At 32.1% G+C, this 72,089-nt stretch overlaps 4 protein-coding genes and 1 long non-coding RNA gene across 25 annotated transcripts; 2 read left to right on the forward strand and 3 right to left on the reverse strand.

Moving 5' to 3' along the window:
• Window positions 1-15,353: 15,353 nt before the first annotated feature.
• Window positions 15,354-17,314, reverse strand: LOC107910090 (uncharacterized). Its single transcript, XR_001687464.2, has 6 exons — window positions 17,141-17,314; window positions 16,820-16,949; window positions 16,643-16,722; window positions 16,445-16,539; window positions 16,037-16,136; window positions 15,354-15,936 (listed from the first exon to the last, which is right to left on the reverse strand). It is a non-coding gene; the product is annotated as an uncharacterized lncRNA (long non-coding RNA).
• Window positions 17,315-19,213: 1,899 nt separating this feature from the next.
• Window positions 19,214-23,169, forward strand: LOC107910093 (ras-related protein RABA5a). 19 transcript variants are annotated; one of them, XM_041095957.1, is made up of 6 exons: window positions 19,373-19,865; window positions 21,004-21,065; window positions 21,167-21,226; window positions 21,441-21,605; window positions 21,715-22,172; window positions 22,445-23,169. In XM_041095957.1, exons 5-6 carry the CDS (start codon window positions 21,833-21,835, stop codon window positions 22,777-22,779), a joined length of 675 nt encoding a protein of 224 aa, XP_040951891.1. In that variant the 5' UTR covers window positions 19,373-19,865; window positions 21,004-21,065; window positions 21,167-21,226; window positions 21,441-21,605; window positions 21,715-21,832; the 3' UTR covers window positions 22,780-23,169. The 19 variants fall into 19 exon arrangements, with proteins under 19 accessions (XP_016693341.1, XP_016693340.1, XP_040951887.1 ...); XM_041095954.1 differs by having other exon boundaries at window positions 19,374-19,865; window positions 21,441-21,591; XM_041095958.1 differs by having other exon boundaries at window positions 19,374-19,865; window positions 21,190-21,226; window positions 21,441-21,591.
• Window positions 23,002-27,013, reverse strand: LOC107910092 (ACT domain-containing protein ACR11). Of its 2 annotated transcripts, XR_001687466.2 has the most exons (11): window positions 26,500-27,013; window positions 25,921-25,987; window positions 25,691-25,819; window positions 25,487-25,581; window positions 24,844-24,928; window positions 24,705-24,764; window positions 24,372-24,427; window positions 24,093-24,198; window positions 23,935-24,003; window positions 23,517-23,740; window positions 23,002-23,445 (listed from the first exon to the last, which is right to left on the reverse strand). XR_001687466.2 is itself a non-coding variant. In XM_016837843.2 (10 exons), exons 1-10 carry the CDS (start codon window positions 26,646-26,648, stop codon window positions 23,678-23,680), a joined length of 879 nt encoding a protein of 292 aa, XP_016693332.2. In that variant the 5' UTR covers window positions 26,649-27,013; the 3' UTR covers window positions 23,458-23,677. The 2 variants fall into 2 exon arrangements, 1 of the variants encoding a protein (XP_016693332.2); XM_016837843.2 differs by lacking the exon at window positions 23,002-23,445 and having other exon boundaries at window positions 23,458-23,740.
• A 375-nt stretch (window positions 27,014-27,388) lies between these two features.
• Window positions 27,389-31,557, reverse strand: LOC107910091 (heterogeneous nuclear ribonucleoprotein 1). 2 transcript variants are annotated; one of them, XR_001687465.2, is made up of 6 exons: window positions 31,265-31,534; window positions 31,022-31,156; window positions 30,528-30,750; window positions 28,507-29,701; window positions 27,739-27,878; window positions 27,389-27,622 (listed from the first exon to the last, which is right to left on the reverse strand). XR_001687465.2 is itself a non-coding variant. In XM_016837842.2 (5 exons), the coding sequence occupies exons 3-5, from the start codon at window positions 30,747-30,749 to the stop codon at window positions 27,865-27,867; spliced, it is 1,431 nt and encodes a 476-aa protein (XP_016693331.1). In that variant the 5' UTR covers window position 30,750; window positions 31,022-31,156; window positions 31,265-31,557; the 3' UTR covers window positions 27,389-27,864. The 2 variants fall into 2 exon arrangements, 1 of the variants encoding a protein (XP_016693331.1); XM_016837842.2 differs by having other exon boundaries at window positions 27,389-27,878; window positions 31,265-31,557.
• Window positions 31,558-48,328: 16,771 nt separating this feature from the next.
• On the forward strand, window positions 48,329-50,450 carry LOC107901819 (pentatricopeptide repeat-containing protein At4g16470; the record flags this gene model as incomplete). Its single annotated transcript, XM_016827975.1, has 3 exons — window positions 48,329-48,423; window positions 48,608-50,038; window positions 50,266-50,450. Coding segments are annotated over 2 exons (1,389 nt in total), but the record flags the coding sequence as incomplete, so codon positions are not given.
• Between the last annotated feature and the right edge of the window lie 21,639 nt (window positions 50,451-72,089).

The following is a 72,089-nucleotide window of genomic DNA, read 5'->3' on the forward strand; positions in this document are numbered from 1 at the left end:
ATACATGCCACCCTATTATCAATATTTAAGGTTCATACTCCTCACTCCTAACTTGATGATGAGATAAGGATGATGAGGGCCACTTCAAAATTTTGTCTTCAAAACAATCTTTACCTAAGTATTTTAAAACAACATATTAAGCTTGTAAAAGCTTAGTATGCACTAAAGAATTCAAACATTACCATTGAGTTTAATTAACTATTTTAACAAATAAATAAACAATTTAACATGATCACAGTAAATAGTCATAGTTAAAATACATAATAGCAACAAGGTTAATCTTTATTTTTCCACTTACCATACTTTTATCATTTACACATTGATTATGTATCATTCAATTTCGCACATCGTAGACTCGAGTGAACAAGGATAAATGGAATGAATTCAAAAACACAGGAGCACATAAATGCTAAATTAGGAGAACCAAAGTGTTAAATTGATTGCCTTTCTCCGTCCTCGCAAACAGGGCAAGAAATCAACACTAAGACAACAATAAAATCCAAATAATTATGTGCGATGTCTGCAAGTGTGACAAACCAATTGTAATATATTTGTATAATAGGGTATAATAGTACTCCGAGAATCAAACCCAAATGAATCAGTGATTAAGTGAATTCTAGATACAATGCAATTAAAGAGTCTAAACAATTACTCGCTAGATACTATAGTACAGGAAATCATTCAAGTGTTGGATTATACTAACTAACTAAAAGTTGCAAAGGACTAAATTGTAAAAGAAACAAACTACTTACCCATCAAATACAAATAAATACGATAGCAAAGACCAATTGGTTGATTTTCATGTGATTGGTTAACTTTTGAATTAGGGACTAAATTGCTATTACTTCTAAATTGACTCCACTTTACCTCATGGCCTTAACTTTACCAAATTAGACAAATTAGTTTGGTTTATCTCTCGACCTTATCGACTAACCTAGGACATACCGTATTCGTGCCCAATAAGATCTCCTCTCGGTCTCACTTATCTTGATTTCCCTTAGGGGTGTCAATCGTAAGTTTTCAAGTCCATACGATTTAGTCTAATTTTACAATTTAGTCCCCAAACCTAAAAATTAATTACCCAACATTTCCATCAATCAACCCCTGAATATTTAGCTACTCATAATTAGCAAGAAATCAAATGAAAATAACATTAACTTAAACCCTAAGCAAATCAATAAAAACCCAAGCTTTCTTGGAAAAGCTTGGATACAACAACAATGGTAGCAAAAGAAGTAAACAAGAAAATTAAAGGAGTGATTTTTAACAGGAAATTAAAAAAAAATTATTAGCATTAAACTAGGATTAAAATGTAAATACAAGATATTTAAAGGATTAGCTAAGTAAATAAAACCTAGATATAGTAATAACTAACTTAAACTACCAACTATGGAACCAATAAAGATAAGAAAATGTACAAGAAAATTAAACCTAAGCTATAAAGAAGAGAAGAGAAAACTAAACCCTAAAAGATGAAGAGAAAACTAAGAAAATTAAGCTAAGTCTAGTGTCTAAGTGGCTCTCTCTCTACAGCCAATATTTTGGTCTTCTTTAGTAGATATCAGACCTAATTTGTTGACCAATTTGCCTCTAAGTGTGTATTTTTTTATTGGGGGACATGTTGGACAAGGACTACTCTTTTGGTCATTTTTTGTCTCCCTTCAACAATGATATCGCGATACCAAGGGCTAGGTATCGCGATATCAGCTCTAGCCTTGAAACGGGGAAGTCTTTGGGAGCTAGGTATCACGATACCATTGGGAAAATACTTGATCTTCTTCAATTCAGCACTGTGGGGGTATCATGACTTTCAAGCTTCGATATCATGGTACCCCTCTTTTAAGCGATGCTTTCGCTCACATTCGGGCCTCCAATGACTCCCTATAACACTCAACCAACCATTAAGTCATTGATGGCACATTTGGCAATTTCGGGCCTCAAAAGTAATAATAAGTGCACTAATTCATTTATTAAAGCTAATAACAAAAATTAAGTAAAAACATGACAAAAACACTTAAATTGCTCGAAAACAAGCTCGTTAAGCAGATTATAAATTCAAGTGCACCAGAGTGCTAAATTCACAAGCGCACTATGATATTCCTAATGGCATGTCATCTATATCACTCAAGGTCAATACTTATCTATAAGGGATTTATCATTATGACAAATTCAATATTAATCACAAGCACAATCAAGTTTCATACTTTCATATGCATATATAATTTTCCAACATTTACAATTTAGTCCTTTTCTTTTTCACATATATTCTCATCAACATTAATCATATTCATTTACCGTTTCTATGGATTATTCACATACTAATTAAGTCTCAAGTACTTAAGTTCATGACATTACAAGTCCATTATTATAAAAATTGCAAACCTAATTAAGCAAGAAAAAATTCTAAAGTACAGACAAATTTAGCTAAATTAAACTTCCTTCAAGCTTTGTCTACTTGTTTCCCCTTGTCTACACCTATTCCACCTTCTTCCTTGTCTTTCTTTTCAAATTGCATCAACATAATAATCAATACACTTGATTCACATCACGATTTATACTCAAATACTTGAATTAAACATGATGCTAGTACTAAATCATGAAAATATTACCTTAGATCTTTAGTTTCTCACATCGTCTAGATTTTCTCTCTCTTCAAACATGAACCCACCACTTCTATAAAAAAAATCTAAGCTTGCTAGGTTGTGGGTAACTTGATTTAGCTAAGGTTTCTAAAGAAAATTGTTGATTTTAAGCTTGGAAGAGCCTTTAATAGGGAGGAGGACTAGATTGTAAAAGAAGGAAAATTTTCTCTTCTTCCCTATATTATAAACATGAAAGAGATGGAGAAAGATAATGAATCTTCTCCATATTTCATCTAAAATATCACCAATATTTTTAATCAAATAAAATAATTTAATAATATAATAATAGTAGTAATGATGATAAAAATAAAATACCATTATAACTAAAAAAAATCTATTCATCATCATTATCCACTAGATCTTGGTAAAATTACTCTCCATGTCTCATACATTTCACCACTAATTCAATTTAACCCTTTTCTACTTTACGTTTCTCACTTTGACCCCAACACTTTGTAAAAGCTTACAATTTTGTCTATACCTCAGGTTCATATCTTCCACTACATTAGTCTTTTAAATTTTCTCCAGTCTCCTACTACCTTCTCCACTAATACTTATAAATTAAAATTTATTTATTCTGAAAACTTTGAATCATAATTGCTCAAAATAACACAGTTACGGCCAAGAGGATTTCGAGGGTGTTACAAAATTCCTATTCAAAAATAAACTTGTAGATAGCTATGGGTAGGGTTGCATTCACAGAGATTGATAATAATCTTATTTCTTTAATAAACAAGAAAAATAAAAATAAAGGGATTTAAAATTAAAAATTAAAAATAAAACAAATTAAAAAGAGATTGTAAAATAAAATATAAGAAAATTAATGTGACAAAGCTCTAACCAAAGGTAAAATCTCTATTTGATTCAAGAGTTTGATCATTGATACAAAGATGACTTTTAGTGTTCATTAAAAATTTATTATACTTGTCGATGACCTCTTAGCAATCAATCTCTTCTTACCTTCTCGATAATTAAAATAGCTGCATTAATTATTTTCCTTCTCAATAAACAACTCTATAACGATCACTTAAGATTTAATCTATCAATAACATTAAGAATGAAACAAAGGCAATTCTAATCAATAAACACACAATCAAGGTTTATTTAAGTTAGATCGCATAACCACACAACATAAAATGCATATCTCTGTCGTACCTATCTATGCTGCTTGTTGCAAATATTAGAATAAATTAAATAATTACAGATTTAATAAATCTAATTGGCAAGTCAAATATTCTCAATAATTGAATACGGATCCAATATCCAACAAACCTGAATATATTTAATTAAACCATAAGACATGCAAATAGTAAAGAATAAAAAAAAGATTAAGAACAATTAGATCTCACAAACTTTGTAGATTCAAACTTTTAATTTTTTTTACTAGAAAATGGTTTAGAAATCCAAAAAATAAAGAAAACACAAAAACAAAATAATACTAAGAGTGGCTATGTCTAGGTATTAATCTAATAATGTCTATTTATATGACAAAAACAACATGAGAAAATAAAAACGTGCCCTTAATTAAATAAAGCAAAATTTTCTAAATTTCTTGACAATTTTTGCATCAAATTGTCAAGCCAATTTTTTCCACCTTCCTAAAGTTTTTGGGGCTCGAGTCACAAACAACTTCAATTAGATATTTTGATCCCTTCAAATCAGTAAATTATGGGCCCAAAACAGAGCTTTGTATCTCAAGTTATGGCCAAAATACTGAACAGTGTTGTGTTGAAAGTCTGATATGTAAAAACTTGCCAAAAATAACGTTTAAGCTCACTTTTCCACAATTATTCATCTAAATCAATAATAATAAAAATATAAGTATAAATAAAATATAATACAAGTAAGAACTTAAATAGCATGATTCAAGAACAGAAATATTACAAATAAATAGGAAATTACGCACTTATCATATTACTTTGGTAAGAAGAAAAAAAAAGGTGAATCACTCATACTTGCTCTATCGAAGAACATCCAATGACAAGGCTTTTAAAACCACTAAACCGTGAGTAGGGATGACAATTCGGATTGCGGTTTTGGATATTCGCAGATATCCGACTTGAATTTTGCAAATTTGGATATTGCGAACTCAAATTCAGGTGTTAAGATTACTATTTCTTGTGGACTCAGAACAGATGTGGATAAACCCCCTCGCATCTATCATCCAGATCTAATTTCTACAATTATGGATCCGGATTTGAATATCTTATCCGATTTGAATCTACTAGTTACAAAATAAATGCTTCCAGTAAGATTTGAACTAAGGTTGTAATCAATCCTAGTTGAGCTCGAATTTTGTCAAGCTTGAGCTCGAGCTTAACTCGAAATTAAAAACTTGACACTCAGCTTGAGCTTGATTGAACATGAATTTTTTAATCTTAAACTTGGCTTGAGATATAATCGAGCTTGTTTACTAATTTTTGTACTGAAGCTCAAACTCGACCTCAACTCAATAATTAAGCTTAGGGTTAATAATATATATTAAGAGTAATAATGTAATTTAATAATATAAAAATATGAAAATTAGTTTGATAAAGCTTGCGAGTCATTCGAGTCAAGTATTACTAAACTCGAATTCGGCTCGATCAATAGCTTGAACTCAACTCGATAATTACCTAATCAAATTCAAAATTTTTTGAGTCAAACTCAAGTAGCTTGCAAGCACCAATGTCTCATTTAGACCCCTAGTTTGAACCCAAAACCTCTTTTTATACAAAGCTATGCTTTAACCATTAATACTTGCCTTAAACATAGATTATGATTTACACAAATTAATAAACTATCTTTAAAAACATAATAAAATACATTCTAAAATTAAATATAAAAAATTCTTATTAGAAAAAAAACATATCTTCTTTAATATATTATTCTCGTAAATTTCATTTAACCTCTTTTGAATCATATGTTTTTGTATCCATAAACCTAATCAAACAATGATATGAAATCATTCAAATCCCTAAATTTGTATTTATCCCCTTTATTATTTAATCAACTTAATTAGTTAAATTACTTTAAATAAAAAATTAATTAATATTTATGTAATTAAAATAAATATTATAAAATAAATTTATTTTATAATATAGGATATAATTACATTAAATACATATTATTATGAAAAAAATATACATGCATGTTTAACTACATAAATAAATCAATTTTTATATATAAGTAAACTACAAGTATATAATAATTATTATACAATTATAATATTATAATGTGCATTTTTTTACTCATGATATGCAACCTAAATCTTAAACTTGTAACTAATTTTACAGTAGATTATAATATATATAATCAACATTATGTAATTAAGGTAGATTATTAAGTTTAAACCCTAAACGTCTCACTAACTTTATGTAGATCATAATAGATACAATTAATATTATATAAATTAAGGTATATTACTAATGATATATGAGTTCAAACCTTGGAGACAACATTGTTAGGAGGGGTAGCTAGAAACCTTGAACATGGACCGTAAAACGGACATGAAAAGTACCAAAAAAAGTATTAATGATATGTAACCCTATATACAATTAAGATATTATAATGTGCATTTTTATATTAATGATATGTAATCCTAAACCCTAAACATGTGACTAACTTTATGATAGATTATAATCTATACAATTAGCATGGGTAAAGTAAATAAGCTATTTCGAATTTTCATGGAACTTTTAATTTTTTTGGATTCTTATGTTTAAGTTGTTAGGTACATTCAAGGATGGATCTAGGGGGCGCAGGGGTGGTCACCCCCCTTGGAATTTTCAGATTTTTGAATTTTATATATAAATTATCATGTATTTTAGATTTGGTGTCCACATTGTATAACATTCGTCCCCCTTGGCCAAATAATAATAATAATCAAATATTAATGTATGATGGGCTTTGAAAGACTAAACTTAAAGGTCCAATATGGACTTTAAAATCAAATTCCAGAATTAGTTGGTTTGGCCCATACCCATACATATTAGGTTAGTGATTTTCTTGTATTTTTATTTATATGTCTTGCTAAGGAACTATCTTCCTCTAGTAGGGTGCCGACACTATCGAGAGAAAAAGAAAGGAGTTTGATGTCGAGACTGAGAACACAGAGTAAAAAAATACAAATTATCTTCCTCTCGGCTCCTTACACAAAAGACCTCTCGGTAAATATTTTTTCATAAATTATGTTATTCATTTGACTTATTTTTATTTTATTTTTCCTAATATGTTTTCATTTAATATATTATTACAGACTTCAGGTTTTTCGATTAAATTATGATCAACAAAATAATCGAATCTTTTGTAAAGCTTTGCAATATAAATCGCATGATATACTAAACGCGATGCAGTTGGTGTCATAAACTAAAACGTTTCTCCAGAAATTCAGAGAACATAGGTGGGATCCTTTGTTTGAGAAAGTGAAGTTATTTTGTAAAGATCATGAGATAGAAGTCTCCAATTTAAGTGCTCCATACAAAGTTGGTCGAGGTGTCTTGCATCTAAAGAGATAACCTCACAATTGAGCATCACTATCGGTTTGATATATTTATTGCTGGTATTGATTTATCACTAATAGAAATGAATTCTTGCTTTAATGATGAGGTAGTGGATTTACTTGTTCTTAGCTTCGCTTTGGATCCACGCGATAATTACAAAGCTTTTCGGGTGGAAGATATCTACAAGCTTGTGAATGATTTTTATCCAGACGATTTTAAGGAGCAAGAAAAGCTACAAATGAAGATTAAATTGGAGCATTTTCAACTTGATGCTCATCAAAGCACGGAGTTGTAGAAAGCTTTTATAGTTGCTGAGTTGTTTCAAGTGTTTGCTAAGACAAATAAGTCAAGTATTCATCCTCTTCTTGATAGAATTACTCATTTTGTGCTAACTTTTCCCGTGTCCACTGCAACAACCAAACATCATTTTCAACGATGAAAATTGTGAAGTCAAGGCTTCGCAACAGAATGGAGGATGATTTTCTTTCAACTTACTTGGTGGCATACATCGAAAAAGAGATAGCTCAAGAATTTTCAATAGATTCGATCGTTGATGAGTGCAATCTTATGAAAAAAATAGAGGGTCTAACGTAGGACGCTCGTATTGAGAAATAGGACAAGGCAAAGTTTTTTTAATTTAATTTTTGGAATTATAATGATATTTATGAAATTTTTAGTATATTTATTAGTTATTCTTTTTTTTCATATTGAAAAGAAATCTTTAATTTTATATAATGTGATTTTTTTCTTCTAATTTTTTTACAGTTAAATTGTTCATACTTTTTAAAAAACATTAAATTGATTTGTTTGATAAGAAAAAAAGTATTCGAGAAGAATTGATATTTTTTATATTAAAAAAAAGTCGTTCAGATTTAGAAGTTTCGCCCTCTTGGAGTAAAATTTTGGATCCATCATTGGGTACATTTAAATTGTTGTAAAATGATTGTGTTTAATTTGTTTGGATTGTTATTCAACTATTTTTGTTAATTTGCATTTATTATTACCTATAAATAAATTGTATTTAATTTTTTTGTTTGAATTTATATTATTTAGTGGTTTCAAATATAGATGTTAGAATTAAATAACCCGAATCTTTATTTAAATAAAATATTGTGGTAAAATAAAATAAAAGTAAAATCCCTATAGAATTATACTTCTTTTATTTTATTTTAGAATAAGGTTTTTTAAACCTTATTAAACTCCATCTATTTGATATTGATTAGAATAAGGTGTTTCACTTCTTTTAGAATATGGTTTTACAAGCCTATAAATAGATATAGTCTACTCCTCTTGTAATTATTCGAATTCGACATAGTGAATTTTCTTCTTCTCTTCCCGTGGTTTTTTTTTCGAAAGGGTTTCTACGTAAAATCTGTGTGTTCTTTATTTTTATTTCTATTTCTATTTTCTTTGCAATATATTGTCATTATTGATATTTTATTTTTTTACAAATTGGTATCAGAGCTTCCGGGTTGTTCATCTCAATCTCAGTAATGGCGTCTTTGAAGTATGAAATTCCGTTGTTGGATCGCAACACCAGATTCGCATTGTGGCAGATAAAGATGCAGGCAGTTCTTGCACATATGGACTTAGAGGAAACTCTGTTAGGGGTAGGTAAGATGTCTTCAACATTAAGGGAGAAAGAGAAGAAGCGCAAGGATCGAAAGGCGTTAACACAGTTACATCTGCATTTGTCTAATGAAATTTTACAGGATGTGATGAAGGAGAAGACCATCACTGGATTATGTAAGAGGTTGGAATAAATATGTATGCCGAAAACTCTAACTAGCAAGCTACATATGAAGCAACGTCTTTATGCTTATCGTTTGGAGGAAGGTGCATCTGTGCACGAACACTTAACAATGTTCAAAGAAATTCTCTCAAACTTGGAGGTCATGGAGGTTCAGTATGATAATGAAGATCTAGGGTTGATTCTACTTTGTTCGTTACCCCCGTCTTATTCAACCTTTAAAGATACGATTTTATATAGCCGCGAGTCTCTCATAGTTGATGAGGTTTATGATTCTTTAACCTCGTATGCTAAGATGAAGCATCTTGTGGTTAAAACTGACTCTTGGAGAGAGGGTCTAATTGTTCGTGGAAGACAAGAACGAAATGCTGATGATGATCGTGGAATGACACAGGTATGGAATCCTCGCAGTAAATCTAAGGGTAGATGAAAGTCTTCAAACAGAGGTAAAACTTGTAACTTCTGCAAGAAGAAATGGCACATTAAATTTGAGTGCTATAAGCTACAGAACAAGATCAAAAGAGAGGTTGTGAATCAAAATGGAAAACAACTAGAAAATTTTGGTAAAGTTGATGTTGTAGAAAACTACAGCGATGGTGAACTTCTAGTTACTTCTGTCAACAATTCTAAAGTGAGCGAGGAGTGGATCCTTGATTCGGGTTGCACCTTCCACATGAGTCCCAATCGGGATTGGTTTACAACTTACGAAACAGTGTCTGAAGGTATTGTTTTGATGGGAAATAATGCTTCATGTAGAATTGCAGGTGTTGGAACAATTAGAGTTGAGATGTTTAATGGAGTTGTCAAAACACTTAGTGACGTATGACATGTTCCAAAATTAAAGAGAAATTTAATTTCGTTGAGTACTCTTGATTCAAAAGGGTACAAATACACAACTGAAAGTGGGGTTTTGAATATTTCCAAAGGTTCCCTCATTGTGATGAAAGGGCAGAGAAAGACTGCCAAGTTATATGTTTTGTAGGGTTCTACTATTACTGGTGATGTAGCTGTCTCATCCTCTTCCTTGTCAAATGATGATATTACTAAACTTTGGCATATGCGCCTAGGGCATATGAGTGAGAATGGCATGGCAGAATTAAGCAAAAGAGGGCTTTTTGATGGGCAAGGAATTTGCAAACTGAAGTTTTGTGAGCACTGCGTTTTTGGGAAGTAAAAGAGAGTTTGATTCACTAAAGGAATTCATAACACGAAGGAAACGTTGGAGTATATTCATTCTGACCTGTGGGGAGCCATCTAGAGTACCTTCGAGAGGTGGAGCTAATTATATGCTAACTTTTATTGATGATTTTTCTAGAAAAGTGTGGGCGTTCTTCCTAAAACAGAAAAGTGATGTGTTTTCCGCATTTAAGTCTTGGAAAACCATGATTGAAAAATAGACGGGAAAGTAAATAAAATACCTCCGCACAGACAATGGTTTAGAGTTTTGTTTTGATGAATTTAATAAATTGTGCAAGTCAGAAGGGATCGTGAGACACTTGATAGTTCGCTATACTGCACAGCAAAACGGCATTGTAGAACGGATGAACAAAATGATCATGGAGAAGGTTCGATGTATGTTGTCAAATGTCAACTTACCAAAGTCATTTTGGGTCGAAGCAACCTCTACTGCATGTGTTTTGATCAACCGATCTCCATCCGTTACCATTGAGAAAAAGACTCCACCAGAGGTACGGTTGGGTAATCCTGCTGACTATTCTGATTTAAAGATTTTTGGTTGTCCTGCGTATGCTCATGTTGATAATGGAAAATTGGAACCAAGATCCATTAAATGTGTTTTTCTTGGTTATAAAGCTAGTGCAAAAGGGTATAAGTTATGGTGTCCTGAAAATAGAAAAGTTGTGATTAGCAGAGATATTGTTTTTGATGAAACTGCTATGCTACCTAACTTATCTCTTAAAGACTCTTCTAATAAAGAAAATCAAAAGCAAGTGGAGCATTGGATTAATACAGAATCTATAACAGAGTCGACTACTGAAGCCATTACAATAATTTAAAATAGAGTTGCTTCTTCACCACAATACTTTATCGCCAAAAACATAATTAGAAGAGAAATTAAACCTCCAAAGAAGTATGATGATGTTGATCTAGTTGCTTATGCTTTAAATGTGGCTGAGGATATAGATGTAAACCAAGAGCCATCTAATTATTCTGAGGCGATTAGTTGTGAAGACTTAGAAAAGTGGATGTTTGCTATGCAAAAGAAGATGGAATCACTACACAAAAATAAAACATGGGATCTTATGGAACTTCCTAAAGTTAAAAAGGTTGTTCGTTGTAAATGGGTGTTTAAGAAGAAAAAGGAGACTCCAAGAGTTGAAGAACCCAGATATAAAGCAAGGCTTGTTGCAAAGGGTTACAGTCAAATTCCAGGAGAGGACTTCACAGATGTGCTCTCTTCAGTTGTGAAGTATAGTTCGATTTGAGCTTTGCTTGGTATTGTGGTCATGCATGATTTGGAGCTTGAACAGTTAGATGTAAAAACTGTATTTTTGCATAGAGAACTTGAGGAGGATATTTACATGTAACAACCAGAGGGATTTACAATCTCAGAAAAAGAGGACTATGTTTGCTTGCTGAAAAAGTCCCTTTACGGTTTGAAATAGTCACCAAGACAGTGGTATAAGAGGTTTGATTCATTTATGACTTCTCATGATATTAAAAGTAGTAATTTTGATAGTTGTGTTTACTTTAAGAAAAACAGTGATGGTTCTTTTGTGTATCTACTCTTTTTTGTTGATGACATGTTGATAGCAGTAAAAGATAAATGAGAGATAAGAAAAGTCAAAGCCCAACTAAGTGAAGAATTTGGGATGAAAGTTTTGGGACCAGCAAAGAATATACTTGGTATGGAGATTCTCAGAGATAGAAAAACAAGTAAATTGTACCTAAGTTAGAAGGGGTACATTGAGAAAGTTCTTTGCAGATTCAATATGCAAAATGCTAAGCCTGTTAGTATTCATTTAGCAGCCCATTTCAGACTTTCATCGGCTTTGTCTCCACAATTAGTTGATGAGATTTAGTACATGTCACATGTTCCATACTCTAGTGCAGTAGGATCTCTCATGTATGCCATGGTTTGTTCACGTCCAGATTTATCATATGCAGTTAGTGCAGTTAGCAGATACATGGCGAATCCTGGTAAAGAACATTGGAAAGCAGTTTAGTGGGTTTTAAGATACTTACGAGGTACTTTTGATGTTTTCTTATAGTTTGGAAGAACTAGAGATGGAGTCATTGGGTATGTTGATGCTGATTTTGCTAGAGACCTCGATAGAAAAAGATCTCTCACAGGTTATGTCTTTACAATCGGAGGTTGTGCAATCAGTTGGAAAGCCACTTTGCAAACTATAGTCGCTTTGTCAACCACTGAAGCTGAGTACATGGCGATTACTGAGGCTTGTAAAGAAGCTATTTGGTTGAAGGGACTCCAATGAAGACATTCAAATCAATACGGTATTTTGTGACAGTCAGGATGTCATCTTCCTTACAAAAGATCAAATGTTTCATGAGAGAACAAAACACATTGATGTTCGGTATCATTTTGTTTGTGATATCATTGCTCGTGGTGATATTGTTGTGAGCAAAATTAGTACTTATGAAAATCCTGCAGATATGATGACTAAGTCACTTCCTATAACCAAGTTTGAGCATTGCTTAGACTTGGTTGGTGTCCATTGTTGAAGATAAACCCTTAAGGGGTTTTATGGAAGAGGTGGAGAACTTGTTCGTTGAGAGTTCGCGATGAAAAACTTGTTCATTAAGAATTCGTGTCAAGGTGGAGATTGTTAAAATTAAGTGACCTGAATCCTTATTTAAATAAAATATTGTGGTAAAATAAAATAGAAGTAAAATCGCTATAGAATTATACTTCTTTTATTTTATTTTAGAATAAGGTTTTTTAAAATCTTATTAAACTCCATCTATTTGATATTGATTAGAATAAGGTGTTTCACTCCTATTAGAATATGGTTTTACAAGCCTATAAATACACATAGTCTACTCCTCTTGTAATTATTTGAATTTGACATAGTGAATTTTCTTCTCCTCTGCCCGTGGTTGTTTTTCTGAAAGGGTTTCCACGTAAAATCTGTGTGTTCTTTATTTTTATTTCTATTTTTATTTTATTTGCGATATATTTTCATTACCGATATTCTATTTTTTACAATAGATTTTTGTGGATTCATATATTCAAAATATAATTGAAAATGTTAAATTCGGATTTCTTGCGTATTCGAATATTTGCCAGATAACGATATTAATTCGAATTCAGATTTGAATAGTAATACTCAGATACTTTACGGATTCAAATTTGGACAGATTTACAGATTCATATAATTTAAAAATTGAAGATATCTGACTCGTTGTCATGATTACCCGAGCTAGCCTAAACAATACTAAAAAATCTTTATAGGTCCAACACAACAAAAATGGGAATGCTTTAAAAAGTATGTCACATTTTGTGCTTTTTCTCCAACAACACAATACTTTTCATTGCAATCCTCTCTTCTAGTCCCCCATCGAGAGCTAAAACCCCAGATAACATTTATAAACTTACGTATAGCAAAATATGTTGCATTGTCTACCTTGTTAAAATCCTTTAACTAGTAAACATTCCTTCTCTCTTTGGCAGGAGGTAATACAAGGATCCAACCTTTCTTTTGCATGCAAAAATATGGGAAACAACCCTAATAGATGGCTTCCACCTTTGGTCACAACATCTTAAAACATAAGTTTGTAATATGTCCCGAGTTGGTTAAGGTTTGTCATACAAATTTAAAATGTCCCCAAAGAATGGGTGTAAAAGAAAATGAAAACATGCTTCTAAATGTATAAGCAAAAGTAGAGGCTATTCTCCTCCATTTGTGTGATCTTACAACATTGTATACCATCAACCACAAAATCTCCAACAAATTCCCTTGAAATTCCCAGGTCCTTAGCAATTATAGCAACATCAGCCATATCTACATCCTAGGTTATATTGTCAATAGTCGTGGATGGTGAAAGAATCCTAGTTATTTCCTTACTTTTGTTATTGCTAGCCTTTGAAGAATGATAGAACAAAGAATTCAAGAGAGATGAAGAAAAATGGAAGAAACTGACCTCGTATAGAGATTGAGATTAAAACTTCCACAATTGTAACAACTTTCCACGAAATATCCTTGAAGATGTTTGAGGTTCCTTTGGAAATTACTTTGACAAATCGTTGCAATGAAGGTTTGTATTTGAGAAAATAAAGGCCCACTAAACTTGCACAAATCAGCAAAATTAAAGATGAGGCTCAATGACTATGATAATCCAACCATTCAGTGGCACGTTCTTTCATATCAAACTTGCCTTCAGCATTTATTTAGCTTATTTAATAATATTCTGAAAGTCATGCTTTATCATTGTTACTCTTAAAAAAAAGTCTTTCCATTGGATGGATAACCTCCATTAAAATAGGCTACTCAAATATGTAATAATTTATTTAAGGCAAAATGAATTTTTTACAGAGTCTCACACATAAAAAAAAAATTCACATGATGCTCTCCACAAACATTAGAGATCTTTCGCACTCATTCATCAAAAGGGAGAACTATTGTTATATCCACACAAAAATGGACCAAGACCTAAATAAGATCCAAGAAAGCAGAATGCTTACATGAGCTCACGCTTTTTAACATCCAAGAGCTTAATCCATATGTGGCAAAGAGGGTTTCTCTCCATATAACAAGAGAAGCTTTTACCTTGAAGTGTGAGTTACTAAGCTTCCCTATCAAATAAGAGATGTCACGTCAATCAATCATAGTAAATTTGGAAATTGAGGCTCCGTTTGGATGGGCGGTGTGTTTAGCTCTGGTGAAGTTAAAAACAGCGGTGGCAGTGAGATTAGTTACTGTAGCGGTGAGATTGAATACTGTAGCAGTGAGATTAAAACAGCGGTAGAGTATGTGTTTGGATTCAAACGCAGCTGTAGCGATGAGGTGAAAATAGAAAATTGACTTTTAAGGACATTAGATTAAAAATGATATATAATAGAAGTTTTTAAAATTATTTAACAATTATAAAATTAATAAATTATTAAAAATTATTAAAATTATATTTATTTTCAATAATAAATAATTAAAAATGAATTAAAAGTAGAGAAAAATTCAAAAATTTATTTTATTTAATATTTCAAAATTAATCATATATTTAATTATAGGGGTTTAATTCATTATTGAAAGATTATTGTTGTTGACATAGCAAGAATGTCAAACACCAGACATAGCAAGAATAAAAAAAAGGTATACGCTGAAATAGAATGTTGTTGACATTTTAAAAAGTATTTGTAACAAGCTCCCTGACAATTTGAACATCACCAGACAATGAACACAAGAGAATGAAATGCAGATCAGCATACATACAACATAGCATTTTAAAATACAGCATAAAACTGAATTCATCCTGTGCACCATACTTTGCAACAAAAGAAAACCATTCAAAACAAAGACTTATTGATCAGACCATTGAAGAGTCATAAAAGAAGTCACAGGAGTCTAACAACAAAAATTCCCACTACAAGCATCTTTAGAAGCAAAAGTTTGCAGCATTGATCATAAAACATTTAGCTAGTGAATTCACTCAGACATGCATTTCATTATATCACTAAAGGACCAACTATCACCTAACGATCCATAAAATGGAGCAACAATAAACAACAATTTCAAGTATTGTAAAAAAATTTAAGACCAATCTCTTCCTGTTCACAGCATCTGATTGAGATTTGAGGAGCTCATGAGACCAAACTATGCCCTTAGACTCTTGTTCCTTCTTCATAGACTTCAGTTTTACATTCTCCAAGTGTCTCTCAGTTTCACTGTTTGAAGTACTTGAATCTTGAGACAATGACTCACTATTTGATGAATCACCTTCTGAGTCCACTTTATCATCTCCATTTGTAATCGTAATGTATTATGCATAAAGTACATGTTATACAAGGATTGATCATACCGCCCCAGAGTAATCTCTTCCACCACAAAGTAAAAACATGCCATCCGAGCGGGCACTAGCAATCGCATACCTATAACAAAAGTAGAGGTAATTGGAACATCTAGAACGCAAATTGTGCAAACATACACAAGTTGATGGCTTGTTTATATTATTGAAATAAACAAACTCACATTCTAGCAGAAGGCCTATCGCCTTCAGGGTTTAGTCTCTGCCATACATATGGTTTCTGGCCAGTATCCAAAGCCCATGCATCTGAAAGAACTTATTTTCCTATTTAAAAATAAAAGAACCATTACTCAAATGTTAATGCAACCAAATAAACATCACCAAGAGGAAATCACCGGATGAACACGAAAAATCACAAATTGACAATGCTTTGATCTTAGTTGCCACATAATAAGACAAGCAATATATATAAGTCATTCCAAAGGATTTACTAGCATAAGGATATTGCTGTAGAAGAATGAAGAATGATCATCAAAATGAATAAGTTGACCAATATCCAAAACTTCTTGTTTCAATGCATTCAGGTCACTTTTAACAAAATTAAATAAAGCTGGAAAGTGAAATGTTCATACCATCATTGCCGCTTACAGTGACAAGATATCTCAGTGCAACCAAATCCATAACATGGCCATAGCGAGGTCCAGGTCCCTGCCCTTGCACAACAACTCTAGCCAAAAATAAACCGCCAAATTGGAAATATAATTAGATTATATCAAAACAACAGCAATTCGCGATGAGAAATAGCCGAAAACCAAAGAACTGGAACTCACCGATTCCATTTAAACTTATCATTGGTCAGATCAAGCACGTAAAGATCATCAGTAGAATGACCAGCTGGTCCTATTCCACCCTAGCCAATGAAACAAATAAACCAATAAAATAACCAATACACCATAAAATGATATAAATGCAGCAATCTTTAGTGATGATTCTGCTGTTTTACAGACCTGAAACACAACCATGGTGCCAACCGCGGCTGCAGCGTGAGCAGCCCTAGGTGAATGCGGCTCTCCAGCTAGTCTGATTCTGCAGTTTCATGGCATCGGTGTATCTCAATTCACCAGCAATAGTTGAAATCTGCAAAAGGAGAAATGCATGTTAACCCACCACCATCACCTTGACCAAACTGATTTGCAACCCAAGGGGAAGGGGAAAGAGGAGAAGAACAGTAACCAAACATCAGAAGAAACAAAAGAGGAAAAGAAACAAAAGAAATAATATGGGTAAAAGAGGAAAAGAAAAAGCAACTGAAGTTGCTAAATTCTTACCAGACCAAAAATCGCCAGTTGATTTGGGGCTGACCAGCGTGGTGGAGGCTGCTTCTCACCGGACTGGCATGTTGAACCAAAAGGCTGACTAGTGAGGTTGCTGCCATTCCCCCCCCCCCCCAACTGCACCTCACTAGCATGCAATGACAAACTAAAGGAGCCCTGAGTTTACCTTAGGTTTGACCTTTCTATTTAGCTTTCCCTTTTATAAAAATATTGAGTTATGACTTGTTTAGTAATACTTAAAAAAAGTATTTTTGGCTTGAAAAACATTTTTTTTAAAAAAAGTTATATTAAACAAGTTATTTTTGATTGAAATTTTGAGCTTTTGAAATAGAAAAGTTAAAATTTTTAACTTTTTCTATCCCAAAAGCATTTTTAATGCTTAATTACTTTTTCACACCTCCAACAACATAGTATTTTCCCTTTCTTTTTTTTTTCTTTGTTAAAACCATTAATTAAAAATAAAAATGTATTTTTTAAAATAATATAAATGTGTTAATATCTAATTACAAATATTTAATGGTCATATTTAAAATATAGTTTATATATTCTAATTAAATTTTATAAATAATTAATATTTATTGCTTAAAAATATTTAAAAATTATATTTCATATATTAAAAAATTAATAATAAGTCATAATAAATTATTTTTTATATTCTTACTAAAACATAATAATATTAACTAATTTGAATATTATTTAAATGCATATTTGTTATTTGATAATATCATATCTAAAATGGACATTTTAAAAACAATACTAAACACTCAAATCTTAAACTAAATTTATCAAAAATACTTCTCAAAATACTTTTCCATAACACTTTTTAAAAGTACTTTTTAAAAACATTGCTACTGGCCCTTAGTATCAAAAAGTGTCGCTTCGACCCTCTTAGTATCACCCTATCATACAACTCTTTAACAACCCAACTTGCTACATAAAGACATCAACAAACAACAAATAAGAATATAAGTGAAAGGCTTCTTGAATATAATCCATATTTCTATGATCAAGTTTGAAACATGACTACCCACGGAAACAAGAATGGACATAATTATGTGGTCGAAATTGAGGTAACTGTAACTTAAGATCAACAAAATGTAGCTGTTCGGAATAGGAAAGAACAAAGTCTTTCCTCATTTCATGGCAACCAGAACCAGTGTTCACCTTATATTAAGCTTTTAATTCAATATCTAATTAAACCAGTAATCTTGCAAGATTTGATTTTTTTTTTGTTAATATGTAAGCATAAACCAAAAGGCCCAAGCTTTTCACAGAATTACATGATCAAAAGATCAGTGCAGTAGGCAGAAGTGTAAAGTTGAGAGTTTGCTTGGAACATTTTTATATTTGACAAAGGCCCAGTAGAACCAAGATTGATAGAATTGTGCTAGCTCAGGGCACCTAAAGTGTTGGTATCCTAGGTAATATCTTATCAAACTGTCGGCAACCTATTTACCAAGTGTGTGTGATCAAGCACGCCCTCAACTTTTGATCTTGCCCCTTCATTTTCAATGTTAGGGAGAAATTTATGACCATCTATTTTATTTACCCTCATATCTGTCACCGAATCAAACAATGTCTACTCTTGTTTTGTCGGCATATAGTTAAAATGTGCTACAGTACATACAGATAATATATGATTATTCCAGTTGATTGAGTACTCATTAACGTTTTAGAAAAGAATTAAAGTTCGAGTCTTATTATCAATCTCATTTGATGTCTGATCCATGAGTACCAAAAAACAATGAATGCAATAGATGAAATAAATCCTTTGGCACAGATTTTGGTGTACAAAAGTCAAAACCATGGAAGGTGGTCCAGTTAGTTTTGGAGAGCCAAAACATTACATTTAACCACAAGGAAGCGGCCAAGGTTTTCACCTTAGCTGCTACAGCAGCAGCAGTAGCTGTAAGTTCGTGCACCTAGGCAAAATGAAAGGTGGTAATGGGGTATGGGAGGTGGGTCCTTTCTGCATCACCAAACTGCAATACCGCCGAAACCATCTACTGAACAAGGTTGGCAATGTCAACTGCATTTTATGACACAAAACCAAACAAAGCTTAAGCTTTTGTGTAGATAAGGCACCTGCAAAATGATAAATGTTGGCTAAATATTAGCTATGCTCTAGTCTTCCATGGCCCCTACCATTTAAGAACATGATCAGTCAGCCATATAAGTCCATATCATAATCTGGCTTTTTATGTGGGAAGTTCAAAGCAAAACCAACATACATTCCTCTTTCCATCACTATTAGTAGTACTGGAAGGACATCCTTCTCTAGTCTTTACCCTAGGTGCTCAAACATTCCTGCTTCATTTCAACTATAGTTTTCTGCATATGGTTTCTCCACAACTAAAGTTTTCAACTTTCATACGCATTGAAAACCAATTCTTTGTCAAGATATGGAAAGAGACACCCTTTTTTATCTATGATGAAGTCCAAGGGGAATATAAGGCCCAAAAAATAAGCCCAGGAAATTAAGGGGTGGCTAAACCAGTAACCAGAGTAAATGCAAATCTGGGGTTGTCTCGTCTCTGCACTCGGCTCCCTCACCTCCTTGGAAAAGCCTAACCCTTAAATCCTTTGAATTTGTATCTCTAAGCCATTGACATTATCATATAATCAGATCCATTGTTAACTCTTTTATTTGATCGTAATTCCTGGTAGAGAAAAAAAGAAGAAGGGTAAGGGGAGCCCCCTGAAATTCTTCTTATAGCTGGTGAGTGTAAACAAACACGATCTCTTTTTCTTTAGATTTTTAAGTCCCTTTTTTTGTATTAATATTTGATGAGATTTACGAATTGGGTTTTGTATTTTGCTTGTTTCTAGATCATTTCTCAATCACATTTTTGTTCTTTTTTCTTACTAACTATTACTTTGTATGTTTTTGCTAATCTCTGTTTTGTCAATACCTTGCTTAAATTCATGGTTTTTAAGATTTGATCATATCAAAATCGATTTTTTCTGCTCTAATTCATTTGGATATTCTAGACTTAGTTATAATGGTTCGGTGCTTTTAAGGTTTTTTTTCTTCTTTTATGGAAAGAGTTAACTGGCTGTTCCATATATGAACTTGGTTCTAGCCTTTTAGTCAATTGCAAAATATAAAATAAAAGGGCAGTTTGCTTGGTGATTTAGTTTCTACTGGTGTCTCTTTGATGCAAAACTGAGTCTAGTATGCTATAATTTGATCTCTCTTTGCAAGATGCAGATGCTCTACTTTATGATCAAGAGCATATTTTTTTTTCTTTGAATGTTGAAATTGATTTACTTGGATCTATAGCTTACTTCCTGCTCAAAGTTCTCTAGTTCATACAATCAGAGTTTCTGTGTTTCAGTGAATTTTTATGAGCTGTTGACATAGCAGTAAAAGTTTTCAATCCTTAAATTTAACTCTTTAAATGACTCCTATTGAAAAATATATGAAACCTTTTAAAGACTGAGTTTTTCAGCATCTCTAATGATTAAAACAAAGAATAAGACAAAAAATAACTTTTTAAAAGAATTCTTACATTTAGAAGTGAAAGCACAAGGGCTTGTTTATATATGAAGTTCTATGTTGTTTCCGTACCATGGTCCAGTGGTAATATTCAAAAGATTGAACTATCACATGTTATCTTATAAGGTCTAGTGCATAGTTGATGCATATTATTCAATCAAACATCTTATATTGCCCTTGCAGATGATTTATTGCTTATGATTGATTTCATAGCTTTATAATTGCTGTTCAAAAGATCTTATCAATTATCAGTTCTTTGCTTCCAAATTTGGCCTCTAGTTTTTTGTTATCTAATGACACTTATATCTGTTAACTTTTAAAGTTTATACAAAAATGATGTGATGTTTTACTGGTTAAGGGCAAGGACTAAACATAGGATTAGGAATCTTAGGTGAGCTATTAATCTGTCACGGTTGTTGGGTGAGTTGTGTTTTTATTTCCAATCGATTATTTGGATATTTCACATGAATGATCTGGCATTTATAATATGTCCTTGTTTTGAGCTTCTAAAATCTAAGCAGTAGGAGCTTAACTGGGATTTCAGGTGCGAGGCAAGGTGTTAGCAAGTTGGAGAGATCAAGGTACTGTTCCTTGCCTTCTAAGGAACTATATAATTAAAAGACTTTAATGAGTTGCATATTACTTGTTTCACTTAATTGTTTGCTTTTCAAATTCTGATAAATATTTTACTTGTCTTGAATATTTTAGTCGGAGACAGACAGTTGTTTTACCCTGTACTGTAACGATTAGTACTTTGGTTGGTTTTACATGAGGGCCCTCCTCTTGTTACTGCAGGAACCATAACGTACATATTCACTAGGAAAGTGATTAGTACTACATGCGTAGGGCGCTCAGGATAGATTTGTCTATGTTGCAGGAGGGTGAAAGTGGAGTAGAGTTTATTCCTTTTTTATTCAATTGACCTAATATTTGCTTCACAAGAAAGGTATTTTTATTCATGTAAGCAATTGCTGAATGACACATTTGTACTCTTTATTCCTATTTTAGCTTCCTTTTCCAGCTTGCCTTTATTCTTTTCTTCGGTAAACCCGTTTCTGTTCTTGAACAGGATACAAGGTTGGTGCTTCTTAGGTGATAACTTCGAGTACCAGAGAAGAAACTTAATTCCGAGTGCTTTTCATTGTTGATATGGTTATATAGAGTGACACTCGTAGGAAGGTTGTAAAATGGCTTTTGTTTCAGAGGAAGAAAAAACTGAGGATTACCTTTTCAAGATCGTACTAGTTGGTGATTCAGCTGTTGGGAAATCGAATTTACTTGCAAGATTTGCTAGGAATGAATTCTACCCAAATTCAAAGTCAACCATAGGAGTAGAGTTTCAAACTCAGAAGTTGGATATAAATGGGAAGGAAGTTAAGGCACAGATCTGGGATACGGCTGGTCAGGAGCGCTTCAGGGCCGTTACATCTGCATATTACCGAGGTGCAGTTGGAGCTCTTCTTGTGTATGACATCAGCAGACGACAGACTTTCGATAGCATTGGTAGATGGTTAAATGAACTTCAAAGTAAGAACCATGATTAACTTTTGTGCTTTTGTTGATTATACTTATAATGCATACGCAAACCCTCTCATCGTGAATCTCGTTTCTATAATTTTTTACCGAAACTCACCAATCCAAAATGGGTTAAATTTTGTTTTCTGACTGTTGAGCCATATTGTCGCAAATTTTTGTAACTAGGTGGTGTTTCCTTTCCATGCCCAGCCACTATTATAGATTTGTTGTTTTTAGCCCATGCTGGCTAAGTACTGAATTGTGTGCTTTGACATTTTGAACAGCTCACTCAGACATGAATGTAGTCACCATTTTAGTAGGCAACAAGTCGGACCTCCGGGATGCCAGGGAAGTATCCACAGCCGAAGGGAAGGCCTTAGCAGAGGCACAGGGTTTATTTTTCATGGAGACTTCTGCACTTGATTCCTCGAATGTAGCGGCTGCATTTCAGACTGTCGTTAAAGAGATCTACAACATATTGAGCCGGAAAGTTATGATGTCTCATGAGCTCAAGAAGCAGGACGCACCATTGGATGGGAAGACCGTGGTTTTACAAGGGGATGAGAACCAAGAACCTGCTACTGAGGCACCCAAATCGGGTGGTTGCTGTTCATCCTGATGCTTATCCATTTTAACGATTTTCCATCAAGTTTCCACTGAATTTGCTGATATTTCTTCTTCTCCATGTCTTCATTTGTTTGAATAACATTTGTTTTTACTCGTTCATGCTTTGCTTTTATCATATACGGTGGCTGAAGAAGAGACTCATATGGAATAGAAATTAGAAGATGTAAATGAATTTGAGGGGGATTGGAAGGGGGTTAAAGAAAAGAAAATCAAATTTAGATGACTATAAATTTTCGAATGTTAAACATATTTCCTTCTTGCTTTCCACTTCCCCTCCACTTGTTCTTTCTACCCCCATTTTCCTGCAGGGCTTTTGTTTTCTACTGTTATGTAATATGATGAGACAGTGATTTACGTAATAAACCATATCTTTTTCCCTGAATATCTTCTTGCAAGGTATTATCTGTTTCGGTCCATTGGGTCTCATGGTTTTATCCATGAAAAGCACCTCATCGGTTGAAGGTGGTATAAACACTTGTATCCCCACCACTCGAATGAGCGCTCGTTGTTGTTAGTGACACGGTTTTGTTGACCAAAGATACCTCAAAAGTCGTAAGTTGAAGATGATATAAACCCTTGTATCTTAGGATCAACTTTAGTACACATCCAACGTGGGATTCACGACTCCTCTTAGGATGACCATAATGCAAAGCAAGTTCTAGAAAAATGGTGGGATTAATATCGTTCATTGCAACAATAATACTAAAAGGATAATTGAAGAATTCTTACAGAAGAGAAGAGAGGATTGTTGTGAAGAACAAGCTATAATATTCACCCTGTTGGCCAATTCAATTGGAGGGGATATAATAAGATAATTCTAAACTCAATTGATGATGTAAGCTCCTAAACATGGTTTAGCTAGGCAAGGCTTATAGCATCATCATGGTGACTCAAAAACTCGCCTCCTCCGTAGTAGGACGCCTCAAGAAATATCGTAAACTATTAGCAAGAACCTGCCAGATTTCATGCAATCAAACCACTCATTAAAATGACATCATAGCAAGCAATTACGATGTATGCCCTACCTTACCTAAATGATTAATACCATACATACAGATTGCAATTGTAGAACTCTACTTTGACCTTCTTTACAAACCCCGCAACAAATGTGCAGTATGGGTTAAACTTAGTGTTCATTGCTCTTTACCTGCTGCAGAGGCCTGATGATAGCTTTACCCTTGTAGCTGACGTGAAACTTTGCCTTTGCCAACAACCCCTATGTCTCAAAGGTAAAAGCGAGAAAACTAATATCATTAGGCTAATTCAAGATGACAACATACGGAAGAGAATGAGTAACTGGCTCACCTCAGTGTCGAACTCCCCAGACTCAACGGTGATGTTGATGTCAGTAATAATTTTGACAAGATCCACCAGCAACCCTGGACGGTCAGCAGTCTCCACATAGAGCAAGCTGAACCAAATTTATTTACGAAACAAAGTTATACAGAAATGAACCAATACTGCAAGCCAGAACATATCATCTCTTTCATTTTAATAAACAAGTATGGTGCCAAGGCCTATAATCTTAATTAAGCTATCAAAATTACAAAGGTAGTGAATGCATTTGACTACAGCATCCATTACCTACGATCAGGACCATCATCATCAACTCTTATGTGGGTTGCAATGTCCACATCAACCTGAGGAATCCCAGCAAAGCAAAATTTAAACCAAGGACCAAGGTTATTGTGGGATATCATTCTCAGCTTAATAGTTTATGGACAATTCATATCATTTATGATCAGCTGCATCAGTCTCTGTTGCAAGCATGGAAAATATCTTTTGGGATTACAACAAATTTCAACGTAACAGTCTTCTTGTAGCTACCGTAAAACTTGTTTCACCAAACATTCAACACAGGAAAATGCTGAACTTACTGAGTGAGCAGAAAAGATGAACTTTGCAAGAAGAATATACCTTTTCTTTTGGTGGCTCAACGCCGAAGGTTGCACCCATAGCTAACTGGGAACTTGATTCCTGGACCACAAATTAACATTTGATAGCTTTTACTAGGAGATTTCTCATTAGGAATTAGTAAAAAGGAATAGATGATTACTGGATGATATTCAAGTAAGTTGTTAATAATCGTCAAACGTATTGCCTCAAGCAGTTCTGGTTCCTCAACTTTCCTTCCAGTACTACTACAGAAAAGAACCAATGCCATGTTAGTAAAGTTGCATTGAAAATAGATATTATAACAATACAACTGATACTAACATTCACTTTTCATTTGAGTGTGTTTTATTAACTGCATTGAATTTCTGAAGTTGAATATCCCATGATTCTATTCGCTTTGCCACAATGACAAGATTTTAGTTCGAGAAAAATGAAGAGTTATAATTCTGGCCAATAATTCAAGGAAAATGGTGATATAAACTCTTGAAGATTCTAAAACTAAAACAATTTGTAATGCTTCACACGCTCACACATCATTCCATTGTCACGTTTGTGTTATTTAGGAGCATGTACAATTACAGCTTTAATCACTTAAAAATAATCCTAGACGATAATTATAAGAACTACTTATCATTAAGCCGAATTAGGGGAGGATTAACAACAAACAAGAAGAAAATTACAGTCATTAACTGCCGATAGCTAAACCTTACAGAAAATGTAAAATGCTATAAACGATCAACAAGTTTGTATTCTGTTTCCAAGAAAGTGCAAGATGAAGACAAGTTAAAAGGCATACGACTTACGCCTTAGTGATGGCAAACTTGTTATGCTTCCCAGATGAATCCAGATAGACATTTGCTTTAGAAACATTCAACCCCAGATTTTTTAGTGCATTCATCTGCAACTCATTCACTAATAGTTAGATTATACACGATAGATTCTTATCATACAAAAGTGAAGATCCAATATCTCATTAGGAAAAGCAAATTAAGTAAATGGATTTATACAGTATCCAAAAGAGCTCCAAGCCGATCGCCAAAGGTTATTTCCACTACGGTGGCATCTGGATCAGAGTCTTGGTCAATTATAACTTTGGGGGTTGGAACTGTATCAGTGTCCTGGAAACTTCCATCACTCTTCAAGGATACAACCATAAGAATAGGAACTTTAGCCAGTTAATACATAGTTAAAATTCAGCCAAATATATATACATATATATATCATTGTTCTTCCATACCTCCACAGCTGTGGCTGATGATGTTGCTCGTGGAATGATCCCCATCATTGAAAATGACAATCTAACACTGTAATGATTAAAAGTGAAGATGCAAATTAGCAAGAGATTAGGTATCAAGATACAAAAAAACTATCGAACAATGTTTAACAAGCAAAAATCCAGTTTAAAAGTAACCGTAGTAAATTGATGAAACATTTGGATGGGATAATTTGTGCTGTAAAATTGCAGCCAAAGCTAGACAAGCTGCAGTGTGTGTGTGTGTGTGTGTTTCTTCATTGGCATAAATGAAAGAGTCCCACGGGCCTTAAATTGCGATGTATGATTCAGTTCCTAACATAATGATTCGTTTCTTCTAATTGGAGACACCCATAAGCTGATTTATGCATTTCAGTCGGATTTACAAATGCATTGATGTTTTTACTTGAAGCAACAGAAAAGTCATCTTAAAGAGTACTCAAATCAACAATTTCAGCACCCAGAGTAGGAAGTATCCAGATACTAACCCTCCCCCCCACCCCCGCGCAAAAAAAAAAAAAGAAGCAGCTAAATTTAACAATGAACTGGATTGAAGAAAGGTACCTTCTTTTCTCAAGAATGTTGGGTGGTGTGGTGACAAAGGCAGCAGACCAAGAATGGTTTTTGAAATCAAAAACAGGAAAATTAAGCTTGTTAGTGTTGCTTGAAAAGTATACACCACAATTAGCAGCAGAAGCCATAGCCACAGCCATTATAATAGAACAAAAAAAAAGCTGAAGCTGAAGAAAGGAGAAAATGAAGAAAAAAAAAAGATAAGGAGATGAGAAAGAAGCAGCAAAAACCAAAGAAAAATGTTATGTGAGAAGGTTCAAGAAATGAGAGTGGGATCTCGTTTTATCCGCCATGAAAATGAGAGAGAGAAAGAGACGTCTCACATATTTTGCTCCTCTCTTTTTAACTTTTTATTCCTTTTTTTTTTTTTCTGAATTCGGTTAATAATAAGCACACGACCCAATCTTAGTCCTTTTCTGCATATATTATATACGATCAGGAATGAGAGTGTTAAGATGTAAATGAAGGTGCAAACTTTGGGTTAAATAACTTGGTGAAACTGTTGCCATCAAATGGTGGAAATCAATAGGTCTCTTTTATTTTGTACATGTGATACATGTGAGCCTCCCTTGCACAGCTCTCGCAAAAGTTAGACATGATTGATTCAATATTGATTAACATTACACCTTGACAAGCATTTTTATTTGAACCTCTAGAAATGATCATTTTATGTCCAATTAGAAAGGACCACTTAGTGGTAAGTGATGCATCTATGAAAGTGACTATGAAGTTGTAGAAGTTTAGATAAGATGAGATAAAAATGACCACACATTCAATTTCAAGGGTCATATTTTGTATGATTGTGTCTTATTATTCTAGGCCTTGGGGGATCCCCAAAAGAGTGGGGATCTCTGTGGAGTCTAGAATTATACAATGCAGATTAAAATCAAACCAAATATCTCATTACAATTTCAATCTACAAAATACAATAACCCAGCAACTTCACTGGATAATATTTTATCAGCACAATATCCAACGACTCTAAAATTAATGGAAGAAAAAAAAATGGTCTTCTCTTATATGTATCCCAATGTCACCAAGAGATGCATGATACATAATCTGTGTATACCCACAATTTTGATTTTACATCTTAATCAATCCCAGTAAAGAAAACCTGTATTGAAAGAAAAAAAAATAAAAATGAACCCTCAAATGCTCAAACCTTACATGAATCCTTTGCAACTGATCTCTATATCAAGTTTTTTCATCAAACAAGGTGAACCAAATTACCTCTACTCATATTTTTTGCCATATAAAACTGAAATATTTTCACAAAGGAAATGTAGAAATCACAGTCATTAACCAGCTCCACCATACAAATTTCCTAGAATTTGACATCATAGCTTCATCCTCCTCCTATGCAGCAATTCCTGGAAAAGAAGATGATTAAGAGGAAATGAGTACCACAAGGAAAGCACAGAAATTAACATTATCTGTTTCTCAACTACTAACATTATCCTAAAATGGGGAGGACCTCCAGGTATCAAGTACTGATTAATGTTTTACATGGTTTGCAGTGTAATCTTATACTAAGTATAGACAATGATGCAGTCTATGCATGCATGAAAAACAAGGTAGCAAGTAGACAAGATTTAGAAAATGGCATGTACTATTAACTTGCAATAACTTGTTTCAAACACAAGTTTTTGAAGGAAATTAATGCTGTTCGAAAGAAAGGTACTGAAAGGTATATGGTCAATGTCATCTTTAAGATGGTCAACAAGAAAAATGAAACTGCCAAGGAAGCATTTATTCTCAAACCAGATTTAATTATTTTGTAAATGGAAACTAATAAATACATACATCTGTAAAACTAGTTTAACATTGTTAGAAATGCTTTCAGCCTAAACTAGTGCACATTCCCTGCATCTGTTGATCAGAGTTCTAGATCCTAAAGATGCAGAGAGCCGTTAATAAGTATAAGAAAACAATGAGCTTATCTGAGGAAAAAGAAAAGGAGAATAATGAAACGGACAAAGAGAAAAGAAATCAACTTACCTCTATCTGACTGCATATTGGGAACACCATAACCACCAATGTAGCCAGTAGGGCTATTAGTCCTAACATCTGAAGTTGAGTTTCCCAGGCCAAAACCAAAAGAACTAGATCGCTGTAGGTCTAAGGGTGAAGGGAGCCAAGTGGAATCCCCATAAAATGACCCATTTTCATCTATATCAGCATAAGCCCCATTATAACCACCATTTGAAGCACCTTGGGATGATACCTGTGCAACACCGGCCGCACTGTTTCTATCATAGCCTATCCCTCCTGATCCAACCACAATGTCTCCACTTCCATATCTAAGATTGCCACTGTTGTAAGCAAAAGCAGCTCCACCTTGACCTGAAGTAGGAGAGGAATCCCAAAGTGCTCCAATGCTGCCAAAAGAATTCACACCTGAATTCCCACTTCCAGAGCCCACAATAGGACTAGAGTTTGAGTTAGTAGCATGGTTAAGACCTCCATTTCCCCACATATTTCGACCTGCTAAGTTTAAGATAGAACTATTTCCTCCACTGCCCCCACCATACCCAAGGAGGCTAGCAAACCTGTCTGGCTTTCCATTAAATGAAGCATTCAATCCCCGTCCGTAACTGAGGTTAGAACTAAGGTTTGAGCTTCCTCCATAACTTGGACTCAAATTTGGTTCAAAATTCAGTCCCATCCCATAACCAGGGCTCAATGGAGGAAATCCATTCCGACCAACAGTAACTGGACTAAATCTACCTTCCGCTCTAACACCATAACCTCCAACTGAACTAGCATTATAATTCTGCATGTAACCATTAAGGAAGCTATTGACCCTACTCAGACCAAAGTTATATCCACCTAACTGGTTCTGACTTGGCCCCGGAGATGATTCTTTGGGGACAGCCCGTTTGACCTCAACCATTTTTCCATTAAGTTCATGAAATGTTCTCTGCAAGACTTTATCCACAACTTCCTCTGAATCATAAGTTATGAATCCAAAACCGCGTGGCCTCTGAGTATTGTGATCATACATCACAACAACATCTGTAATTGTGCCAAACTGCTCAAAATACCTCTTAAAGTCACTCTCAGTAACTGTAGATGCTAACCCTCCTACAAATATCTTTTTCGTTCGAGCAGGTCCAGGTGATCCATGAATGCTAACATTGCTTTTGTTTAGAATGTTACGGTCATCCCTAGGAACTGCCTTCTTTGCCTCAACCTGAAAGAGAAAACCAGAACAGAGAAAGTGGAGTTTAACATAATTCAGTTTAACAACACAAATCCAAGTTTCTCAAGTGGACAAACCCTTTGAATCTTAATGTAGATAGGCATCACCCATAGTTGTTTAACTTTCCCAAATTTTATTTTCCACATCATGGAAACCTATACTATTCACAGTTGAGGAACTTTGAAAAACGATGTATAATATGCTCTTCCACATAATATAGATTGTAATTTTGCAACGCTCTAGGGTCATAAGTTGCAAAGTCTCTTTGATGCTAAATTATTACCAATGGTCCTTTTCAAAATTAGCAAATTTGCCTTCTTAACGCAATTGTAACAAGAAAGTTTGTACTATTTCTTGGCATTAATCCTTCTGTTCTAAAATAAGCACCGGTTCTCGTAAAAAATTATTCTACAACTTAAAGCGAATCCTACAGATGATTTAAACTGCAAAATAAAGCAATTGACATTCAAGATATTGAGGACTCAATGGCCAACTTTTGCCTTAGAAAGAGAAATACATATTGCCAGTGTAGTTCTTACTCAATAGCAACATGTTGCCAAGCAAACCTCACAATGAACAATATATGCTTAAAAAAAAAAATGTAAGGAGAAATCGTTTAATAAAGCTAATACAACCTTAAGAGAAAACATAGTAATATGAATGAATGTCATCAAAATGAATCAGGACAAGAAACTTGCCAGTTCTAAATCATTAAATTTTATGTTATATGATTCATGACATGAAAGGAAACCAATAAAATAGTACGGTTTCAAATTTATCATGTTATAAGAGAGTTAAAATAAAGGTAGGAACTTACGGTTCTACCATCTATCATATGCTTTTCCATAACAACTCTTTCTGCGACAGCCGGGTCGGCAAACACGACGAACCCGAATCCACGGGCACGACCGGTAGCTCGATCCTTCATTATCACAGCTTCAACAACTTCCCCAAAAGTCTGAAAATATTCTCTAAGACGGTCCTCATTTGTGTCCCAAGAAATCCCACCAATGAAAAGCTTGCCAAGTTCCATTTCCATGCTGAACACAGAAATCCAATCATCTTTTATCATTGTTCAAGGGAATTCCAGGCAATCATAAACATACAATCACCTTTGTCTAAAAGAAACATAAAAATCAAGTCTTCTCCTAGATCAGTTCAATTAAAATTCAACTAGAGAAGATAGGAAACATCGGATCTAGAACGAGGCAAGGTATTCATAATTTAAGGCAATTCAGAATCCAACATCATGTCTTAAAGAACAATCCACCATAAAACATTGTAATGCAGATTAAACAAAGGAAACTATACCTTATCAAAATACAGAAAATCAAGCAAAGCCGGGTTATTTATATCAATATAAAGAGATCGGGTGCTGTTGGATTCAATCGAAAAGCATGAGACCAATTACCGATCAACTATCAATCGACCAACAATCCAGGATTCCTAAAAACCAAACCAAAGAAAGACCCAAGCTTCATAAGAAATGAGATAAAAGAGTCAATACCCAGAAATGATATTAGAGCAAATAATGAAAAAAAAAACAACAACAACCTTTGCTGGTTATGTTTTTATTTAGTTTTAAAGAGATGATGATATTAAATTTACAAAAGAAAAAAAAACCCAGATGGGAAAAGTAAAAGAATCTAAGATCTGAGAAGAAGCATAATAAGAAGAGAGAGGGCTTAAAAGGCCCTCCTTTCTTTCTTTCTTTTTTTTTTTTGGTTTTTTTTCTTTGTTTTTGTTGCAGCTAATGTTTTTGATACCAATGGGTTGGAACTATATATACATGCGTAAATGAAAGGACTCTGTGCATCAAACAGAGAGAGGCATAGACGTGTGAGTGAAAATCAATTTAGATGAAAATAGATATTAAAAATAAAAATTGTAATATTTTCTTTTTTGTATTTTTTAAAAATTTTCTTTTTTTTTAAAAGAGAGAGAAAGAGAAAGGTTCGGCTATCCGTCTATGTAAGAAAAGCTTTTACTTAGGAATCCATGAACATGGTGACTTTCTAAATTTGTCTTTCTATTAATCTATTTTCTTTTTTTATTTTTCTTTTAATATAATTAAGAATAGATGATGTAAACCGATTCATGTTCCGTACATCTCGATCGATCTAATTCAATTCAAATTAAATAATAGATATTTTTATCTTCGGATCCGTTCGATATGAATTTAAATGTAATGATTTCAATTTTTTATTTTATTCTTTTTACTAATTACACTTTTATCATATATTTCTTCTTAAGATAGACAAATTAGGTGGTCCTAACTAATATGGATATGGTCCATTGATTTAATTGCTAAATGTTTTTATTTAGTTAATAATCATGCCATGATTTTTTAAACTATATATAGACACCTCTAGATTTTAAAATAAATAGGTAAATTCATGAGTTGGAATATTAATTTAACTCTATGCGTTTTTTTAATTATTAAATGCCTTTTAAAAAATATATAAAATAAATGTTACAGACTTAACAAGTTTGATTTTGCGTCAAGAAATATTTTTCTTTTGAAAGGAATTTTTTTTTAATGTGAGTTTCGCTTTTAAATCCATTAAACAAATTTAAATATTATATATAATGCAATTTTGAATAAAAATATTTTATAAAATTATATCAACAAATAGTAAAAAAAATTATTTGAATTTATTGGTTTTATGTTCAATTTTTAAATGATGTATTTTACGAATATTAAAAGATAATAATATTATTATAATAATATTAATTATATTTTAAAGAAAAATATGTTAATGTTATAAAAGAAAATACATATATGTTTAGAAAAATTAAACCATTAATGTATAATTTGTATTAAATATTGTATTAATTATTCAATAATAAATGTATAAATGTAATTGATTAAAAAGATAAATGGATACTTTTAAAAAAATAAATAAATGGATAATTAAACTAATAATAATTCATTGGTGTGGTTTTAACCAAAAATATTATCAAATTTATCATATCATATTATAAATTTTCAAGGGTTCAATATAAAATTTTGAAGTGATGAAATATAATTTAAGGATAATTTATTTACTTATCAATCTGTGCGGATTTAATCTTATATTTTTTAGTATTTTGGTTAAATTTTTCCATTAAATTCATTTAAAAATTAGGAAAAATTATAAATTTAACCCCCTTATCTTCTGTTGTCAAATTGGATAAATTCCATCGTAATTTAATAAAACCATTACAGACCACACCAACTCCTGATATGGTAATTCACATGATCGTCTACATCATTAGTGCTATGTCATAACAAAGGAAAGTTTCAAATTTGCAAAAAAATCCAAAAAAAAAAAAAAATTGGTACAATTGTAATTTAAACTTAAATTATCTCCTTAGAGAATGTAAATACCTAATCAATAAATCATAACTTAGATTTAAAATAAATCTCATGTATTAATGAACAATTATAGGACCAAAAAAAATTTATATCAAAGTTTAGTTATTTAACAACAAAATGCAATACTCAGATTTTAGGTTAAAATATACTATAAGTTCTTATACTTTTAAAATTTTGGAATTTAGTCATTATATTTCTATTTTTAATAATTGTCTCTTTAATTTTCAGATTTTAAAATTAAGGCCCAACTGTTAACCGTGTTAAAAATTATTTTGTTAAATTTTGGTTCATTATAACGTCATTTTTTAATTACATGATTACCAAGTGAGTTTTTTTATTTTAAAACGTCACGCCAATAAATTTAACAATATTAACCGTTAGATCTAAATTTTAAAATCTAAAAAATAAAATAAAAAATTAAACTTCAAATTTATAAAAAGAATACCCGAGTTTTTATTATATGTTTAATAATTTTACGAGGCAAAAGAAAATGAAATTGAGCAAGGAATTTAAGAAGGAAATGTTGATTTGAAGTGTTGACTAACGGTAATTCTAACGTTTGAATCTAAACCACTTAATTTCCCTCCCTTTATTGGCATTTATAGGCAAACACATTCATTTTAAGAGAATGAGAAGTCACAAAAACGAGAATAGTGGAGTTTGGAAAATAGAAAAATATAATTCTAATTAAAATCGTGGATATGAGCAAACAAAGCATGCTAGTGATTTATTTTTATTATTCTAGAACGTCTTTTTATATTTCTAGATTTTAAAAAATAAATAAATTATATGCTTCATAATTTTATAAAAAAAATTAACGTTTTACAAAAATAAAAATAAAAACTATCACAAATTAGTCCGTCAATTTATTTTAAAAGCCAACATGATTAACCATGAATTCTATTAACGGAGGAGCTTGATTGATTATTTTAATTAATAACAAAGATTCGATTAAATGTGAATTTAATACGATAGTTTAAATAATTTTTTTTTTATTTTTTGACATATAATTATTTTAAAAAAAAAATTCAATAACAAATAAAATTAATTTATGAAATTTTTACCAAATAAATAAATGTTTTTGGACACGGATAGCTTTGCATCCAAGTTTTAATATTAATAAAAACAATTTAAAAGAAGAAAATAAAAAAGGTGGGGAGACTGGAGAGAAGTGTTACAACTTACAAAGACAGAAGAGACTGCTTGCTTGTGCGCCCCACTCGTCGTATCCAATACTTAACAAACACCTAACATTTAACATTCATTCACTATCCATAATATGGATTCATATATTTAATTTTATTTTTTTATTATTTTGAATAATATTTAGACTTAAACATTTTAATTAAAATATAAATAATAAAAAAGTTTGGATTTTAAAATAGATTTATAAATTTAATTTTAAATTTTATAAAAATTACATACATTTAACATCTCTATCCTATAAAATTGTTGAATTAGAGGTGAAATTTATTTAAATTTTAATTTTTTCTTATTAGTAAAAGTATTGTAGAGGCTCATGTGTTAGAAGATAGTTAGTATTTTGTCTTTTTCACTACAACATAGACAAATTAATTATTATATGTTACTTTAAATAGTAAATCGGTTGCTGGTTGAATCTTAGCTCAGTTGATATAGGTATTGTTGCCAATACAAGAGGATGTAGGTTCAAGTGCACTGAAACATACTATCCGCTTATTTAAGGATTAGAAAGGGATTATGATTAATTCAAAGAATTATATCAAAAAATCAAAGCTAATTTACTATTTAATTTAATTTACCCGGAAAAATATTTGTTAGATAAAAGATTGTAGGTGTATGATTGCTTAAAAAGAAAAAAAACTTGATAACAAATGGTGAGAGTTTATCACATGCATGACGTTACTGTCTTGCAGCACAATTTCATCACTTTCTTTTTCCTAATATCACTATTACTATAATCATATCTATTATTTTTTAAAAGTTTTATAAATATATATTCGAACAATTATTAATATAAAATACAAATTTATATATATGTTTTTTAAAATAATTTAAATGAGAATAAAAAAATAAGTATAGTAATAAATATAAAATAATGAATCAACTCCTGCTCCTACCTCTTAATTCACATTTCCAACAACCGCCCTTTCCGTAGACTAAGACCTTTCTTATTATTTTTCTCAACGTCAGAGTTGAATATGTTTTCGATTTCTACTCTCCCATTGGCCGTAACCAAAATCTCCATCACATCATCCACTCATACATACATACATTAATCGGAGATTCTCAAAAATTTTGGAAATTTCTTATTAACTCCCATAACTTTTTTGAAAATTTCAATTAGGCTCCTCCAAATATTTTAGAAAATTCTCATTAAGCTCTTCAAAAAAAATTGAAAAGTTCAATTAAGTCCCCAAATAGTGAAGCTGCGTAATGAAGAGGGCAATTGTAGTTTTTTTTGTATATGGTTTAATTCTTTCCTCAAACTCAATCTCTCTATTTTCTTTTTTAGGCTTAAGAGAGTGTAAAAAACATTTAAACTAAAAAAAAAGAAAAACAAAGTAATTAAGCTCCTCTTTTTTTTCACTCAATTGAGCACTTGAACTTTTAAAATACATAAAAAAATGCTCTCAAACTTCTTCAAAAAAAAAGCAATTAAACTCCTGCTTTTTTTTTCACTTAATTGGGTACTTAAACTTTCAAAATACACCAAAAAGACCCTCAAAATTTTTAAAAAAGCAATTAAGCTCCCCCTCTTATTAAAAATTAGAAAAAAAATTATAAAAAAATAAATTTTAGAAAAATTATTAAATTTCAATAAAATATAAAAAATTTAAAATTTATTAAAAAAATTAGAGTTTTTTATAAAAATCGTAAAAAATAAAATATTGTAAAATTTTATAAAAATCATAAAAAAAATTAATGACCCCTAGTTTTTTTTTTCAATTAAAGTCATCACATGTCGCAACACAGCGTGACATGTGGTGAAAAATGATAAAAAAAATAAAAACCAATAAAAGTTATAGAAAAATTATAAAATGCTTCTTTTGGTATATGATAATTTTTATAATTTCTTTTACAAAATTTGTATTTTTTTACATTTTGTATAATTTTCTTACGACTTTATAAAATTTTATAATTTTTTTATATTTCTATATATTTTATAATTTTTTTACGATTTTTATACAATTTTTATATTTTTTACAAATTTTATATTTTTTTCTAATTTTTTTCTAATTTTTAATATTTTATTTTTTAATTAAAATTTAATAATATTTATAGATTTCAATTTTTTATAATTTTTTTTCTAATTTTTAATAAAAGTAGGGGTTTAATTGCTTTTTTTAAAAAAGTTTGAGGGTCTTTTTGATGCATTTTGAAAGTTCAAGTACCCAATTGAGTACAAAAAAAAGTAGGGAATTAATTTTTTTTTTGAAAAGGTTTGAGGGCTTTTTTTATATATTTTAAAAGTTCAAGTACCCAAATGAGTGCGAAAAAAAAGTAAGAACTTAATTACTTTTTAAAAAAAATTTGAGGACTTTTTACCCAATTAAACTTTTTTTTAACATTTGAAACTTAGTTCTTAGAATTTTATTTCTACAAGTTTAATATCTCTACTTATCTTATTTAATAATTAAATTATGATTAATAACATTGTTAACAGAAAGAATAATTTTTAAAAGTATAAAGAGTACAAAAATTTTGTCATATTTATCAACAAATAGGCTTATTCTTCTAGTATAGTAGTTTTCTAATTAATTAAAATTAAATAAAAAAATGAAGAAGTAATCATTTTGTAGTCAAATTTTAAATTTATAATGAGATAAAAATATCATAAAGGTTAGAAGTTAAATTACATTTTACCTCATCTATTAAAAACGGACAATTTAATTCATGTATGTTAAATCAATGAGCAAATCGATCTTTTCTTTTAAAAATTTTATTCATTGGTACTGTTAAAAACTAGTGTAACTAACAGAATAGTCAGAAAAACCGCCAGCTACCACTTTGCCAGCCATCGTCTTCTACATACACATACATTTTATTCCTCTTATTTTAAATTTTAGAAAAGGTTACCTTGGTTTGATGGTGTATATAAAGCATATAATTAAGCCATGGGCGGCCAGTGGATGGGGGGTTTAGAGAAATGAAACACATGCATGTACATATTATTTTATAGTAATGGGATATGATTATGCATTCACATGGGAAGAGAACAATTAATTAATATAGGGAAAGAGGCTTATATGTCTAATGTCTGCTGCATCCCCATCATCTTTCCACAAAATTAAAGTTCCAATAAAAATGTAACCATTATCCTAAAATCTTATTCATGGCCCAAATAAGGATGTTATAAAAATATTAATAAATTCCCTTCTAATTCTTGTTCTTTTGTTGAGGTAAGAGTAAATAAATTTAAAAGTATCCTGACGGTTTAATAGAAGTACGAGATTAAAAAAATGGGATTTAGTAAGAGTTTTAATATTTAAGACTCGAGTTTAGTTTAGTCCATTTTAAATTTTGTAATATACTTTTATGTCATAAAATTAATACTATGTATATATTAAAAAATGTTAGGTTGTTTAATTTTAAAATTTTAATAAAATATTAAATTTAAAATATTTTTTTTAAATATGGATGAACTTAAAATTGAGTTAGAGTCATTTATAAATATGGGAAAACTTAGGCAAAATTTTAGACTCGTATTTTGGGACAAAATGAATTTGTTTAAACATAAAATATATTAACATCATACTTAAAATTAAACCAAACAGTGAACACCTCTAATTATATTCAAGAGAAAGAAATTGAGTTAAAATCACAATGGAAGAGTTTTATTTATATATTTATTTATTTTTCACTTTTACTTATTTCATATTTGAAAAGTCTTTTTGGTTAAAAAATATTTTTATTTAAAAATCTTAAGTTAATTATTAACATTATTATTTTTGTCAAAAATTTTCAATCCCACACATTTATTTTCCAACAATTATATAACATCAAATAAAAGCAAGAAGAATTAATTTTAAATTTTTTAAGTACAAAGATTAAATCTCAAATTTTGTCAAAGTATAAGAATGACTTATAAACCTGTAAATTTTGACTTAAACTTAAAATATTTAATTTCATCAATTCAAATTTAAATATGATTTATATTTTTAAAAAAAATAATGTCCAACACAAATCCAAAATGATATGAATCCAAACTTTAAACAATGTGAACAATAAACTAGTATCACGAGTTGCGGATTAAGGCCTATGACCGTTGCGCACAGAACGTCCCATAGAGCTCAACTTATTAAATGGGGCTCATTTGACCCAATTGAACTGTCCCGATGCGTGAAACCCATAAAGAAGCCCATCTACTTGAAGCCTTGATGAACCAATGAAACACTTTAGTAAAACTAAAGTTACTAAGGCGCCTTAGAGAATTTCTAGGAGAATTCTCACTTTTCGAATGTTAGGTTGACTTAGGTAGATTTGAAGCAAAGAAATCGTCTAAGACCGCGTGGCTTGCCATACTAAAGTTTTATCCCCGAGACAGTTGGCACCCGAGCTAGTGTTTGAAGGTATTGATTAAGATGTCGAAAGGAGTAGCCAAGCAAGTTGAGCCAATAGAGCCAGGAAAGCTAGCCAACTGAGGGATATGCTATCAGCTTTAGATGACAGGGTGGCCAAACTTGAGGGCTCCGTAGGTGATATGAAGGAGACCCTTGAGAAAGTTGATAGTGTTGGAAAAAATCTGGTTTGAAAATAATTTTCTTACACAGCGGAAAATTAAAATTTTGAAAACTAACCTGGTTTGTGATATTTATAGCAATAAACCTTAGACCGAAACCATACTTATGTTTTTAGATAAGTAGATCTTTGATTTTTTTTTTAATTTTCAACCAATCGATCTTCTCTGCTATTCTCGTACCACAAACTGCTTTGAGTGTGGGCTCGACCCAATTGAATCAAAACATAAAGCTAGAAAAAGTTTTATTTTCCTTTTGGGGTGAAAATGAAAATCTCTCTTCTTTAATAGAAACCACTAAAATTTTTATTCTGGAAAAATATATTTAATAGTTGAGAATAAATTCTCTCTATTTTTTAGTAGAGTAACAATTTCTCAAAGTTGCGTAAATAGCTCTACCAATGCCATTTATTTATAGCAAGAGAAATTAGAACTGTGACACCCCTAACCCATATCCGTCACCAGATTAAGGTTACGAAGCATTATCTAACACATCATAGTCTAACACAATCATTTATTACAATTCATGCAAACCAATTTCACAATACAATTCATACTCTGAAATTTAACCAACTCATAACCATTCTACTATTCAAATTTCGAACCAACTAACGTACATCGAATCATATTACATTATAACAAAACACATCCACCAACTAAATTATTACTCAAGCCGAAACTTATAACCAAACATTATCATACATATATACCTCGAAATATACTTCCCAAAAGAGCTTATAACATGACCAAATATACATAATAATTAGCATTTCTAACAAGCCATTTCGCATGACAACTTATATACAATTCAAAATTAACCATAGTCTATGCATGCCATATGTCATAATATCAAGCTTTCAAAATATTGAAATGGCGATTGATAGTGTGACGATATTCCTTGACGATCCCCGAGCTCGAGCTAGCTTTATATATCTATAAAACAATGGAAGGATGCACAAAGTAAGCTTTGGAAGCTTAGTAAGCCATAAGCAAATATATCATCTCAATGATATTTACAATTCAATTCAACTAGGTCGAATTCAAATAAATCTCAAACACATATACATTTAAATAACTCATATAAATTCATATGATCACATTAAGTACTAAACTTACCTTAATATTTCATGAACATATAAATTCACACATACTTGAACCATTTAGCTCAAATTCACATTCGGAATTGTTAAGAACACACGAAAATCATATAAAGCTCGTACAATGTCATATCCTGGATATGGTCTTACATTTTAACGCATATCGATGCCACTGTCCAAGACAAGGTCTTATACGAATCATATACGATGCCAATGTCCCAGACATGGTCTTATACGAAATCACACCTCGGAAGTCCTAGTATCATGACATCAATATCCTGTACATTTTGTAAGGTTCATTCGGAGCTTTAGACTTCGTAATTAAATCAATTCATACATGAAACCAGTCATCCAATGCTCAAATTAATTCGGCAACATATATATGTAAACATATACAAATCATTTCGGCAATATATATACATGTACAAATCAATTCGGCAACGTATCTCCATATAAAAATCAATTCGGCAATGTATATACATATACAAATCAATTCGATAATGTATATCCATATACAAATCAATTCGGCTATGTATATCCATATACAAATCAATTCGGCAATATATATATCCATATACAAATCAATTCGACAATATATGTAAACATATACAAATCATTTGACAATACATATACATGTACAAATCAATTCGGCAATGTATAAAACATATACATTTGAATTCAAAAACATTTATTTACTTATGAACTTACCTCGTACGGAAACGAACGGATCGGATCAACTACTCGTCAACTTTCGATTTCCCTCGATCTAAATCCGATTTCTTTCTTTCTTGATCTATATGAATTCAAATTTAACTCATTTAATCACCTATTCATTCAATTTCATCTAAAAATACCTATTTGGACATTTTGCACTTTAGCCCCTAAAGTTTCACATTTGTTTAATTTAGTCCCTATTTCACAAATACACAAAATTCACACAATTCAATATAACCCAAGCTTAGCCAAATTACTATAGTGCCCCTAATAGCCCAAAAATTTCATTTATTTCACATTTCAACCATCATTTTACATATTTCACAATTTAATCCTTATTTGAAATTTTTGTCAAAAATCACTTTACAAAACATATTAATCTATCAACAATTATTCATTTTCCATCATCAACATTCAAAAACATCAAGCTATCATCAATGGAAACTCAAAATTTCATCAACCAATTCAAAAATTAGGGCATGGGTTAGCTAGAACACGAAGCAACGATCTCAAAAAAGTAAAAATTATAAAAAAACCGAGCTCAAACCGTACCTTAATCAAGCTATGTGTGTGCTGAACCCTAAAGAGCAAAAATAGATTTTTTTTTCTTGGCTATTCGGCTGAAGAAAGAACATAAAAGATGATACTTGGCTTTATTTACTAAATTTTGTCTTTATTTACTTAATTACTTATTTAACCTTTAAAATTATTTCAATTTACAAGTTTACCAAGTCATGACATTCCACTAACTCATAAATGACATATTTACCACTTAAGGACCTTTAATATAATGTTATATAGCTATTAGACACCTTTAGCTTATAGAATACAACTTTTACGCTTTATACGATTTAGTCCTTTCTACCGAATTAAGCATTCAAACGGTAAAATTTCTTTACGAAACTTTCACACATATATATTCACATGCTGTAAATACCAAAAATAATATTAAAATAATTTTATAACCTTGGATTTGTGGTTCCAAAACCACTATTCCAATTTAACTAAAACCGGGTTGTTACAACTCTCCCCCCTTAGGGATTTTCGTCCCCGAAAATCTTACCAGTGAATAGGTTTGGATATTGCTTTCTCATAGCATCCTCGAGTTCCCATGTAGCTTCTTCTACCCTGTGTCGGTGCCATAATACTTTCACTAATGCAATTTTCTTATTTCTCAGCTCTTTGATCCCACGAGTTAGAATTCAGATCGGTTCTTCACTATATGATAAATCTGACTAAATCTCAACTTCGATCGGGGAAATAACATGTGAAGTGTCAGATCGATATCATCGAAGCATCGACACATGAAATACATTATGTATCTTTTCTAATTCATAACCGATAAGCCACTGGTCCAACTCGTTCAATGATTTCATACGGTCTGATGAATCTCAGACTTAATTTGCCTTTACGATCGAATCGAATTATTTTCTTCCACGATGACACTTTTAAAAACACTTTATCCCTGATCTGAAACTCAATATCTTTCCGTTTCAAATCTGCATAATATTTCTGTCGATCTGACGCCACTTTTAAACTATCACGAATTAGTTTCACTTTTTCCTTTGTCTCTCTAATTAGATCAACCCCGTGAATCTTATTCTCCTTTAACTCAGTCCAGTACAATGGTGTTCGACACTTACAACCGTATAGAGTTTCGTATGGTGCCATCTTTATACTTGATTGAAAACTATTGTTATACGCAAATTCAATCAACGACAAATACTTTTCCCACATACTTTCAAACTCAAGAATGCAACATCTCAACATATCATCGAGTATCTGTATAACTCGCTTAGATTGACCAACTATTTGCGGATGAAAAGTAGTACTAAAGTGCAGCTTTGTACCCAATGCATCTTGCAATTTCTTCCAAAAACACGATGTGAATCTTGGATCTCTATCTGAAACAATGGACATAGGTACTCCGTGCAACCTCACAACTTGAGAGATATATAACTCAACTAACTTATCAAGTGAATAATCCGTGCGTACCAGAATGAAATATGCTCAATTAAAGATTTAACGATATTCTCTCATTGGCATTGTATGGATTGATAAATATGGAATGTGGCCACGGGTTGCTTGTTCTCGAACAAGCAATTTATCACAATCATTTGGTGATAGTGATCATATTAATCATTAAGAAGACACAATGGTGACAATGGGATAAAATATGATTGTATTGAGTAAACGAATTTAACTCAAAGGAATCAATGATACCACATGAGAGTAACACACACATGACAAGGTCTTTACACAAAAAAGTTGAATGAAATGCTTTCTTAAAGAGTATACAATAAGAAGTTTTCAATCATAGTACTTTTTATGGACTGACTCCATGATTAAGTAATTGTGAATTATCGGAACGATGCTTCTGGACATAATTGCAATTACTATAGCCTAATTATATATGTCTAATTGGCCCTCCGCTAGCTCAATAAAAGCTTGATCGGACTGCATTTAAATTAGAAGAAAATTCTATGATTTTGGAAATAATTGAATTGAGTTGATTATTCGATATGGAATTAAATTGGGCGGTTGTAAGAATTGTTCAACTAGAGAATTTGATGAAAGAATTTTCTTGAAAAATTAATTTGAAAAAATTTAGTGACTTTTGAGAAAATTAATTTTGATAAAGTAAAAATAAATTAATCAAATTAATTAAAATTAATATGATATTTTTGGAAATTAATTTTCAAGTCGGACAATTGGCCCAATGGGTAATTGAACTTAAAATTGGACTTGAAATCGTAAATTGGGCCTGAGAGCCCAAAATCGAGACCAAGGCCCAAAAACTGGTCAAATTGGGCTTGGTATGTGAAACTGGGTTGACGGTCCAATCGGTGGCTAGACCAGATCGGTGGGGCCGTCATTGGCTCGGACCAAACTGGTAGGCACTGAACTAGCTCAAGGTGCTAGTGATTGTGACAACAACGTTTCGGTGGTTGCAATAGCGACGTTTTAGTGGCCGAAAAATGGTTGGCAGCGGTAGTTCTTCGGTGATTGAGGAGTGAAAAATTACACTATTGAGACTCTACCAGAGAATTTGATTTTAGATTAACTATTCAAAAAATAATAATATTTTAATAGATTTAATATTAAATTTAATTTAACACTTATCTTAATAGTATTTTATTAATTTAGTATTAAAGTAATTATCTTAATATTAAATTAAATTTAATGTTTATCTTGTAGATAAATATTCTATTAATGTGGTAGAGTCTCTAACGTTTAATAGAGGGATCCGTAACGGTCAATCGCCGAGAGCATTCCAAGTCCCTTGTCCGATATGACATATATGTCGAGCTGTGGGAAAACATGGCGGCACAACTGGCTCAAAAAGAAATCTCAATCATCTGTCGTTTCTCCAAAAGTTATTCGAACGCTATAGGCAAAACCTTCCAATTACCGTCTTGAGCAATGACAAGCAGCAGACGCTATTGATATCTTTCGTATAGCCAGGTGCCGTCAATTTGGACCATAGGCTTGTAGTGCTGAAATGGCTCTCTGTATTGCTCAAAGGTCCAAAAGAATCGGTAGAATACTCTTTTCCCAAGGACCAATTGATCGTCATAGTACCTTGGGCGCGCTTCGAGATTGGTTACGGAACTTGGTACATATTGATCCAGTACTTGACACTATTGCCATAGATAGTTATATGAACTCTCCCACCCGTGATGCAACTTCTCCATAACCTTCTGTTTTGCCACCCACACTTTGCCACCCACACTATTGCTACGTATGTTCATAATCAACACTGATATTAAAACTTCGGGGACTAGCCTTCACCATCGGTAGAATAATGTCAGCAATCATGTCGGACTCTAGCCTCAGATGGTTCTAACTTGCACCCGTCGCAACACAGGTATGGGGACCGGGATACTACTTTATCGTCCACATTTTGGTTTTCTTCCGGTAAGACGCCATGATTTTCCACTTACACCTCTCATCCTTCATTTTACACTTTCTTTCGAATTTCTCGGAACGAGACTTCGTAATGTAATAGTTCACGTCGTTCTTGATGCTGTACTGCTTCAGTGTAGTAAGAAAAGCATCTTTGTTAGGGTATTCCATTCTATCTTCCAGTACTTGTACATCACATTAAATTTGATATGGGGGATATTAAAGTGATTAAGTTTAATTATAGTTGAACTCTCTAAACTCTCACTATATAAAGAGAGCTTTGGGTCATTATTTGACACACTTGAATTCAAGATAAAGTTGTAAAGACAAAATTTTCTAAAGAAATTATTTTAGAAAATCTCTAGAGATATTTTTATTATTTATAAATTGACCCAAAAGTTTAGAAAAATTACAAAATTATCCCATTGGTAATTTTTGTGATTTTTTTTATTCGAAACAAGCCCACATTTGGCAGTAGACCTAATCATGGGTCAGGCCACCCGGTCCAACCCAAAATGTGAGAGAGTTTGAGCAAAAATATAGGCCTAAAAAATGGGCTTGGACAAAAAAATAAGGCCTGTTTAAAAAACGGGTCGAGCTTCGGGTAATGCATTTTTTGCCCGGGCCCGGGTCAGCTCGGTCCGAATTCACTAAAGGGCAAAAAAAACCTACTATTTTTTTTTTGTTTTTCAACGTTATTTTTTGTTGCTTTCTTCCTATTTTGCTACCATTTTACTATTGTGTTGCTACTATTTTGTTGTTATTGTTCGGATATGGTATAAAACTTATTTTATTGTTAATTTTGTTATTATTTTAAAGGCATTTGTTAATTTTGTTATTATTCTAAAGGCATTTGTTAATTTTGTTATTATTCTAAAGGCATTTGTTAATTTTGTTATTATTTTAGAGGCATTTGCTTGTTAAGTTGCGTTTATCTTAGTGTTATTTAAGTCTACATATTTTTTAAAATTTATTTTTAATTTGTTGGGAAATATTTATTTTGATGTTTTTAGTATTTTTGATGTATTATATATATTTAAAAATTATATAAAAATAATACAAAAAATTAATACGGGCAGGTTGGGCTCAGGTTTTAGCATTTTTATCTGGGTCGGGCTTGGGCAAAATTTTAGGCCCATTTTTCAGGCCGGGCCAGGCCCGGGCCTAGTAAATGGGCCTAAAAATTTATTTGAGCCTGGCCCAAACCCTGTCTATGAGCACCTCTACTTGGTAGACGTGAGCTTAAGGATAGCAAAGAAGATTACTCGGTCGAAACATTCATCCTAAATGAATCCAAAAGGTACAATTTTGATTAAGTGTTTAGTACTTTATATATCACAACCAAGTTCTTGTTTTAATTTTTTTTAAAAAAAAACTTTGGTTTTTCCCTAAATTTATTTTCCGCTGCGTTTTCCAAACCTGATTTTCTAATAGATATAAGTGTTAACCTTGAATTGATAATTGATTTAACTTGGCATTAGTTGAATTATGGAGTTTATGTTCAAATTCAAATATGTATGTTCGGTAACTTGTTGATATAATGCATGACAATTTGTTAGAATGAATAACATTAATATGGCATGGATAGATGTTGATTCGAATCATTAAAAGTATATGATGTTGGTTGAATTGGATTAGGTTTCTTAGGTATGATTTGGTGCCAAATTATGGCATATTAGTTGTGATGATATGAATGGATGAATTGAAATGTATATGTGTGAATTAGATTGGTTTTTATGCTGGTTTTAGGGTGTATTTATGCACCATTTGGATTAGTTAACGAGTTTGTTTGAATTAGATACTAAAATGCATATTTTTTACCTTATTACTTGAGGTATCGATACCTTATCAACGGGTATCGGTACTTTACCATTTTTTCTTAAATTTTTTCAAAGTTCGAACCCTAAAATGGTATCAACACCTGACTAAAGTATCAATAATTTTTATAAGGGTACCGATACGTTACGAGGGTATCGATACATATGATTTTTGTTTGATTTTTGCAAAACATTGAACCATAAAACGGTATAGATATTGGTATAGGTATCGATACTTTGTAAAAGAGGTGCCGGTACCATACGATAGGTATTAATGCTTGTAATTTGGTTAAAATTTTTCTAAACATCGAAGCTATAAAAGGTATCAGTACTATCAGTACCTATAAGGGGTATCGATACTTGTTATGGAAACTTTAAAAAATATTGCAATTTGATCCTTTTTCAAGCTCGGGTTTGTAAATGAGCTTTCGTAAGCCCAAGTTCCAAAAAAGATTGTATAATGTAATTATGAATTGTTTTGGTTATAAATGCTTGAATTATGGTGTAAATTGATTATTAAATGTTTGTAACTGTTCCGGTATTGTCTATAGCATCCTATAACTTGGACTCAGTGATCAGGTCGGACGAGGGGTGTTACAATCCTTGAAATATTCTTAAGTGTCATAAAACTCAAAAACAAATTTCTAAAATGCCTTGAACTTTTAATAATGTTTTTGAGTATTTACAAGACCTTTTCAAATATGTTTCTAAAGCTTTTCTAAGTAGTTTTCTAAGTATCAATACCCTTCAAACAATGTCTAATAATGCTTTTCTAGAGGAGTATGGTATTGATCAATACCTGTAAGCCAAGTATCGATACCTAGTCTAAAAGGTATCGGTACATGACAAGTCAGTAGCCACAACACCATCTAGAAGGGTATAGTATTAATACTAGTTAATCAAGTATCGGTACTTGCTCATGAGGTATTGATACTTGAGAACTTGTGATGATTATTTTTCTTCAAGGTATCAATACTACCTTTATAGGTGTCAATATTTGGGATTGCAAGTTGTTATTAATATGTAAATTTAATGCTATTAAGAGTTAGAAACTCCTTCCAACAACCTCAAATGAAAAGATATAAATATGATCCAATAACACTCAAATAAAGATAACAAACAAGCTTTCAAAGATCAAAGTGCAATATCTCATCTTTGAGATGTTACTTGTATTTGTGAGAGCTTAATCATTGTATATCCACCTTTGAGAGGTTAAATTTTTTTTTCACTTTCTTATTTCTCTTATTTGAGAGATTACTTAAGGGTTTTGAGTAATTTTTTTAAAGGGATAGTGGTTCTATCTTACCAAGTTAAAAAATAGTGATTTATATAGATGATGCATTATCTTAAAAAGGTACCCATCAGTAAATTCAGAATAATCATTAGTTATGAAAAGCTAAGTTAATGAAGATACACAATTAAGATCGAACCGCTATAAAATTATTGTACAATCTTTTTGAGTTTTATATTCTTTGTTTTTTAAATACCAAGTACACTGTAAGGAAAACCATAATAACTAAAATCAAAATGTAAAATTCTTTACCTGAATGTTATAATATTAAAATGTACATGTTAAAAATAACCAAATCAGAAAATAATGATTAAAATTTACACATAATTACAAGGACTGATAAAAGAATTTGGCCTAAAAACAAATTCCACCCGCCCAATTCACGAATCTTACCATTACTCTTCCCCTTCGTCCCCCTCTCCGTGTTTCTTTTGCTCTTAAACCCTAAAAAATTAGCAACCAAGCCTAAGCCAGAAAGTGCCAAATCTCACTGTTTTACAAGCACACCTCTCCATCTTAGACTTACAAATGAAAAGAAATCGAAATCAATGTTAACAATTACTATTGTTTCAAAAATATCCCCCACATTTTCTCCCCCCAAAACACCCCAATCTTTGTAGCCTCTCGATTCTTCCAAATTCAAATTCTGTCCACATTAAAACCCACAATGCCTTGAACTAGTCCTCCAATTTTTCCAATCCCAATTCCAAAACTGACCGTGTGGTGAGGTCCAGGTGATCGGAGGATCCATGTTTGCTGGCAAGACGGCCACGCTGCTTCGCCGAATCCAGGCTCAAACCAACAATTGCAGGTTTGAACGAGCTTCTTTTATTTTATGTCATAGAATTGGATTAAAATCTGAACTTAGTATTATTCACAATTATGGGTTTCTGCTTATCTTGTCATATGCTATTATTCACCATTCTTTTAGTTCATTGGTATATAATTTTACGTTCTGCTATTGGATGACCTGTTACAATAATAAATACTCCCAGCTTTCAGGCCAAGCTTCTTAAGGAGTACACACAACTGAATAAGGTTTTAAGGGGTCTTTGTTTTACGGGAAGACTGAGGGAAGCTGTTGGGCTTTTATGGCGTACGAGATTGAAAGCAGATGCTGCAACGTATGCTCTTCTCTTGCAAGAGTGCCTATTCAGGAAAGAACATAAAAGTGGGAGAAGGATCCATGCACATATGGTTGTTATTGGATATGTACCCAATGAATATCTTAAGATCAAGTTGTTGATATTGTATGCAAAATCAGGGGATTTAAGAACTGCCTATGTTCTGTTTGATAATTTACTAGAGAAAACTTTGATTTCTTGGAATGCAATGATTGCTGGATTTGTGCAAAAAGGTTGTGGAGAATTTGGACTTGACCTCTATTACAATATGATAAAGAATGGTGTATCGCCTGACCAGTACACTTTTGCATCCGTATTTAGAGCCTCTGCTTCCTTAGCCTCATTAGAGCATGGGAAGCGAGCTCATGGGGTCCTGATAAAGAGCCATATTAGGGAAAATGTTGTGGTCAGCAGTGCTCTCATGGATATGTATTTCAAATGCAGCAGTCTTACCGATGCTCATCGGGTATTTAATGAAGTTGTAAATAGAAATGTTGTTACTTGGACGAGCTTGATATCTGGATATGGCCAGCATGGAAGGGTTAATGAGGTTCTAGAATCATTTGATAAAATGATAAATGAAGGTTTTAGACCAAACTATGTTACCTTTCTTGCAGTTCTTTCTGCATGTAGCCATGGAGGCTTGGTTAATGAAGGTTGGCACTATTTCTTATCGATGAAAAGAGACTATGGGATCCAACCAAGAGGGCAGCATTATTCTGCCATGGTTGATCTATTAGGTCGTTCTGGAAAGTTGCATGAAGCTTATGAGTTTGTTCTTAACTCACCTTTTAAGGAGCACCCAGCCATATGGGGTGCTTTGCTTGGGGCCTGTCGTATTCACGGGGATTTGGATCTGGTAAAGCTTGTGGCAGATAAATACCTTGAATTGGAGCCCGAAAATTCTGGAACATATGTTCTCTTGTCTAATACCTATGCCACTTTTGGTTTTTGGGAAAATTTGGCAGCACTTAGGAGGAAAATGAGGAATTCTGGGGTCATAAAGGAGCCTGCTTATAGCTGGATTGAGATTCAAGGGAAGGTCCACTTCTTTTTGAGGGGTGATGTATCTCATAGATGTTCTGCGGAGATTTACGAGTTGATCAAATTAATGCCTTCCATTTTAAAGGATCCAGACTATGTTCCTGATATAATTAGCTCCTAAAATCCTATGTCTTGCCCCTTATTCTGGTGTTATGTTGAGAAGACGAGCTGGTCTAAAGTTCTAAAGGTTCTTTATGTTTGAATCTTACTGGTAATGTGTGAGGAGAGACGTAATGAATCTGGTCACCCTGTCAATAGGTAAAGCCCATTAAGATGCTGTTGTATTCTATTTGCTTAGTCACCTGCTGCCTACATATTAATGCAAATGTGATTTGGAAAGGTTTTTAGATCTTAGGCAAACTAATATAAAACCAAATACCACAATTTAATAGCCTGGTTGATACCCTGATTACCGCTTTGTTTTGTTGTTTGATAATGATTCTTGTCTTGTTAACCTGTCTAACTGTATTTATATGGCTATGCAGAAGTGTGGCTTTAGTAAAATCAAAGAAAGATGCAAGACATGGGTTGGATTCAATTGTGACACATAATGGCATGAAAATACCATGTTGGTCGTTCGAAAATTTATCTTCTTCATTCAGCCAAAAAACTGCTCCACAATGCCCTATGATGAGGTCTGCCAGCATCAAAATTTGATGCCTTTTGTCAGGTATGATGACTGCATTTCCTTTTAAGGTTTGTATCTGGCTTTTCTTTGTACCATTCTCTCGAGCGTCCCCAGTCTTAAGGGTGGCATATGCCATTGATGGAGCTCAATTCTTTGAAGACCCTTTATAACTCATCATGGCAAAACTGTGATGGCGACTGAGGAATTTATTTGATAGAGATACTATTGTTTTCAGGGTGCAAGTATAATCATTACTGGTTTTACTTATATTCTTGACCCACGCTTATGGTTTAATCCATCCAGTTCTTGCTCCGCACAAGGAGCTTGGGATCTGTGCTTGATGTCATACCTCTTACTGGTTTTAGAGTTGAAAAAACTTGGAGAAAAAAGTGTTTATAATTTATCCCTTCCTTTTAAAAGAATGTAATTCTGAACTAATTTATTTATCCCTTCCTTTCCCTCCTCCTTTGTTTATATTTATTTTCATCGTTGTAATCAAATAGCATCAGTATGAAGAAAATAAAGTTCACGTCTTTATAATTTTCTTTTTTTGAAGAAAAAAAGAGGTGTTAAAATCTAAAGCAAGGGGGAATGAAGAATTGAATGTATGTCTCATGGCCAGTCCCAAGAGGTAAAAGCAGCGACGCCGCTCCAGAAGGCGATGGAATATGAGACAGCCCATCAACGGAGGAACTCCCCGGAGGGGCGACCGTCAACATCGACGGGCGTTTTTCTGCGACGTTATCTTCGGGCAACCTTTTCTCCAAGAGAAATAGTGGTTGGCTTAACCTTAACCTATATCAAACCACTGTTCTTTAAAGTCCAAAAAGCTAAACTTTTTTTTATTTTTAATTGATATAGATAATAATTGAAAATACAGTTGACATAAAAAGTGAGAAAAGGTTTGGGGGAGAAATAATAATAAAACAGCACAATGAATTTGAGTTCAGAAGGAGTCAGATAGGAAGCAGAATTAAATCAACACAGACTAGAGACTGAAGTTTCAAAAATTAGATGAGAGAAAGTTGATTTTAGAATGGAGGATGAACGTGGGGGGATAGGGATGACGAGTTGTTACCTTTGGAGTTTGGAGGATTCACTTGCAGAGATGCAATATGGGATTGATTTGAAAATTGGAGGTATCTTCATTTTTTCTCTTCTCTTTCTCTTTCTCCTCCTCCTCTTCCTCTTCTTCTTCTACTGCATAAACCCTAAATTGGTGCTAAAGGGGCTATTAAAATTGGTGCTAACCGAGCAGCTAGACGGTTAATGCTACCAAACAATCCACCATCTGTCATGTCACTTTGCCTTTACGTCTGTAACGGAAAACGGTTAAAATGACTATTTTGTTATTTTTCTAAAGTTGAGTGACTGAAATGAAACCAAAATGATTGATTAGTCAACTATCCCAAAATTGAGTGACAGTTGGTGTAATTTATCCTAAATTAAAATATTTGAATAATTCTCAATTGAATCTTGGAATAAAAGTAGTATAATTGACACATTGTGGCTAAGAGTGGAATTTGACCTCCTCCATATTCTAAACGGATGCTGTAAGCCTATGAAAGCTGGATCAGATATATACCTTTTTAACTAAAATTTTTCACTAATATTCTCAAATACATTATCATTGTTATTAGGTTAAGGTGTTAAGGGAGCTTTTAACTTTTCTAAAAAAAGTCAATTAGTTTTGACAAAAAAAAAATTGTAATCAAATCAACTCTCGAACATTAAAATTTTTATCATATAACTTTTTAGCTTAATTACAATTTTGGCCATTAACGTTGGCATATATTTTGTAAAAATGACCCTAATTGTATTTTTTAGTCTTTTTTAGCCATCAGCTTTTGTTTTTTTTTTCAAAGTGCTTTTTCTAACATATTTAATGACCATTCAAAAAATTAACGGGGATGATGTGAAATTTCGTATGTGGAATATTTTTAATGAGATGTAATTTATTACTTAAATAACACTATAAGATAATTACATATAGAAAATAATAAAATAAATAATAAATAAAATTAAAAAAAACTCTTAATTTAAAGAAAATAAACGTAATTATCTAAAAAAAATTAACTCAGTAGAAAAACCTCTCAATAAATAAATGTATAAAAGATTGAAACTTTTTGAAAAATGAAAGAAAGATTAAAACCTTAAATTTATTCATTAAATATGTTAAAAAGAATAGTTTGAAACAAAATCAAAGGTTGATGACAAAAAAAGACTTGAAAAAAATTAGGGCCATTTTAACAAAATATGCAAATGTTCATCTCTTTTAGCTTTGCATTGTCCAATCAAACAAGCTTCATTTGCTTTAAGTTTCGTTCATCCTTTAGGTGGGTACTCTCAGAAGATTTGTTTAAACATACCATATGGTGTTCCCTTCTTCTTTTTTATTTTTTTATACAATAAAAGGGGTAGAGGATGGGATAACACAATTCGAACCCATGTCTAACGAGTGTCTGATAAAGGCTTTAACTATTGCTCCATACAAATAAAGATGGTTGTCCCCTCTCTTTGCTAAAAGCATCTTTAGTTGCTTTGGCTAACGCTAATCTTTTCACTAGTATTATATCCGAGTTGTAGTTAGCGCAATAAAAAATTGTTCAATTCCTATGCTTCCAAATGTGCAAACAAATTACACCAAATAAGATACTCCAATAAACTCATTTATACTTCGATTGCTCCTTTCTTGCAAATTCTCAATCAGCCTAAGTTTAAAAGGTAAAGAATAGAACCTTTGCTGTTGCTATAGAGGTACAATACGAATCCATATCTTATACGTGTTGGGAAATGTGTCCATATTGTAGTAAACATGTAATTGTTTTCTATGCATTTGAACGATTGATAAATAAATAAAGTTAATTTCATATTTCACTATTATATCTTTTGTGTTTCTGTCTTTCATGTTTTGCATACATAGCGAAATTGTTACAAGAAAATATTAGCTCATTGATTTTCTAAGTTCAAGCTGATAATAAGTGGCATTGTAAGAACGTTTACATTACAAGAAATGTATTGCAAGAAAGGTAACTTATTTCAGTAGATAATCTAAACGATTCCGTAATCCCATAAAAGAATCAAAGTGAGTATTTGATTCAAATACATAAAAGGATTATTATATGGTCTACAATTCCAATTAAGGACATGACTAGTCTTGGTTATCGAAGTAGTTGACTCCACGGGTAGAGACATAAATATACTCATTTGAAGAATGATAAATTTCTGAGTCCATTTGTGAATTAATTCACTTGTGATGTTCATGGTGTGACTTACCCAAATCTTGAGCTAGCCACCGGCCATGCGTATGAAACTCATGTGCTTTGATATAAGTGGAGGCTTATGCTCTAAAGATGATCGACTCGATAACCGGTAAGTTAGGTACATGACTTGTTTATGACATGACTTTACTAGCAACAATAGAATTCATAGCTCGATTAAAGAGTTAATGATATTTTCTTATTGAATTATGTGGATTGGTAAATATGGAACGTGACTATGGCTTGCTTGTTCTCGAACGAGCAATTTATCATAGTCATTATTTGACAGTGATCATATTAATCATTAAGAAGACACAATAGTGGCAATGAGATAAAATAAGATTGTATTGAGTGAACGGATTTAACTCAAAGGAATCAAGGATATCATATGAGGGTAACACACACATGGAGAGATCATTGGACAAAGTAGTTGGATGAATAGCTTCGTAAAGAATATATAATAATGAGTTTTTAATCATGGTACTTCTTGTGGACTCACTCCATGATTAAGTAAACTGCGAATTATCAGAACGATACTTCTGGACTTAATTGAAATTGCTCGAGCCTAATTGTATATGACTGATTGGTCCCTTTACTAGCTCAACAAAAGCTCGATCAGATTGCATTTGAATCAGAAGAAAATTCTATGACTTTGGAAATAATTTAATTGAGTCGATTTATTTGATGTGGAATTAAATTAGGTGGTCGTGTGAATTTTTAAATTAGAGAATTTGATTAAAGAATTTTCTTGAAAAATTACTTTGGAAAATCTTAGTGATTTTTGGGAAAATTAATTTGGATAAAGTAAAATTAAATTAATCAAATTAATTAAAATAAATATAATATTTTTTGAATTTAATTTTCAAGTCAAATAATTGGCCCGATGGGTAATTGAACTTGAAAATTAGACCCAAGTTAAAAAATTGAACCCGAGAACCAAAACCCAAAACCAAAACCCAAAAACTGGTTGAATTGGGCCCTGTGTATAAAGCTAAGCTGATGGTCCATCCAGTGGTTGGATCGGACCGGTCGGGCAATCATTGGCCCTGACCGAACCGGCTAGACCTATTCGGGGAAAACGATAACGGTTCGAGGTGTCGGGGGAGTCACACTGGCGATGGCATTGTCAGGCATGACGACAGCGACAGCGACAATCCGATGGCTAGGGGCGATGGTTTTTCGGTGGTAGAGTAGTGGAAAAATTAGACTCCTAGTGGGACTCTACCGGGTAATTTGATTTCAAATTAACTTTTTCAAAGATAATATTGTTTTAATGAATTTAATAATTAATTTAATAATTATCTAGATAGTTTTTGATTAATTTAATATGAATACGAGATATTAAATTTAATTTAATATTTATATAGATAATATTTTATTAATTTAAAATTGATGTGATTCATTCTAATCCTAGTTGAACTCTCTATAAACTTTCCCTATATAAAGAGCACGAGTCATTATTCTCACGCACTTGAATTCAAGAAAAGTTTTAAAGAGAAAATTCTCTAAAAAATTATTTTAAAAAATTTCTAGAGATATTCTTGTTATTTAGAAATTGACCTAATATTTATATAGAAGACTATCATTTAGTAGAAGCCAAAGAAATGAGCAAATTCGCAGTAGCCCTTTAAAGCTCAAATGGTTTTCCATGCTTCATCTTTTGTTAACCAATTTTTTCGTGTATGTGTTTCTAAGCATCTAACATCGAAACTAGATTAAGTTTCAACCATCTCCACATGCAATGGTCTATACACTACAGCAAAACAGGTTTTTAGCGGCATTTTTTTAGGCCTTGAGCGGCGCTTTTTAACGCCATTAAAGGTATTTGCGGCGCTTTCTCAAGCGCCGCAAAAAAGGCCGCTAACGAAAACGTCGCAAACGTTTGCAGCGTTTACAAACAAAAGCGCCACTAAAGAACATGTTCTTTAGCGGCGTTTTTTTACAAATGCCGCTAAAGAACATGTTCTTTAGCGGCGTTTTTTTTACAAGCGCCGTTAAAGAACATGTTCTTTAGCGGCGTTTTTTTACAAGCGCCGCTAAAGAACATGTTCTTTAGCGGCGTTTTTTTACAAGCGCCGCTAAAGAACATATTCTTTAGTGGCGCTTTTATACAAAAACGCCACTATTTTTGTGATTTTTTTATATTAAATTTTTCATTTTTTCGGCCCTCCTGTAGCAACAATTCAAAAGCAACCAATAGCAATAAATTTATATAATATTTCAACATAAGGGAATAAAATAATATTAATATCAATAAATAAAAGTGAATTCATATTATTTTTGCAAAAAATGTTAAATGTTAAAATGATAAAAATATTTATGTCATACACTATGAATGCGGAAGTTGCGACTTAAACATCTTCATCATAATCTGAAGCTGCTGCTGAAGTTCGTCATACTTTTTGCTCTGCTCCGCTTCTCTCGCTGCAGCCGATGCTTCCCTCGCTTCCACCTCTGCTTTAAGTTGTAGCTGAAGTTCTTCATATTTCCTTTGAACCTCAATTGTAGTCGCTTGCATCTGAGCCATCTGGTCTTTTAACCTCTGAACTTCAGCTTGAGCCTGACTCCCCGAAGCCATGTATTGGTGGGAGCTGGATCCAAAATACTGGGTTGGGCTAACAAAAGATCCTTGAAATCGAACCCGACCATACCTTTCAGGACCCAAAACTTCAGTAATAATCCGGTTATCAATATCTTCAAGATGAACCGAACTATCACTAGAAGCAATCGCTTCGTACTCCGCCTTTTTATCCTTTAGTTTTTCCTAATAAATATATCACATATTTAGGAACGCAATATTATATATTGAAAAACATATGCAACATAACAATAGTCGCATTACAAGCAATGAATTAAACCATTAGAAAATAAACACTATAAATAACTAAAATAAGTCAAATCGTATTAAGTAAACGTACCATTATTTCAGCAGCTTCAAGAGTCATGGGAGATCCATCTTTCTTCCTATGTGTAATTTCAAAAAGTTGAAGGCGTCCAACTTTTTGACCGGACGACCGTTCCTACAATATAGTAGTATAAATATTATTTAATAGAAAGTTATACATATTCGACAATATTAATAAATTTAAAAATACCTCCGCCTCAGCTACACATGCGAAACTTCTCGACCCGGCTGTGTGGGTGAATTTTTGTTTCTGCCTGCTGCTTATTCCAACTTATTCACGATCCTACGTTATGAAATTTTTTAGTACGTAAATAGAAAATACTATAAACCAAAATAATTACAATAGTTTAGAAGTACGTCATACCTCGCCTTTATTCGAATGCCAAAATCTAACCGCATCTTCCCATTGGTACCTCAACATACCCGGCGGGACATTTTGCAATTTCTCATCGAGGGTTGTTTTTGTCTTATAATAATTTTTCTTCAAAGTACTTTTGTTGTCTCTCCATCTTTTTTCCAATGCTTTCTTTACATAAGCATCCGAGACCTTTAAAGCAAACCTCGCCTACAAAAAACAAAAAACACAAGTTAATCAAGTAAATATAAATGAAACTATTTCCCAAGCATTATAGATGACATTAACATTTTGTTACCTTAATATTATCGAGGGCTTGGTTTTTGTTGCTATCGGGCATTTGATGCCATGACTCGTAGTTTATAGGCAACATATTCGGATTTCGTGCTAAAATGCCCATGTATCCAGCTAAAAGTCGAGCTTCTGATCCAACAGGCTGACCAAAACTATTTCGTCCAACTTTGACACGCTCGACTAGATCTAACTCGTACAACTCTCTAAGTAGCGTACGTCCTCGACCTCTGCGCGTCCCACCATTTTCAGCTACAAATGGTATATTATAATGTAAGAATTTGAAAAATAAATCAACTATAACAGAAACACGCATGTAAATTAAATGTAAAATTACTTTGAACTTCTGTAGAATCCTCAGCTATAATCGGAACATTTGAAGATCCAACTGCTGTCTGTTGTTCAGTACTGTTTGTTTCTGTTGAGTTTGGATCATTTTGAACAATGCTTCCCCTTAGAATTTTTCTTCTAGGCATTTTATCTACAATACACATAAAATAGTTAATAACTTAATAACTATTTACAACAATAACAGCACATATAAAACAGTTGAAATATATAATAAGACGAAGTGGATACATTTGATGCATACGCATCTGGAACCTTTATATCCTTCAACACCGTGCAGAACAATTCTTTTTCCGTCTTCGACATTGAAAAAATAGAAGGCGGCAACCGATATTTCCCATTCGGAAGTGGATTAGGATGAAGATCAGGTCGGATTCCCATTTGGACTAAATCAAGTCGACTCTGAAGATTGTCTTTTGATTTTCCGTCGACATTCAAAACTGTACCCACAATGTTCTCGCAGACATTTTTCTCAATGTGCATAACATCAAGATTGTGTCGTAGAAGGTGATGCTCCCAATAAGGTAACTCAAAAAAAATACTTCTTTTTTTCCACAACTCCGCCTCATTAGGATCGTCCTCTTCATCAGAGTCATCATCAGCTTCATCATTGGATCTTCTATTTCTTTGCGTGTTTGGCGGTTGGTTCATCTTCCCATAAATGAAATTCATATCTTCCAACATGAACAAGATTTCAGAGCCACTGGTCTGCGAAGGAGCTTCTCTGAACTCTTCAGTACCGTCAAATACAGAACTCTGAAATCTAAATCTATGATTTTTCGGTAACCACCGACGATGCCCCATGTAAGAGAACTTCTTCCCATTGTACAACCATTGCGAACATGTTTGTGCAGCACAACAAGGACACGCATAACGACCCTTGGTACTCCAACCGGATAAATTGGCATAAGCGGGAAAGTCATTAATGGTCCACATCAAAGCTGCACGTAAATTAAAGTTCTCCTTTCTCAGCACATCGTATATCTCGACACCAGCCCACAATTGTTTTAACTCTTCAATAAGTGGCAGTAAATAAATGTCGATATCATTCCCGGGCCCTTTCTCTCCAGGGATAATCATAGATAAGATAAGGGAAGATTGCTTCATGCAAATCCACGGAGGCAGATTGTAAGGAACAAGCACTACTGGCCAAGTACTGTAGGCAGTGCTCATGATCTTGAAAGGATTAAATCCATCAGATGCTAGCCCAAGCCTCACACTCCTAGGATCGCTTGCGAAGCTTGTAAATTTATTGTCAAATGATTTCCAAGCTAAAGAATCTGCCAGATGCCTTAGTAATCCATCATCGGTTCGTCCATCGTGGTGCCATGTCATTGACTCCGCTGTCTTCGACGACATGTAAAGCCTTTGAAGCCTTGGTATCAACGGAAAATACCGCAAAATCTTGGCTGGCTTCTTTCGTGACTGTGCATCATTTTCATCGTCGTTCCCATCTGTGTTTCTACTTGTCCAACGAGAGTGGCCGCATACATGATAGCACTGTTGGTTTCTCCGATCGCTCCAATACAGCATGCAGTCATTTGGGCAACTATGAATTTTGTTATACCCAAGGCCTAAATCTTTTATCATTTTCTTCATATCTTTGCATGACCGAGGGATTTTTGCAAACGGGAACATTTCTCTCAAAAACTCTAATAGCATTGTCAACGAGTTTCCGGTCCACCCTCTCAAACACTTTAATTGAAAAAGACGAACATAGAAGGACATCTTTGAAAATTTTGATCCCTCATACAGTTCTTTGTTCATGTCATTAAGTAGCGCGTAGAACTTCGCCGCTTCTCCATTCGGCTCTTCATGACGAACACTACTTCCCGGTTCAGTAAAAGCATTTCCACTAACATTACAATCATCAGAGGCCATAAAGTCCGCTGGGAATGATTCGGCACCATGATTGTGCATATTAAATGCATCCCGTAACATACCTTCCATGTCATCCCCTCTATCAGACTGATGATAAGCAGTATCAGGATAAGTTACATCCATCCTTGAAGAGGAAGTACTAGGCGGGCATTCTCCATGAAATAACCATTGTTTATAACCCCGAACAAACCCATCAACAATTAGATGCTCGTATACAACTTCACGATAATGCCAGTTTATGTTGACACACTTCTTACACGGGCAAAGAATCATGTTCTCTTGGCTTGCATATTGAAATGCAAAATTTAGAAAAGTCTGTACTCCATTTTGATAACCGTCGCTTACCCTTGACAAATTCATCCAAGACCGGTCCATTTCTTAGATCTTGAAATCTGATTTTCACCAGAAATTACAATGGTAAGTTGTTCAGTGGTAAGTATAAATGAGTTTTGTGAGTATATCATATGATATATATTTATGTATTAAGTAAATTATGTAAGTTATGTACGTGTATAAGTTAAGTAAGTTATGTATTAAGTAAGTTATGTAAGTTATGAAAGTAATGTATGTAATGTAAGTTGTAAGTTATTATGTATTATGTAAGTTATGTAAGTTAAATGTATTATGTAAGTTGTAAGTTAAATGTATTATGTAAGTTATTATGTATTATGTAAGTTGTAAGTTAAGTGTATTATGTAAGTTGTAAGTTATTATGTATTATGTAAGTTGTAAGTTATTATGTATTATGTAAGTTATGTAAGTTAAATGTATTATGTAGGTTATGTAAGTTGTGTAAGAGATTTAAGTTATGTAGGTTATTTAGGTTATGTAAGTTTTGTAATGTGCAAGTGTCAGGTTATTGTTATTACATTTTAATAAGATTATCGTTAAATATTTTTAATAAATAATAAAAACAAAAATAAATAATTTAATTATATTTTAACATAATTATTGTTAAAATAAATAATATATAATTTAATAACATTACTAATATAAGTATTAACAATATTTAATAATAATTTAATATAATATTATTATTAAGAATATTTCATTGCCTAATATCATTTGCTTCAATCTAACATCTCACCTGTTGTCTTAAGTCACAATAGCCAATATTTTTTATATTTTAATATTCCACATATTTTTTTATATTTTATTTTATCTTTTATGATAACATGACAACAAAAATTAATTATAAGGTATACTCTTTAATAAATTAATTATTTATAGCAATCTTTTGGTGAAATAAAAACCTTCAAATTTTACATAAAAATTACCCCATTGTTTATAACATTAGTTATTTTCATATGTGAAATAAAAAACGAGATCTCATAGTCCTATGTTTTTAAAAAACTCATAGTTCTTTTCAATTAATTATATGATTGCGTTTTTTGCACGAAGCTGCTGCAGAAAAAACATGATAAAGGGAAAATTCTGTGTTCATAATCCTTTCTAAGCTAAAAGAAAGGTTACCAAGTAAAAGAATTGATTTTCAACAAAGAAAACCGAACACATGAGGTAGAAATTGTGATTTAAGCAAAGTCTAAATGTGGTTATGAATAAGTTTACATCCAGTTACGAGTCATAGTTAGAACATTATAATTTAAGATACAAACCAGAATATAGATAAGAACCCAACATTATATTTTAACTCACATTCTTAAATTAAAAAATAGTGATTTAAAGACACTCATATGCTTAAATGATATGGAAAACCAGATTATGCATAATGTGCAAACTAGATTATGATGAGAAAGTAAATGGTATGGATGAGTTATTTCCCATTTAGCAGCAGAAATCAATAGAAGCGGTACCATCTTAGCAGCAAAAACCAGTCCATTTTTTTTAGGATCTCGTTTGGGAATTTGGAATTATAATTATAGCAAAAACCAGTCCATATTAGGAATTTGGGAATTAGCAGCAAAAACCAGTAGAAGGTACCATCTTAGCTGCAAAAACCAATTATAATTCAAAACCGGTCCATTAAAATCGAATTCATTACCTGCAAATGTCATCCCCTCATAAACTTGTAACAACTTTTTTTATCAATTAATTTCGGTAAAACCTAAATTACACGGGCAAAATTTCATCTAAAAAAACAACCACATGATTTCATCGACACCAACAGAAAAGAAATGAAAGCATTTGATGCATACACCAAACCGTCGTCACCAACAACATAACATTTACTCCAAACCAATGAAATCATTCCCAGTATAAAAGAAGTGAAAGCTATAGTGTACCTTCGCGACGATGAAGAAAAATGAAACGATTGAAAACCCTATACACAGAGAAGACGATTTCAAGACATTTCAGGGTCATCAACAAATAACAAACAAAAAATTAACAAACACAATAAAACCCAATGTTTAAATGCGCAGAATCGGGAAATCGAACCTTAAATACTGATTCCCCCGATGACAGAATCTGAATGTCTGCCCACTTTCTCCGTCTTCTCTGTCTGGGTTATGTGAGTTAGCAAGAAACCGAAACAATGAAGCTAAATAATCCTTATAAGTTTGCAAGAAACCGAACAACGGATGTAAGAAATCGGATGTAAGAAGCTTTTCAATTGAAGAAGAAATCGCAGATAGAAAAAAGATTTAGGGATTTCGACTGATTGGGGATTTGGTGCTGGGGGCGGGGATTTAGTTCAAAACTGAAATATGTTTAAAACGACCCCGTTTTCAATTCCAACTTTTCCGGCGCTTACAACCAAACGCCACTAATTTTACAACATTTACGGCGTTTTGAGAATAAACGCCACTAATATTTAATACGTTAAGTGAAACGACGCTGTTTCGTTCAATTTATATTATATTATCTGCAGCGTTTATTGGCAAAACGACACTAATATTTAGATTGTGTGGCGTTTTTCAGGAAAACGCCACTAATTATTCACTTTTAAAATATATATTAATAAGTTTATAAGTTTTCAAATTATATGATATATATTTATGAATTTGATACATTCATATCACATTATTTTTAAGCAAGTACATTGTTATGACTTTATTAATATTATTTCAATAATATTATTTAAAAGTATGTTACATATTTAATACATTAATTTTAATTGTTAAAATTTAATAAATTTTATAAATCTTAAAGGGTGTATAATTAAAATTTTATCAAGAATTTATAAATTATTGATATTATTCAAATAATGTATTACAATTTTAAATTTATGCTATATTTTTAAGTTAAATTGGGTTGATGGAGATATGCCAGTATAATTTCATTTCATTTAGCGGCGCTTAAAGAAAACGCCACAAATCTTACAAATTTTAATTCATGAAACGGCTCCGTTTTATTCAATTTTCCAAATATTGTTTGCGGCGTTTTTGTAAAAAAACGCCACTAAATTAATTTCATTTCACGAAACGGCTCCGTTTTATTCAATTTTTCAAATATTATTTGCGGCGTTTGTTACAAAAACGCCACTAAATTATTTATATTTATTTATAAGTAATTGCGGATATTATTCATATTTGCGGCGTTTTAGTATAAAATGCCACTAAAATTTCATGTACAGAAACAAACGGTGCCGTTTTATTAAAACATTATTCAAATAATGTATTACAATTTTAAATTTATGCTATATTTTTAAGTTAAATTGGGTTGATGGAGATATGCCGGTGTAATTTCATTTCATGTAGCGGCGCTTAAAGAAAACGCCACAAATCTTACAAATTTCATTTCATGAAACGACTCCGTTTTATTCAATTTTTCAAATACTATTTGCGGCGTTTTATACAAAAACGCCACTAAATTATTTATATTTATTTATAAGTAATTGCGGATATTGTGTTCATATTTGCGGCGTTTTAGCAGAAAATGCCACTAAAGTTTCATGTACAGAAACAAACGGTGCCGTTTTATTAAAATATAAGTAAATTTTCTGGCGTTTTCATAAAAAACGCCACAAATGATTAACTGAAACAACGCCGTTTTCAATTTAAAGATAATTTACGGCGTTTTGTTGAAAAACGCCACAAAAAAATGCAATAAACATTTGCTAATAATTATTTATTTATTTATCTATTGTATATTTAATTTAAATTTTACATTAATAATTATTCATATTTTAAGTAATATTTAGAAGTATTTAATATAAAAATTAATAACTCCTAATTCCCAAATTCCTAACCCATAACCCCTAAATCCCCCTTAACCCTTAAAGCATAAACCCTAAACTCCTAAATCTCCCTAACCCCTAAAGCAAAACCCCTAAAAAATTTATTATATAATTTTACTATTTAAATTTTATGTAAATAAATATTATTTAAAAATATTATGTAATATTTAAAAGTATTTGATACATGTATCAATCTACATGCATAAAGTGATTGATCATCTATCTATTATATATCTCTTAAATAATATAAACTATATTAAATTTAAATATATTAAATTTCTTATTAACTTAAATAACATATTTCATATAAAAATTAATAAAAGATATTTAATCTAAACTTAACCTCTAACTTTACTGTTTAAACTCTAAACCCCAAATCCCTAAACTCTTAAACCATAAACCCCTAAATCCCTAAATCCTAACTCTTAAATCTCTCTAACCCCAAAAGCATAACACATAAACCCTAAACCCTAAATCTCAAACCCTAAATTCATACCCTGACCTACTCCTTAAACTCTAAACCATAAACTATAATGATAATTAATTCAATATTTTTAAATTTAATACTACCTCTTTTACGATTATATAAGAAATTATTTAATATATAAACTAACAAATCAGCAATGTATCCAAAAAATTTTAAAAATATTTTAAATAATAGTTTTTTAATTTTTCAATTTTTAAGAAATATTTTAAATTATTTTAAATCCCTGAGCATTACCGGCGCTTTTTTTAAAAACGCCGCTAAAACCCCTAAAGCTAAGAAAACGACGTCGTTGGGCTTAGGTTTTTAGTGGCGCTTTTACAAAAAACGCCTCTAAAAACCTGAGCATTAGCGGCGCTTTATATAAAACGCCACTAAATCCCTGAAAGCTGGCGGGACGACATCGTTGCGCTAGATTTTTTTTGCGGCGCTTTCCCAGAAACGCCGCTAAAAGACATGAGCATTAGCGGCGCTTTCATAAAAACGCCGCTAAATCCCCGAAAGCTCAGAAAACGGCGTTGGCCTTAGGTTTTTAGCGGCGCTTCCTTAAAAACGCCGCTAAAAACCTGAGCATTAGCGGCGCTTACTTAAAAACGCCGCTAAATCACCAAATGCTCTTGAAACGGCATCGTTGCGCTAGGTTTTTTGCGGCGCTTTTCTGAAAACGCCGGTAATGTTTATTTTCAGCGGCATTTTTCATAATGCGCCACTAATGATCGATCTTTAGCGGCGTTTTGTATCCAAACGCCGCGAAAAATGCCGCTAAAAGCCTGTTTTGGTGTAGTGATACCTACATTGGGTGTAGGTGGGCAAATAACTACAAACTTTAGAACAATCTAAAAAGAAAGATACCTAGCGAACAACTAACATTTCCAATTACTTACTTCATCGGTCATGTCTCAAACTCTATGGCCATCTAGAATCCCATCAAGATCAAGTCTAGGCTGCCACAAAGGGACAACATCAAGAATTCAATTATTTGACCAAAATTGTATCGTGTAACCATTTCCCAAGGACCAACAAAATATTGTTTTTAGATCATCCCAAGTTTTTGAGATAGAACACCAAATGTAGGAGCAATTTAACCGTTCAATATTCTTAAGGCACCTCTCTTCAATATTATACTTCAATCACAACATCCTTACCCAATAAGTCAATTGGTTTGATATTAATTGGAAGCCAATTTAAAGAGAAATGAAAATTTTTGATCTCTTACATGTCTCAACTGAAGGTTGCCATTGCCCATTAGCATGCAACACTATTCTCAACCGTAGAGCCTTAAATAAATCTTCTGACAACTTTTTCTAATTTTAGACATATTCTTTTGGGTATAAGAGCATATTGCATAAGTAATTAGGTATCAATAGTAGAACTAATTTAACAAGTGTCACTCTACCTTCCATAGACAATTGACGAGCATCCCATCAATAAAGGCGTACTTGAATTTTCTCAATAATGAACCGATAAGTCTTGAAACATCCCACACCCGGTCCAATCACCGGATCTAAATGTGTGATGTCACATTATGTTGCCAAAGCAACTCAATCTAACTTACTTCTTTTATCATATCATTTAGAGCATAATTATCATTCATATCAAAACAATCATTCAATTCAATCACAATCTTACATTCATAGTGTGTAGTAATTTAATTCATCGAGTTACTAGGTGATAGTAAGTTAATTTAGGAGCTGAAACTCAAATCCAACCTCAATTATCAAGTTTTAATGTTGTGTCTCGAAACATGGGACTTCTTGTCTCGAGACAGGTTTCCATTTGTTTTAGGTATTTTTGCTTCAAATTTAAACTGTCTTGAAATTGTGTCTCGAGGCAAAGTCTCTTATGTCTCGAGATTGGATCTTGTGACTAGCCTCCCCTATTTTCATACTTTAGCTTCGATGTTTGAATGTCTCGAGACAAGACAAGGGGTTCTTGTCTTGAGATCTGGAGCAGGGCAAAACTAATTTAGCTTCAAAGTTTACTTGTCTTGAGATAAAAACCACTTGTCTTGAGGCTTAAGTAAAATTGTCTTCAGACTAACTTGCCAAGTCTCGAGGCGCTAAACATTTAAGTTGAAATATAAGGTAAATTTTATTCTTATGGCGTCGAGACTGCATATTTTTAACAATGGTCTTTGTCAAGATCTAGTATCTGGCTGAGCATAAACTAATGGGGTAGAACTTCGTAATAGACTTTGGACCTTTTAACTTTCAAAATCAAACAATCAAGGTACTGTTAAGAGCCAGATCCATCAGTTCAACGCAATAAATTTCTTGAACAAGTTACAAACAAAGTTTCCAACGATCTCTCACCGACTCAGCATGTAAACCATCCATATTCGATGCAAAGGAGGCATCTCAAAAAGTGCCTTAAAAATCTCATCATTAGAACTTGCCTCTGATAGTAAAGCATCCACTAATTACCCTTTCACACGTGTAGAGATTTGAAAGAAAAAGAAAAGAAAAGAAAAACATCAAAACACCATTCTCCATCTTCCAATTTTAGTGCCTCAGTTCTGATTGCTCTGTTTCCGGCCATCGTTCTACTGTAATAATACTTAGTATTACGATCACCATTCATTAACAATTTGCACCTACGCTTTTGCTGCTACAATATTTCTTCATAACCTACAACCTCTCCTGTGTGATGTATACGTTAATTGTATGTATGGATTAAAATGTATTGATTTTTTTTATTTTTTATAATTTTTATGAATAATATTAAAAAATCAAAGATAATATTTTTAATGAAATTGTTGAAATTAATTAATGATAATATTGCGTGAAATTTAATATAAAAACTGGACATTACATAAAAAGATAAGATTATTTTATTTTATTAAATTGATAGAAGGAAAAAAACTACATAAACAGATATATTGACATGCAAATTCCGAAAATCAATATTCATATATGTAACTTATATACTGAGATGAATGAGGAAGGAATAAAGTACAAAATATTAAAATTATGAATAATAGTTAAATATAAAATTTATAAAATGTTAAATGTATTTAAATTAGTCCCTTTTTTATTAAATGGGTCAATTTAGTCCTTTACTATTAGAAAGAATTAAAAAAGTTCAAATTGTAATAGAGTTAACATTTAATGTATCAAAAATGTCTTGAAAATTATTCCGTCAACTACAGTTCAATTTTAAATAAAAAATTTCATTTACAGAATGATAAAAGCTTTAAAAATATTAACTTTATTAAATGGTAAGTGTTAACTCTATTCCAATATGATTTTATTTGATTCTTTTTAATAGTACAAGGACTATATTGATTTATTTAATAATAGATGAACTAATTTAATCAAGTCCTTGTAATAGAGAAACCTCCATTTACATTCACAAAATTCAAAGTTAACATTTTTAAATTAACGTTTTAATGATATCCAAAATAGAAAAAAAGACTTATAATTAAAATTGGTTTCAACTATGGTAGGGAATAATTTTATATATAATCAAAATTAAATTTATTTATTTAATAAATATTTCAAAGAATATATTATCTACAATATATATAAGCAATTAATTATTTTTTTAAATTAAAAAAAATGCAAAAATAATTTTTATACTTTTTAATACCGTTTAATTTTTAAATAAAATTTATATCTTTTTTAATTTTTTAAAATTTAAAAATTTAATTAATTGTTGACATGGCATCTATGTAGCAACTCACGTGTATGTCACATCAGTAAAATTAATGGGTGTTAACTTTTCTATCAATTTTAGAGTAATTTGACAAACAGTATAAATTTAATGACTAAAAAAGATAAAAAAAAATAAATGGAGGGCTAAATGACTTTTTTTTTTTTGTGTAAAGTTGGAGAGTAGGGAAAAAATGTGGGATAACATTTGCAAACTCAGGCGACTGGGAAACTAGTTTGTTGTGAACTGAGCTAGTCATATATATGATACACACGTTCCATAGGGACAGATACTAGCAACATAATATTCCACACAAAGCCAATGATGAAAAAGAAAGAGTTAGCCTTAGCCGGCATGTACGTATGTACGTATTTGATCCATCCATCCACCCCCCTAGCTAACAATGATGCATCAGGTACAAACAATACCCTAATTAAATACAAGGTCCAAATGATCTGCATGTTCTTTTTTCTTTTTTGAGTAAAAGATGATCTGCATGTTAGTGATTATTTGATTAAAATGCTTTAACTTGAATAGTTTATCAAAGGACTGAAGATTTGCAGCAGCTTCTAAGATTTAAGATTATGCAGCTAATTCGCAGTGCAACTCCACAAAAAAAAAAGAAAACTAATTATATATGTTTACTTTCTCGCTATATGTGCGAGTGGAGGGGATATCTATCAAAACATGGACAAGGCTACAATATATATAATATACATGGCCACTTTGAAGGCATACCCTTATTAATTAGTGCAAAATATAGGTATATATATGGTTATATAGAATAGGAATATAGATCAACTGCACGCCTTGTCTATGAACCCCATATTCCTTTTCAATCCACTCACCCAGCAGGCGCAGTACATCGTCTTCCAAATATCGATGTTCCAAATGTAATATTATATAATAGAGAGACTGGGGGAGGGTGGTGGTGAGGGGCATTACCGGTTCCACTGCATAGATGAAGCATCCAAATCCCAAACACTGTTGGCATCTACAGCTTTCATCTGTGCATGCCATTCCCTTCCAACAACTCCAAGACAAAACATATCTTGAATGAGAGAGAGACAGAATGTCTGTCTGCCTGTCTGTCTTTGTCACACATTATTGTTCGATCAAAGCATTATATAGGAGCTCCTAAGATTGTTCCCTATTCTATGATTCTATCCCTTGTCTTTTACCCCTTACTCTCACCCTCCCCTCTTCCTCTTTCTCTGTCTCCTAATCACATCTTTAGATACTGGATAATTGCGAATGATTTTGATTAAATTGTAAATTTAAAAGGGTCAAATTTTTCAATAAGATAAAACTCTTCCAAAATTATTGTTCTTTATTCATAAAACTTAAACTCAAAATTTTATTTAAAATACATAAATTTCTTATTACTCTCACCTCACAACTATTAATTAAAGCTTTTAAAAGAAGGAATTTGATGTAGTGGAATTGTTTATGGAAAAACCCCACTAAGAAGGGCCACCACCATCCCACGGTCTCTCCAAAGCTAAAAAGAAGCATTGGATTGGGGGCAAGGTAGCTAGGTGACAGAGAGCATCCCCAATCTATTAAATTCCTCCAAACATACCCTTCCAAATTCCAATCCATATATCCATGTGCCACTTTCAACATTCTTTTGGACTCTTTTTCTCCTTTAAACGTTGATTTTGCCTCTCTTCACTTGCACTAACCAAAGTACTACTACCCCTAAGATTGGCCATATAACCTTTTCCTTTTGGACTTTTGCCCCTTAGCTACCGATTCTATTCCTTTTCTTAAAATCATTTTAGAATTTCATCGAACAACTAAAACTGCATGCCTTAAACTAATTCAAGCAAAAGCTACGGGGGACACATGCTACCAACATCCTATAAATACACGTAAACCCTTTAAACGTCTCCTTAGGCATTGTTGGTAGCAAAATGGGAAGGGAAAGCATGAATGATCCAATCGTAACCCAATCATCGATTGCGCTGCTGCAAGAGAGGTTTAGGCAGTTGGAGAGGATGAAAGAGATGAGAGAAGAGAGGGAACTGCTAAGAAAGCTGGCGGAGCCTAAACAATGCAACAACCCCACTTGTTATGAGCCATCAGGGTTGCTGTTCTTTCACTTGTTGACCACACCAAGACCAAGGTCACCACCATCACCACCACCTCGTCAAGTACCTAACATGTCATCACTCTGGTCTGGTTTACGGTCGGGGGCCAATTGGCCTCCTCCTCCAAGTTCTACTTTTGGGTACATGGAGACCCCACTTTTTGGTTTGTTGCCAACAACAACAGTCACAGGGAAGTCTTCGCCCACTTTGCATGTCTCTCTCAACAAATCCCAAGATTCGGATTACAATGACGATATCGATACTTCTCTTCATCTGTAACCAATGATATATATATTAACCAGTAATATTTAGTGAAAGAGTTGGATTATATATAGTAGCAATTCATATCTTCCGTCGGGTATATTTTATTAATTTTCCTTCATGTTCTCTCTTATATATAAATATAATTAAGCTGAAATTCCCAAATTTTGATCTCTTGATAATTAAGTTGCAAGGCTAAAAAGCAATAATAATTTCTAACAAACCTAGAAGAGTGCTATTCATTCAAAAACTAGTATATATGATAGTGCTATTACTCTTTACCAATTATGTACTATAACAATAACTATTGCATCTACTGGTTCATGTATATATACATTTGGTGATTTCACATTTTATGAATTCCACAATAGATACCATCTATAACTAAGTGTATTCATTACCCAAACAAGGAGGGAGGATAAGGATGAATATTATATTTTTAATGAAACAAGTTTAAAGAAATTTTAAATGAACCGACATATTTTATGTTGTTGGTTATATTATGATTTTATTATTTATTAAGATATAAATATTTAAGAAAAAATTTATTATTTTAGTTTTAAATATCACATTTTATTTTTTATATAATAAATTTATATTTCATATAAAATTTTATAAATGATACATTTGTATAATTCAATATAATATATTATATGTATATTATTCATACATTTATTGTGGTTAATTTATTGATTATGAAAAAAAAAGGAAAAAAAATAAAATTAACGAGTACATAAATTCTACCTTTAATAATGAATACAAAACTTTATTATTATAATATTTGAATTATTAAAATAATATATATTTTAATTATACTTATTAGTTTTTAAGTAATTATACTTATTAATTATTATGAATAATGTTCATTTACATAAGGAAAATTATTTTATTTAATAAATTACAAAATTTAAACACAAAGACATATGCAACATATGCTATACTAAAATTTAGTTTAAATATTACTTTAATTGATTATGTATATTCCATACACTATCAATTAGTTAGATAATAATTTATCATTAAATATTTTTTCTTTAAAAAAGTTCACCTAATTTTATTTTTAAAAATATGTTATAATTTGACTCACTAAATGTTAATGTTGTTGGAACATTTTCAACAATATTTATAATGTTTCAATAACTATAAATGAAAGGATATAATTAATTAAAAGTTATATCTGTTGGTTAGTAGTCAAAAGTTATATCACTTGATTTTTGACAAAGAATTATAATTATTCAAACAATATTACTTAAATAGTTATGATATTAGATGAATAATTAGGTCTCTTTTAAATATGTTATTATTCAGAAAAGTTACTTATTGAAAGATACTCTCTACGAAGAGACATGAAAATTCCTACAAATAGGAATGAGATTTCATTTGGAAATCATACCAATAAGTTCTAAAAATTCTCTATCTTTCCTCCATCTTCTAATATTATTAGATTGTTCCATAAAGAATTATTGTTCAGTGCTAAGTGCTAAGTGCTAAGTGGACTATTTTCGTCAGTGCAAAATGCAAATAGTCATCGGGCCTCATTGTATCCTTGAGATTCATTTGCTTGAAACTTATTTGCACACCGAGTATAGGTGGGGAAAAATAGAACCTTAAAGATAGTGGCTTGATACACACCTTGGAGCATTGTCTTATTTCTTCATTTTCTATTCGAGTTGTTTGTGTTTAGTTCGTGTGTTCTAGATTTTTCTCATCGAAGTTTTGTAATGACAATTTTAAGGTTCCATTTTTCATGATGACTACTACAACACATGAAAGTGGAACACTAAGGGAGTTGGCTTCCAACTTTGTCAAGCTTGATCAGTTTAATGGTGGCAATTTTCGAAGATGGCAGAAAAAGATGCACTTCTTATTATCAATTTTGAAGATTGCCTATGTTTTGGATACTCCAAGACCAAAAGAGAATGAAAATGAATCTGTTGCTGCAACCCAAGAAAAGGAAAAAAAATGGGACAATGTTGATTACATGTGCATAGGCCACATATCGAATGGTTCATCG

The sequence above is a fragment of the Gossypium hirsutum genome, chromosome D06, assembly GCF_007990345.1.
Source record: "Gossypium hirsutum isolate 1008001.06 chromosome D06, Gossypium_hirsutum_v2.1, whole genome shotgun sequence".
Classification (NCBI taxonomy): Eukaryota; Viridiplantae; Streptophyta; class Magnoliopsida; order Malvales; family Malvaceae; genus Gossypium; species Gossypium hirsutum.

Coding starts and splice junctions, on each gene's coding strand:
- LOC107910093 (XM_016837852.2), top strand. CDS start 21,833: ATGGCTTTTGTTTCAGAGGAAGAAAAAACTGAGGATTACCTTTTCAAG. Junction 22,173..22,444: donor ATGGTTAAATGAACTTCAAA/GTAAGAACCATG, acceptor CATTTTGAACAG/CTCACTCAGACATGAATGTA.
- LOC107910092 (XM_016837843.2), bottom strand. CDS start 26,648: ATGGCTGTGGCTATGGCTTCTGCTGCTAATTGTGGTGTATACTTTTCA. Junction 24,428..24,704: donor TTGAGCCACCAAAAGAAAAG/GTATATTCTTCT, acceptor GGGATTCCTCAG/GTTGATGTGGACATTGCAAC. Junction 24,004..24,092: donor CTGGGGAGTTCGACACTGAG/GTGAGCCAGTTA, acceptor TTTGAGACATAG/GGGTTGTTGGCAAAGGCAAA.
- LOC107910091 (XM_016837842.2), bottom strand. CDS start 30,749: ATGGAAATGGAACTTGGCAAGCTTTTCATTGGTGGGATTTCTTGGGAC. Junction 29,702..30,527: donor ATATGATAGATGGTAGAACC/GTAAGTTCCTAC, acceptor TTTCTCTTTCAG/GTTGAGGCAAAGAAGGCAGT.